Here is a 72,089-nt window from a genome sequence, read left to right as displayed (position 1 = left end):
GAACCCACATTACCTGGAATGAGCAGGGGCTAAACTATGTGCAAATGGATCCATGTAAACAGAAAATGTGGGTTCCTGCTGAGTAAGAACTCCCCCACCACCCCAGCTCGTGGTGATTGGTCATTTGGAATTGACTAATGGAGGCTTTCTCCCCCACCCCCGGCTTGTAATTTTAAAAGCATTTTAAAAACTAAAAAAAACAAAAAACAGAGCTACCTGAAAGAAGGGGGGGAATCTAAGCCTCGTTTTAAAAAAGACTTTCTTTTACTCAGAAAAAGCTCCCAAGTAGCAGCAGGCAGGAAGCATTTGAATTCCTGCCTCTTCACAAACTGCCTTGTGATTGGTTGTGAGTGATGCCAATCATCTGTGTTTCCCCTATTTCTGTTTCTCCCAGAAGAGGAATGGGAAAAGGCGGGTTCATTTTGCTTCGATACAGGGCTGAAAGAAGAGAAAATAAGGTACTGTTCATTTGCGAAGATTTGATCCTGGTGTCAGATCTGCTCTCTTCTCTCTGCATTTGGAAGTGTTTTGTCTTCTCGCAGATGCTTTGCTCAAGGATTGTTTACCTAACTGTTGCATTCCTCTCCAGCCTTTGATGCCCGTGGGAGCCTGGCCCCGTTGGCCTGGGGTTGCCAGGCCAACCTGTACTATCTGATATGACCTGTATGACCACTATTCCTCCATATATTCTGCTGTATGTCCTTGCCCCCCCCCATTCCTGCCTTTCTGCAAGCTCTGAATACCTGTATGTTTTCCAATAAAGTCAACTCTCTTTTGGACTACCTGTCTGCGGATGTTGCTTTAGGGAGTACTATGGGGACAAGTGCTCACATTAAGGCAGGAATCATCTCTCTTCTTTCACCTGCCTGGCTAGAGCCCTGGAGGGTACGCCTGCATCTCGAGTACGGGTTCCTCGCTTGGAATCCTGGAGGACTTAAGCCACTGGGCCCTCCGATTGGAACTGTCTACCATCCCTGACGACCCTACTCTGCTGCGTGATGTGCTCATTGAAGCAGTGCGGACTGATGCCGAAATCAACCGCCTAGTGGAACTTGTTCGGGTTCAGTGGCACTGTCTCGCTGAAGTGAGGCCCTGGACGTCCAAGGACACAGATCGCAGTGCCCATCACGAACTCCTAGCCCTGGACGGGCTATTGGACGAAGTGCATGTAGCACAAGAGGACTTGGCAACCTTGACTCGCTTGTTAGCGAGATTGACATTGCAAGAGACACAACAAGACTCGGCAGCGGTCCCTATCCGCCCCGACTTGCCCCGATCCATGGCGGGGGCACAGGCGGGGAAAACCCCACTGTCACTCGTTCCGGATCCTAACGAGTGCCTAGTGGAGGCACAAAAGGTCGCTGTCCAGACAGCGTTGCTATTCGTGGGACTGCCCCCAACCACAACCACGGTGGCCGATTTAACGCAACTGTTAACCCCGACGTTCGGGGATGGTGCAGCTGCACCAGCTGTCCAGGTACAACCTCTGCTTGGTGGGGACTCTGCCCCACTCCTCGCTCTCTTAGAGCAAGAAGCCCTTCCGATCGTCACCACGACCGCCGCCTTGAAGCTGGAAGCCAACCAGGCACTCGCAGACCAAAAGAAGGCCGAGGAACAGTTGCGAGCTGCGGATGCGGCGGCGGCCAAGGCTCAGACCGACAAGGAGAAGGAGCAACAATTGGCCACCAATCGAGCGCAGGTAGACACGGTTGTGCGTCCTAAAGACACTGTAGGTTTTGGATTCTCATTTGGGTCCACATTTTCCCCGACTTTTGCCCCGTCTCGCACCACGCAACACGCACGGCGCCTTGCAGAACGTCTGCCAGAATCAGACTACTCTGACGAGGAAGACCTGTATGGTGACGGATCCCACTGAGCTAACGACCTACGAGTCAGCCGATCCAGACCCACGGGAAGAGTCGGTGACGACATGCACCTTTTGCAGAGCCAAAACCGGGACTTAACTGACCGAGTAGCTCGGCTACAAGACCAAATGGAGCAGCTACTCCGCGAGAATGAACGCTTGCACCATGCCCAAACCACCCCAGCTGCACCGGCTCCCACCCAACCACCTCAGCCGGCTCCTCAACCGACTCCACAACCTCAGCCGGCTCCACAACCACAAGCTCCGCCGGTCTTACCGCCCCCAGGAGCTCCAGCGTTGCCGCCTCCTGGGGCGCCCGTATTGCCACTCCCAGGGGCACCAGTTCTACCGTCCCCAGCACCCCCTATTCAGTGGAAACAACCGCGTCTTAAGATAACTTATGATGGCTTGGTTGATGCTTTACCCTGTTTCCTACATCATGTGGACAGTTACATGAGGGAACAAGGACAGTACTTCCCCACTGAGGATAGCCGAGTTCGATTCGTTGCCTCTCTGTTGACGGGGAAAGCGGCCGACTGGATGGTCCTCCAGTTTGACACTCGGGCCCGATCCATAAGCTCTCTCAACAATTTCATGTTTGCCCTGCGGAGGCAGTTCGAGGACCCCTTCTTGGGAGAAAGGGCCAAAGCCAAACTCCTGCAACTCTGGCAAGGCTCTACTCCCATTTGAGAATTCGCAGATGAGTTCCAACGACTTGCCAGTAAAATTGTGGATTGGCCTGAAGCCACCCGAATACACTATTTCTGGGAAGCTCTACACCCTGAAATTTTGAACTGGGCGTACATGCAACGGGACCCGGACACCCTGCAAGATTGGATTTTACTGGCAGAGGAGGTGGAAAGCCGCCGTCAGTTTATATCTCTGGTCCGACACCGGACCAGAGAGGGGAGCAGTAATCAAAAACCTCCTCCTAAAGCTGCAGCCCCCGCCCCGCGGAGACCAACACAGCCCGCGCAAGACCGCGAATCCCGGTTCCAGAGGGGAGCCTGTCTCATTTGCGGCAATATGGGCCACTTCGCATCTGCCTGTCCGTCCGCACTGTCTGGACCTCACACTTCCTCCCCGACCAGATGGACCGCCCTGGACCCGGGGGCGACCGCAACGCAGAGGCACCGCGGCCACCCGTAGCGCTGCTCTGGGACGACACGCACCCTCTGCACTCCACGTCGGAGAAACTCCCAGTGAACCTATGTCTACTGACCCATCCGGGTCTCGGATTACAAGTGCCCCATTGGGGGACAGTTCTCCTTCTTCAGATGAGGATCATACCTGGAATCCTCCTGCGCTCAATTTGGAATCTCCTCTCAATCTGTCAAAAAACGGGCAGGGTCTGCGGTGAGCGGAGCGACACCGCAGACCCCCGCAGCTTCTCCTGCGAAACCCAAGGCTCCTGTTTTGGTGAGTGAAGTTGAAAATACCGTATATGTGGACGTGGTGTTACAACATTACAAAAGAAGCCCCCAGGTACATGTCAAATCACTCATAGACTCTGGCTGTGGGCGCTCCCTAATCAATGAGGCCACTTTCAATGCGCTCAAGGTCAATTCAGAGACACTGCCCGATCCCATCCAATTTGCTCAAATAGATGGCAGTAGCTTTAGGGGAGGCCCTGTTGACCGTCGCACATGCGGGGTTGCGATGGGTATTGGCACTCATTGGGAACAAATCGACTTTACCATAGCCCCTATCAGGTATGAAGTCATTTTGGGAATAAACTGGCGGGGGACTTCCACCCAGGACTTAAGCCTGACTCCGTCGCCTGCTCCATCCGCTCCTCCGACGTCCAGGCGCTGGGTTGACCCAGTTGTGCAGCCCCCCTCCTCACCTACGGTCTTCCCTCCAGCTCAACAACCTGACCATGTCCCGCCCACCTCACAGGGTAAGATGGATCTACCTGCCTCTTTCCTAGACTCTCTTCATTCCCAATGCCAAGCAGAACTCTCAGCTCAAACACTCCTCGCTTCTCTGCTGGAACGGGGTGGCTATTGGTACAGGGACTCCAAACTGTATGTACCTAAGGGGCTGCGAAGGGAAGTCCTTCAACTAGCCCATGGAGCCAAAACCGCGGGGCACTTTGGATTTTTGAAAACACTTCACTTATTACACAGGCAGTTTTGGTGGGCGGGCATGCGTGCCGACGTGGACTCATTCATCCGCAGTTGCCCGATATGTGCCACCATTAAACGGTCTTAAGGGAAACCCACTGGACTGTTGCAACCGTTAGAAACCCCTTCCAGACCTTGGGAGATAATAGCTATGGATTTTATGACTGATCTCCCTTTCAGCGAGGGGAAAACTGTATTATGGATTATCACCGACCTGTTCTCTAAACAGGTGCACCTCGTCCCGTGCGCAGGTATTCCATCCGCCCCAAAACTGGCCCGCCTCTTTGTGTCACATGTCTTCCGACTACATTCCTTTCCACGCAAGATTGTGAGCGACCGCGGAAGTAGCTACGTGGCAAAGTTTTGGAAAGCTTTCCTTAAACTGGTGGGGGTGGAACAGGGTCTGTCTAGTGCTTTCCATCCTCAAACGGATGGGCAAACTGAACGTGTGAATGCTGTACTAGAATGTTATCTTCTTTGCTACGTCAATTACCACCAGGATGATTGGGTAGAGTTGTTACCTTTTGCTGAGTATGCTTATAACAATGCTGTACATCAATCCACAGGTTTTAGCCTGTTTCAGGCTGTATATGGCCAGGACTTCAGTCCCATTGGCCATGTTGATGTATCGAGGGAGGAGGGTGGCAAGAGTGTGGCGACTTGGGTGCATACAATTCAAACTACCTGGCCCTGGCTGGTGAAAAACCTTGAGCGGGCTAAAAGTAAATACAAAGCTCAAGCTGACAAACACCGGTCTCCCAGCCAGAATTTTAACGTGGGTGATTTGGTCTACCTGTCCACCAGGAATCTCCGGTCCACCCGTCCATGTGGAAAACTCAGTGCCAAATACGTGGGCCCCTACCCCATTTCTCGGGTCATTAACCCTGTGACCGTGGAACTCTCCCTTCCAAAGACACTGAGACGCATACATCCCGTTTTCCATGTAAACCTCCTGAAACCTCATGTTCCCTCCCCAGAGTGGCATCCCGACCCTCCTCCTGAACAACTGGTGATGGTGGGGGGAGGGAGGAGCATTTTGAGGTTGCTAAGATCCTGGACTCGCATATTCGTCATGGCTCCCTCCAATATCTCGTTTGTTGGAGGCACTTCACCCCTGCCCAAGACGAGTGGGTTTGCTCGTGCAATGTCTCTGCCCCTCGCCTGGTGCGCGCCTTCCATACCGCCTACCCCCACAAGCCAGCCCCCTTACAAGGCGGGAGGGGGCCCTGAGGGGAGGAGAATGTCAGGCCTGCTCTCTTTTCTCTGCATTTGGAAGTGTTTTGTCTTCTCACAGATACTTTGCTCAAGGATTGTTTACCTAACTGTTGCATTCCTCTCCAGCCTTTGATGCAAGTGGGAGCCTGGCCCCGTTGGCCTGGGGTTGCCATGCCAACCTGTACTATCTGATATGACCTGTATGACCACTATTCCTCCATATATTCTGCTGTATGTCCTTGCCCCCCCCCCATTCCTGCCTTTTTACTTCTGCAAGCTCTGAATACCTGTATGTTTTCCAATAAAGTCAACTCTCTTCTGGACTACCTGTCTGCGGATGTTGCTTTAGGGAGTACTATGGGGACAAGTGCTCACACCTGGGTGAAACTGAGAGGGAACTGGGCTGGAACGGGGCTGGAACTGGGCTAACTGACCATGCTTTTTAGACCAAAAAGGCATACTGCCTCTGGTCCTAGAGGGAGTTGATATCCATCATGACGAGTAGCCATGACTTTCCTCCATATCCTCCATGAATTTGTCCTCTCCCCTTTTAAAGCCTTCTAAGTTGGCCACCATCACCACATCCTGTGACAGCGAGTTCCACAATTTAACTATGTGCTGTGTGAATAAGTACTTCCTTGTGTCTCTCCTGAATCTCCCACCCTTTAGCTTCAGGGGATGACCCCAGGTTCTAGACACATGGGACTATACTTGGGCCACCTTCATCTATCTTTGTACCACTGGAGCTGGTTCAATCTAAATTCGTGAGAGCAGCCCTCCATTTACCTCGCTGCATATCAAATGCTACTGCTAGACTGGAGGCAGGACTGGTGAGGATGGAGGCAAGGGTCTGTACTGCTTCCATTATTCTTTAGCTTAAATTAAACCTTAACCCTCAAGGTCTACTACCCCTGCTTCTACAGGATAAGTTCCAGTCAACATGGCTAAAGCTGGTCCTTAATAAAATGACCTGCATGGGCCTTTCTCCACCTACCCTGTTAGCCGTGGGCATAGACCGAGCATCAAGTTACTTGAAGCAAAGGGTGGAAGACATTAAACGCCAGACAAACCTCACCATTTTTCCTAGTACCTGATTGGTCTAGATACTTAGTCTCCTCTGTCGTTATTTTTCTCATCTTTTTTTTTTAAATAAATTTTTATTGGTTTTTTAAAACTATAAATTCTTCATAATTTTAACAACAATGTAAAAATAATGTCAAAATCACAATTACATCAATTGTTGTCTTAATTTCCAATAAACATAAAAAATAAATCGACTTCCCCATCACCTCCATCTACCTCTTAATAAAGTGTTACTATCCTTCATTAACATATTCTGATCCTAATATTAATCTCATTCTAAAGTTTCATGTTATATAAAATTTTACATTCTGGATCAGAGTAAAAAGGAACCTTCCATTTTTCCCAGATTGTCACAATGATTCATCCAAGCCTCCCATTTTCCCTAATTTATCCAACTCCACCAGTTCTAACATTTAAATGATTTAATCCCTTTATTCTGAAACATTTGTCCCTTTCCATTTGGCTGCATAAGATGATCTTGCAGCCATTATAACATAAATTTAATCATGCTAAGTAACATCATCTCCAATATTTTAGGGATATTTTTCTGTTTAATCAATCTTATTTCATTGTAAATCATATCCCAAATCCATATCACAAGTCCACCCCTTATAAAAAAGGAAAAGAAAAAACCAATATCGTTACTACATTCCAACATTTTCCTTGAAATGATAATCACATTAATATTGATAATTCCAATGTACATTTATATCACATCGGTAGTCTATATAAGGAGGACTTGTTTACATAATCCCAAAATGATGTCTAAATCTTAATTCCACTACACCGTAAATAGCCATGCCACCCATCCACACTGTCAAAGCCTTCCAATCCAGCAATCATATTTAAATCAGTCCTTTAACCATGGTCTAATACTTCCTTCTGCAACTGAAATAAGTCAGTCAGGTATGGGAACAGGATCTCTTTATTCTCTCTCATTTCCTCAGGCAGGTTGCGTAACCAAAAATAATTCTTTCTGGCCTTCATCTCCGTCATGGCTTCAATCTGTTTTTCTTGACCTTCTCTCTTCTTCCTTATATCCACACGTCCTTCCATAACTTTTTTAGATGAAAAGTCCATTTCTTGCATGTCTGTTCTCATTGTCACAAGCTGGTTACCTTCTTGGACTTCTGTCTTCTTCTTTGTATCCTTGTATTCTTCCATAACTTTTTTGACAGAAGAATCCATTACTTGCATGTCTGTATTGGTAGCCATCATTTGAACCTTCATATCTTTTATGTCTTCTGTAACCAGATCCAACTTCTGATTACATATCTGTGATGATTGGTCAAGAGTCATCATCATTGAAATCAGTTGAGCCATCTGTGTTGATATCTGTTTTAATTGTTTAATTGTCGCCTCAGAATGTTTAGCAAGCATGTCCTGCACTTTTTTTTTCATGGTTAAATTCTGTAAAGTTTCCTTTAATTTCGTAAAGGCAGGGCTATGAATTAAGCCAGATCAGGGAGAGGTTCCAGACATTTACATAAGTAACTTAGTTAAGAAATTGATGGTCGTCTAGCAGGAGTCCATTGCATGTAGTTAATAAAGAATATTTCATTGACCAGCTTAATATCTTTTTCGGGTTGAAGAAATAAGTATTTAGGCTTAAAATAACTTTTTAAAGTTGAAAATACCAACGAGTTTTACCAGACGCTCTAGATCGGCAGAACCAGGAAGTATTCCAGGAATTACCGCATCGCGGACCTTCTATCGTCTCTTCTCTATGGTTGTTTCCTTCAGGAATTGTTTTAGTGTAACACGAGTAAGACGAATTTCCGGTCCTACGACCTGCTTCCTGTTGATTTGCTTGCAGAACAATAGAGAGGGATATTGAATGAAGCACAGAGTCTTCCGGTCCAAGATATCCTCTTTGTTGTAAAACGTGGCTGGAGGACCTTTTTTACACCGGACAAATTCTCAAAGGTTTCTCCCTCCCCTTCCTTTAAGGACGCGTCGGATTGGCAAGAACACCTAAGTTTTGTAAAGATTGGGTCAGAGGGTCCCGAGATATGGGGCCCAGAAGGGGTCACTCCCTTCATGTGCATTTTTATTCCATTTACAGCACACATTCGAGCCACTCCGTGGCTGCAGGCGGTCCATATCTCTGGACCCCCTGATCCCATCTTTACAAAACGTGGGGGTTCTTGCAAGAAGCCTCATCTGAAGCTACGCTGAAAGTTTGGGGGCTGCACCCCAATAATGCGCACTCGCAGCAACGGAATGGCTCGAATGGGTGCTGTAAATGGAATAAAAATGCACATTAAGGGGAGACCCCTTTCGGGCCCCATATCTTTAGACCCCCTGACCCAATCTTTACAAGACCTGTGGGTTCTTGCAAGAAGCCTCATCTGAAGCTACGCTGAAAGTTTGGGGGCTGTGCCCCCCAAAATGTGCCCCCTGCAGCCACAGAAAGGAGCAAATGTGCACACGCACCCCCCCCACACACACACACAGGGATTTCTCTCTCACACAAACAGATACTCTCTCTTTCTCTCCCCGGGCCACGCAGCAGCTGGGCTCACATGCTCAATCGCGACTGATTGGCCAGAAGAAGACCCTGCTTGGCCACCGATTGGTCATGGGAGAATGCTGCTTACTAACTGATGGTTATGCTGCTGTGCCGAACCCTGAATTTGCTGAATTTATTTGCCGAACACCTCGAACTCGCCGAATTCGGCTCCCCGTTTTCCCACCTTTTTTGAGTTCAGTTCAATCCGAACTAAAAACCGCCGAATTGGGGGAAATTCAGCTGTTTTTCGGTTTGGGATGAACCAAATCGACAGCCCTAGAAGGGAGTTCAAGAAGGGTGGGAGTTTCTTAAAAATGAAATACTGAAAGTGCAATCACAAACTATTCCTTTGAGAAGGAAAAATGGGAGGAGCCTAAAGAGGCCAGGGTGGCTCCATAAACAGCTTTTTAAAGAGTTGAGAAATAAAAAAGACTCATTTAGGAAGTGGAAGGAGGGAAGGAGGGCCTTATAACCAAAGAGGAATATAAACAAATAACTAGTGCTTGTAGGGAGAGTGTTAGGAAAGCTAAAGCTCAGTATGAACTTAGGCTAGCGAGAGATGCTAAACACAACAAAAAAGGGTTCTTTTCCTATGTACAGAATAAGAACAAGGACAAGATAAGCCCCTTGCGTGGACCGGAAAGTGAAATTGTAACAGGAGACGAAGAGGGGGCAGAACTCCTCAATTCCTCCTTTTCCTCAGTTTTTTCTTGTGAGGGAAGTGGTGCTCAACATGGCATAAACAGAACATGTGACGAGGGAAGGGATTTGCAGCCTAGAATTGGCATTGGGATAGTGCACAAACCCCTGGGCCAGATGAATTGCACCCAAGGGTACTCAAAAAACTTGCAGATGTAATTTCCGAACCTCTGTCCATTATTTTTGAAAAGTCTTGGCAAACAGGTGAGGTGCCAGAAGATTGGAGGCGGGCAAATGTTGTCTTCATCTTCAAGAAGGGGGAAAAGGAGGATCTGGGTAACTACCGACCCATCAGCTTGACTTCTATACCAGGAAAGGTGTTCGAACAAATCATCAAACAGTCCGTCCTTGAGCATTTAGAAAGGATGGATCTGATCACTAAGAGCCAGCATGGGTTTCTCAAGGATAAGTCATGTCAGACTAATCTTTATCTCCTTTTTTGAGAAAGTTACTACCTTGCTGGATCAGGGGAATGCTGTAGACATAGTTTATCTAGATTTCAGTAAGGCTTTTGATAAGGTTCCACATAGTATTCTAGTTGACAAATTGGGAAAATGTGGGTTAGATCCTATTATTGTTAGATGGATCTGCAACTGGTTGACAGATCGTACCCAAAGAGTGCTAGTTAATGGTTTCTGGTCCACTTGGAGAGAAGTGACTAGTGGAGTTCCTCAGGGATCTGTGCTGGGCCCTGTGTTGTTCAACATCTGATTTGGATGAAGGAAAAGAGGGGATGCTTATTAAATTTGCAGATGATACTAAATTGGGAGGGATAGCAAATACGGTAGAAGACAGAGCCAAGATGCAGGATGATCTTGACAGGCTGGAGAAATGGGCTAGAACTAATAAAATGCACTTCAACAAAGACAAATGTAAAGTTCTGCATTTAGGTAGGAAAAATCAAATGCGTAATTTTAGGATGGGGGAGACTTGTCTGAGCAGTAGTGTGTGTGGAAAGGATCTTGGGGTCTTAGTAGACCAAACACTGAACATGAGTCAGCAGTGTGATGCGGTAGCTAAAAAGGCAAATGCGGTCTTGGGCCGCATCAATGGAAGTATAGTGTCCAGATCACGCGAAGTGATGGTATCGCTTTACTCTGCTCTGGTTAGACCTCAACTAGAGTATTGTGTTCAGTTTTGGGTACCACAATTTAAGAAAGATGTAGACAAGCTGGAACGTGTCCAGAGGAGGGCAACAAAGATGGTGAGAGGTCTGGAGACCAAGTCCTATGAGGAAAGGTTGAAGTAGCTGGGTATATTTAGCCTGAAGAGGAGAAGACTGAGAGGGGATATGATAACATGTTCAAGTATTTGAGGGGCTGTCATATATAGGATGGTGCTGAGTTGTTTTCTGTTGGCCAAGAAGGTCGGACCAGAAATTAAATCAAAAGAGTTTCCGTCTAGACATTAGAATTTTCTAACAGTTAGAGTGGTTCCTCAGTGGAACAGGCTTCCTCAGGAGGTGGTAAGCTCTCCTTTCATGGAGGTTTTTAAGAAGAGGTTAAATGGCCATCTGTCAGCAATGCTGATTCTGGACCCTAGGCAGATGATGAGAGGGAGGGCATTTGGCCATCTTCTGGTCACTGGAGGGGGGGGAGGTAGTTGTGAGGTTCCTGCATTGTGCAGGGGGTTGGACTTGATGACCCTGGTGGTCCCTTCCAACTTTATGATTCTATGATTCTCCTGGGCCCAGTGTTTCTCTTCATCCACACCTGCCATTCAGCCAACTGACTTAGGCCTATGTGGCAGGTTACTAGGCAATGGTGAATACTTCTACAGCATGAACACAGTGAAATCCTTCATTCAAAAGTAGTGATGACTATAGTGACCATGATCAAAATAATCTTCACACTTTCTTAACTACTTTTACATGTCTGCTTCCACTGGCTACTGGACTGCTGGAACATCAGTGATAAAAACAGAAAACCTTTAGAGGAATCTTACATGCACATGTAATAACCTATTTTTTTTTCTTTTTAGCATCATTAATAAAACCATACTTAGTGTGATGTTGTTCAGGGCCGAATTAGCCATGTGAGCAATATCATTAAAGTAAATAAAACCATACTTTGACCTGGATGGCCAGGCTAGCTTGATCTCATCAGATCCTCGAAGCTAAGCAGGGTCTGCCCTGGTTTGTATTTGGATGGGAGGCCACCAAGCAATTCCATGGTTGCAATGCAGAGGAAGGCAATGACAAACCTCCTCTGTTTGCCTCTTGTCTTAAATATCCTACATGCTCACTATAAGTCAGCTGTGACTTGACAGCACTTTTCACCAATAAAAGCATACTAACCATAGGGCCAGATTCCAATCTTATCCTGGCAACAGCAAGCTTAGCTTTATAATACCATATAGATTTAACCCAATGGGATTTCAGGAACCCTACTTCAAAACTATCATAAAATCAAGCTGAAGGAATAAAGATACTATATAAATGTACTAAGGGGCAGCAAGGGGAATGCACACTTGCTCCAAGTATTTTCATTTATACCTTTGGCATACTATCATACCTTCCTGTAGCATGAATTAGAACTTTAGAAAGCCTCAACATGCCCAATGTTGTGCCAAGGGGCATTATGCTGCCCAGTTCCTTCTTAAGATTTTGGGAAATAAAATCCAAAAAGCCTTGCATGGAACTGGAAAAAGACACCTGTCTCCTATCAACTGGCAGTCTTTAAGCAGAGGCTGGACAAGCACTTGTCAGGGATGCTCTAGGCTGATCCTGCATTGAACAGGGGGTTGGACTAGATGGCCTGTATGGCCCTGTCCAACTCTATGATTCTATATCAGCTGATGGACTAGCAAAACACCAAGTTTATCCTGAGCAGGCTTGTCATGGCTTTGTGCCAATTAGATTGCCAGTTCCAGGTTGGGAACTTCCTGTAGATTTGGGAGTGGAGCCTGGGGAGGGCTAGGTTTGGGGATTGGAGGGGACTTGGCAGGGTGTAAGGCCATAGAGCCCACCCTCCAAAGCAGCCCCTTTTCTTCAGGGGAACAGATCTCTGTGGTCTGGAGATCAGTTGTAATTCCTGGCGATATCCAGGTACCACCTGGAGGCTGGCAATCCTTGCCCATCAGCAAATTGAAGCCACTGCTGCTCAGCCAAGCCCCGCCAACCTCCCAGCTGCCTCTGTCTTGCCAGGGGCAGGACTGAACAAGTCCATCACTGCATAGAGGCATGAAATGCAGAGATCTTGTTTCATATCCTCTCTGACTGGGGAAGGCAATGGCAAACCACCCCGTAAACACAGTCTGCCTAGTAAACTTTGTGAAGTAATGTCACCCCAAGGGTCAGTAAAGAACCTTTACCTTTACCTGCTTGCAGGTTTGACCAGGCACCTGCCTTTTAAGGCACACAACAAGAAAGCAGCCTGGGAGGTCAAGACTGAGAGGTTAGGCACATAAGCCGTGAACATGAGTTTCCAGCTTTGTTAAGAAGACAAACAAATTATTAACATTATTTACCCCCATTCTAGATATTTCATGGGTGTAGCAAAACTCCTTGCTCCGGTAATAACAGTTGCCCCATGGAACATTCTAAATATATGAAATCTTCTTAAAAAGAAGAGCGTTGCTTATTAAATGAGAAATGTCTTCAGTTGAAATTAGCATCCCCCTAACATCTTCCAATTCTGAAAAATCAAGGCCAAGCTTTTCTGATTAGATAAATGTGGATGATTTTACAGGGCACTTAGCCCATTAATGTGCTTAGGAATTCCAGGATCATACAGTTGACTGGATTGCATTAAATATGCTTGTCCCTAATATTGTATTTATCTTTACAGTTCTTCTGGGCAGCCCTCCATTTTAGCCTTCTTTCTACAGCGAGGCGGACAGACTTCCCCTCAGAATCCTTTGTAACATCTGCAGTCCAAACAAAAGTCCAAAGCAGGGCTTATTCTCCTACGCTCCTTCAGTCCTGCCTTTGCTACTGATTTCATGCTTCATTAACATAAGCATCAAACATTCTTTCCTTTTGCATTACATTGTTTTATGAGGGAGGACATCACCTTGTATGGATCATTATGCAAAAGGTGTAAGATCCAGCGATTTGCATTCATTAATTCATCAGCAGCCATTTCTCAGCCCCCGCTGGAATCCCAAGACTTGCTAATGGAGTACTACTTTTCACCTTTGGCTCACATTGTATCATCGAGATCATCAAATTAATCTCCCATTTATTGCAGAAAACCTCATTTGGAACATGCCGTCTCACTGCCTGCCAGACACAAAGCAGAAATATATATGGGTGACTGAAATTATTCTGGAGGAATTGCAGCAGGAATCTGAAGGCAAGGATGGTAAATGGTCTCTCTTCTTTTCCTACCTGTTAATGAGACACCTTCCATAGCCAGCCAGGTTTTTATTTTTGGACAAATGGTACCTTCATTAGTGGGCTGCCACCAAGTTTTATCTGAAAGGAACTTTGTAGGCAAATGTGGATGTTATGCATTTGTGAAATATTCAGTGAATCGGAGGAGAAGCAAGACTCATTTCAATAGGTAAAACATTTCTCAGGTGGGTTTCCCATTTTCCTTCCCTCAGAAAAGTAGGAATGCTGTGAATTTTGTACATGGCTGGTTTGGAATACAAATTTGTCCCACTCGTAATACTTGGATATATTACAAATCAAGCATGTGTTCTTTTACCACCTTTGGTGCACCTTCAAATACAAATAGCATTGCAACTATTCAGCACAATGCCCGTTTTTTAGCACAAATACATCTTTTGTCTAAGTTATGGGCATTCATGACAGTGGCAGGACTCTGCCCAAACCCCAACTAATGAGGAGATTATTCATCTTTACCCACAGTTGTCCTTTAGTTAATTTTCAGGCTGACTAAAGTTCACAGTTATTAGCCCATCACCACCAACAAAGTATTTGCGAACTAGGTGGCCCAGACAAGCAATCTTCAGCTTGGTGAGCATCTTCTGTTTGGGTCAACTCTTTGATGGCATTATTTGTGGTTGTTACAACCCAGTCACCTTTAAATCCCCTTCTTATTCCCAAGTGTGTCTGGGTCTGATGGCACTGTGCATCTGCATGTTTTAATTTCCAAGCATCTGTCAGGTACTGTTTTATTCTGGGAACTACAGTTTCCACGGGGCAGTAGCATAAAGGGCATATGTACATGCACTGACATCATTAGCTGGGAGAAAACTCATGGAAGCAGAGATGTATTTTCCCCTGCACAGTCAATAAGAAAACTTCAGATACCAAGTAGGAATGTAAAAGGGCTTCTCATCTTTCCTTGCCTTTACTTGTTTTTCAAACAGTTTATTTTGTACTACAGACAAAGCGCAACCAAGCTTGTTCAATTTCTTGTCAAAGTTCAAGCAGAAACATATTTATGTTGTATTTCTATCATCTGTTTTCTTTTTTTGCTCTCTCTTTTTTTAAACATTCCTTAACTGTCTTTGCTTCTTTTTTGCCTTGGGAAGTCCTTATGGTTCCTTGCCAGGCGTGTTCTCACATCCAAATCTCCCTTTCTGATCCCTAAAAGAACTGCCGCTGGTGTTGACTGACCGTTCCTTTGTTCAGCTGATGACTCAGAATGCTTGGGTGATGTTTTCTCAAAGAGGAGTAACTGTGCAAAGACGGACCCTTGAGGGTCCTGTTGAGTACATTCATAAATAATTAAAACTAGGGCTGAGCAGTGTAGTTCTCTGGATATCCATGCTTTTTGACCAGAATCCTTTGCTATTTTTGAGAAAGCAGATTCTTTTTTTTCTTTATATTTGTTTTATTGACTTTATATCCTGCTTTTCATTCCAATGGGGACTCAAAATGGCTGACATCATTCTCCTCTCCTTCATTTTATCCTCACAACAACCATGCGAGGTAGGTTAGGCTGAGAGTGTATGACTGGCCCAAGGACACCCAATAAGCTCCAGTGGCACAAGAGGGAATTCAAACCTGGATCTCCCAGATTCCTATCTAACACTTTAACCATTACACCATGCTGGCTCTCTAAGGGAGAGCACAGCAGAGAAAAGAAAAGGCCAGGCAGATTTGTATAGAAACTGCCAAGTTTAGATAGACCGATCTGCCCAGATCTGGAAAGAAAAGAGGGAGGGTCTTTTATGCATGGGCTGTTTTGCTTCCCCCCACCCCTCGAATGACTTCAGGTCTTTGTGTTGATTATGCATGCCATTTCCGACCTTCAGAGGTTGCCTCGCTCTCCCCCTGCGTTTTTGCAGGTTTTGCCTGCATTCTTCAGGGACCTGTTCTATCTCTCATTTGAAAACGCATGCAAAATGCGGGGAAATGCAGGGGGCGAGCGAGGCGACCTCCAACAGTCAGAAATGGCATACATAGTCAAAACAAAGACCTGAAGTCGGTGGAGGGGAGACAGCAAGGGAAACATCCATGAACAAAAGTCATGGTCAGCTGCAGCAAGGTGTAAACCAACTGTGTCATGGAATGAGCGTGGAACAAAAAAAAGGGCAAAGGGTTGATGTATTCTGTTGAAGCTAAGATCGAGACAAAGCTGTGCATCGTGTATCCGGCATGAACTTTGGGAACGAGCCATTAAAACCTATTGATGAAAGTTAGAAGACTTTTAATGGTGCAATGCTATGACCATCAATTAACAGGCTGGTATAGATTTTGCCTTGACCTCTGTGGACAGCACAGACACAGGGGAGATGAGGCACTCTGAGGAATGAGTGAGTGGGAATTAACTATGGCTGTTATATAGATGGTACAAGTGGGGACCCACAAGAAACTTGCAGAAACCTTGGCTTCCTTCCCTCTCCTCCTTCTCTGTCTGCCCCTCCTCCCTCTTTCTGTCCCTACCCTTCCCTTACCCCTTCTCCCCTCACCTTTTCTATGCCAGTTTCCCCCTCTCTTTCTCCCCCATCCCTTCTCTAGCAATCATCGTACCCCCTTTCTCCCTTCACCTCTTCTGACAATGTCTCCCTTCTCTTTCCCAACACCTTCTCAATCTGCCCCCTTTCCTCTCACCTCTGTTTCTCTACCCAGACACTGTCCTTCCTCTTCCTTCTCTCCCCCAATTTCTCTTCTTTTCTCTTCTTCTCCACCTACCTCACACAATCCCCCTTGTTTCTCTCTCTCCCCTCAGACAATCCCCCTTCTTTCTCTTTCTCTCTCTCCCCTCAGTAGTGTTGCCAACCTCCAGGTATTAGCAGGAGATAGAGATCAGTTCAGCTGGAGAAAATGGCAGCTTTGGCAATTGGACTCTATGGCATTGAAGTCCCTCCCCTCCCCTAACCCTGCCCTCCTCAGGCTCCACCCCAAAAACCTCCCACTGGTGGTGAAGAGGGACGTGTCAACCCTACCCCTGAGACAATCCCCCTTCTTTCTCTTTCTCTCTCCCCATCAGACAATCCCTTCTTTCTCTCTCTCTCTCTCTCTCTCTCTCTCTCTCTCTCTCTCTCTCTCTCTCTCCCCTCAGTAGTGTTGCCAACCTCCAGGTATTAACTAATAACAGCACAGGCTCAATATTGAAATGAACAATTTTACTCAAGGTGACACACTAATCACAACTTATTCAACTATAGAACACTCCAAAACAATCAAAGAAACACAAAAGTCTGCACAAACCGGTTGCCTCACCGGAAAGAATCCAAACAAAAACCCAAATGAACGGAATGGATCCTCAAGTCCAGAAATTCCAGACAAAAATTCAAAGCAAGCACATTAATAGTAGAATAGGAGGATGAGATTTCCGGGCGGTCCCATAGTTGAAGTGAGAGCTCACAAATCTAAACGCAGTTCTAGGCAGTTGATTCCAGATCTCAAGAGTTCAAATTCCAATCAAAATCAAAACGACACTTCCGGATACGTGTTCGTTTCGCAGATAAGTATGCTTCATCAGTTGTAATTAAATAATAGCTTCGTGTAATTTCTCTAGGGTCCACGACCTCATGCCTGCAGCCTGCCAGCTCAAAGACTCCAGTTGGACCTGACACCTTGCAACATGCAGTGTCTCCAGAGGCCTCGCCAAGGCCACTGGAACAGAGAAGAAAACAGGTTCGTCTGGCAATGCAGCAGAGACGGCAGAGTGCTGCACTGAAGGCTTTACAGGTTCAATCCCTAGCATCTCCAGTCAAAAAGGACCAGGTAGTTGGCGATGTGAAATACCTGAGACCATGGGGAGCTGCTGTCAGTTTGAGTAGACAAGACTAACCTTGATGGACCAAGAGTCTGATCCTGTATAGGACAGCTTCATGTATTCATGTGATGTCACCACATCATGTGGTTCTTCCACTGCTCCTTTGAGTGAGCACAGAGGAATGGAGGGAAGGAATAGCATTTTGCCTGCTCAGGCTGAGCAAACGGTAAGTCTTATTTGGAAGCGGGAACATGCATGTGGACACGTCCTCTGGGCATTTGCACCATGCAGATGGCCCGGTGATTGTGTGAAGCACGCTCATGCCAACTTTCCCTCTCTGCATGTTCAGTCAGTCATAGAGGGCTGCTGACTTCACTGCCAGAATTTTTTGTTTTTCCTTTTATTGCCAATAAAACTGGCACCCTTTCTTATGTGTGTGTAAAGTACAGTCAAATCGCAGCCGGCTTATGGCAACCCAATAGGGTTTTCAAGACAAGAGATTAACAGAGGTGGTTTCGGTTTGCCATTTCCTCTGTATAGTGAACCTGGTGGTCTCCCATCCATGTACTATGCAGGATGGACCCTGCTTAGCTTCTGAGATCTGATGAGATCAGACTAGCCTGGGCCACGCAGGTCAGGGCTACCCTTTCTTATACTCGCCTGAAATCTGTCAGATTTCCAGAGTCCTTGGATGAGGGGCACAGGCCCCCAAATATACTTCCAGAGAGTAGCCATGTTGGTCTGCAGTAGAACAGTTAGATTCCAATTCAGTAGCACCTGAGAGACAACCAAAATTTGGGGTGGGTGGGTGGGTGGTATGAGCTTTCGAGAGTCACATGAACACATGAAGCTGCCTTATACTGAATCAGACCCTTGGTCCATCAAAGTCAGTATTGTCTACTCAGACAATACCGGCTCTCCAAGGTCTTAGGCAAAGGTCTTTCACATCACCTACCTAAAGTACCTAACGAGGGGAGCTATGGCTCTGGAAAGCTTACATCCCTAAAATCTTGTTGATCTCTAAGGTGCTACTGAACTTGAATCTAGGCCCTGAATATGTATCCCAACTGAACAGGAAACAAAAGGATTCATAGTCTAACTCTATATGTTTACCATAAAAAACAACAGAAAAAGGGCAATAGCAATGAATCATTATAATAAATGAAGGGGGGAAATTGCATATTCATTAAACGTGTTTGGAACGGCACATTTTCTGAGAATAGAATTCCTGTTGGGTTAAAATGTTCACCTACAACTCCTTAAAGTCTAATGAATCATAGAATCGTAGAGTTGGAAGGGACCACCAGGGTCATCTAATCCAACCCCCTGCACAATGCAGGAAATTCACAACTACCTCCCCCACACACACACACCGCAGTGACCAGATGGCCATGATGCCCTCCCTCTCATCATCATGAACACTCCGAAGTCTGATTCTCATGTTATCTTTTTTCCCCTCCTTTACAAAAGAGTGTGACAGAGGGAAGGTGTCATGTTATAGCCTGATCTCGCCAGACCTTGGAAGCTAATCAGGGCCAGTACTGGGATGGAAGACTCTGCAGAGGCAGCGAATGACTTTTCACCACTTCTTCTCACTTGCCTTGAAAGGCCCTTGCTGGGGTCACCGTAAGTCAGCTGGAACTTGGCAGCACTTTACCCACACATGCAAAAGAGTGTGCATTAATTCCCAGAAGATATTGTAGTTCAATGTGCAGTGTTAGTCAAGCAATGCTGCCATATCCTCAAACTTAAGCCCAAGTCAATGTGGTACGAAAAGTGTCTCTGTGCAAAATCTCGTCTAACGAATTGGGCTTTTATAGCATGCCAACTACTTCCATAAATTATTGAACACAACTTCTGAAATAGATTTTTCCATAGCGGGAAATACAGAAGCTGGAATGAAGACACAGAAAGACGAGACTGTGGGTAAAACAAATGGGCATGTCCTGAGGCAGAAGCGTCAAAAGTGGTTCCTACGCATAGCCTAATTTACCTCATGCTATATTTTATTTCATTGCGTTGAAGCTTAGTTAATATTTGTGGATATTTTTGCCACCTCATGGGATTCAGTGTCTCTCTGTAATTCAAGTGAATTTGTTTTACCATTTTCCCACTACAAATGAATATTTGTTTAGTGAGTAGAGGCGAAAGAGCTGGATGAGCAGAGAGCGATTTACAGGAAAGCCTGTTTATCTTCTCATTAGATGGTTAGGGGGTTACCAATCACACACAAACAGGGCTGCCAGCTCCAGAATGGGAAATACCTGGAGATTTTGGGGGTAGAGCCTGAGGAGGGCAGTGGAGGGGAGGGGAGAAACTTCAGTGGGGTATGATGCCATAGAGTCCCCCTTCCAAAGCGGCCATTTTCTCCAGGTGAAGTGACCTCTGTCACCTGGGGATCAGTTGTAATTCCAGGACATCTCCAGCCACTACCTGGAGGTTGGCAACCCTACACACAGACCAGTTCTCCCATGTATTAGCATTACTCATGACTGGGGACAGCAGGATACATTAGCCCTGTTTGCATGTTCCAGTGAATACACATACATCCTGAATGTGTGTATGTACCTAAATTTGTAACAAAGCACCAACACACATTTACTTTGCGACTAAAACTGGTGACCAGTACCTGGACAAACATGGGGGCAGTACCACACCTTCAGGCCTCACCGGAAGGAAGGAAAGTGGATGAGCTGACCTTTGACCTGGACACGACATCATAGGATGCGACATCATAATATTGCACCCCTGCTATCCCCTCCCCAAATACTGCCCTCCCCAGGCACTGCCCCTACATTTTTGGGAATTTTCCAAGTTAGAGATGGCGATCCTTCTATAAGGTTTTTTATAAAATGTAAAAATGAGGTGATGAGAAATCAATGTACTCCACGGATTAGACTCTTCCAGTAACTAAAATGTTCCTCTTAGCAAAATGAATGCTGATGACTTATAAAATATTTACTTGTTCCTGCATAATGCTTTTTAATTAAAACATTATAAAGACTAACCCGTTCTGGGAATTTTCATTTTCCACACAGTTAGATCAGCAATTGCTGTTAAAAACAAAAAATCAGACTTTATGATTTTCTATTTAGTGTTAATTTTATATATATAATTTGTCACCACCAGTAAACATCAGCAGCTCAAAACCTGGCATTCTCCAAGTTTTGACATTTCAGAAAAGTCACTGCCTTCTCCCTGATCATCCCCTTTTCTTTCCCCCAACAACAATATATGTGGAATGGCTCAGGATAAAGGAAGGACAGAACTATGATTCAATTGCCCGTTCATTGTGTCCATTGCACAAACTCCTTGGCACAAGCAGGAACAACTGAAGAGGTGCTGTTTTACAACTTCTGTTCCTTTCAGTGCAGCCTGAGCAGAAAAGCTGCCCTGTGGGTTGTGCGCAATGACACTTATTCCTGTTCTTGCATAAATAGCCTTTGTTCTCACTCCGATTCCCATATCCCATCCTATCCATCATCCCTGTGCTTTGCTAGTTTCTTGTATTCTCTGATATTATTAATTTGAACAATCCATAGACAGCGAGCTGAATATTCTTTTAGACCTGCTGTTGGCAGCCTTGGTTCTTTACACAACTTGCTTGCCTGGCTATTTGTCCACATGGGAGCACAACTCCTCTGTCTCTGGACCACAGGGCCCTTGCTCCACTGGATCACATCCTCCTTGAATAATTACTACAAGAGATTCAGATTGGAAGCCACAGGGCCTTATAGAATGAGTTGTGTGGCCCATCTACACTAGTTTCCAATTTCTTTCTGGACACAATTCATCATCATCATCATCATCATCATCACCATCATCATCACTTTTGTTAGGCAGCCAGCATGGTGTAGTGGTTAAGAGTGGTGGTTTGGAGCAGTGGACTCTTATCTGGAGAACCAGGTTTGAGTCCCAGCTCCTCCACATGAAGCCAGCTGGGTGACCTTGGGCTAGTCACACTCTCTCAGACCCACATAACTCTTTTTCCCCTCCCCCTCCCCTCCCCTCTTCCTCCTCCTCCTCCTCCTCCTCCTCTTCTTCTTCTTCTTCTTGTTGTTCTTCTGTAATAAAAGGATTTCTATCTGATAAAACAAACACCACCAACTGCTGGTCTGAAAAGCTCTGAGCATTAGACAACAGAGGTCTAATAAGAACATTCCACAGTCTCAAGTGTAATAACACATGAATTAAGTGTTCAGGTACCCCAAGCATACATGGACAACACCAATCACTCAAGGGAATTTTCTTATATCGACCATATAAGATGGCTGATGGAAGAATATTAAGAATGGCAAACATAAATGCTCTGCCTATGTTGGGTGATTCCAAGTGAAGTAAGTAAGCAGCTATGGTGCCATGATCCATAGGGTTGCCAGCTCTGGTTTGGGAAATACCTGGAGATTTTGGGGGCAGAGCCTGAGAAGGGTGGGGGTTAGACGGGAGGGACTTCAATGCCATAGAGTCTAATTTCCAAAGTGGCCATTTTCTCCAGGGGAGCTGATCTCTGATGCCTGGAGATCAGTTGTAATAGCGGGAGATCGCCTGCCACCATCTGGAGGTTGGCAACCCTAATAATCCAAGACAACGCCATGGATAATGAGAGAACAATATCTGTTTCCTACAGAAAATAAAGTTTGCCTTTCAATAACTAACGACTGCTGATACAACAATTAAAGGTCTGCTCTTTTCCAAGCAGCAAAAGAGAATCAACAGAAATACCAATAGATGGTCATCAGCAGGGGATGGGTGGGTAGAGTTGCCTGATCCAGGTTGGGAAAATCCTGGGAAGGACCTCATAATGATTATGTATAGCGCACAAGGATATTCCACTTTACTAATGGAACTCAACTCAGTCTCACCCCATATAAAGTTTAAAGGTAAGATGAGTAACTCTAATCTACCATTCTTAGATGTGAAGGTATTTTTGAAAAATGAGGGACAACTATGGGTTAAACCCTATCAAAAACCAACAGACAGAAAAGCCCTCCTCCATTATGGATCGCATCATCCTAATAATTTAAAAAATAATTTGCTATATGGGCAATTTTTATGATTAAAAAGGAATCCCACTAAACGTTCAGATTACCTCACAGCCACAAACTCTCTCTCAGAAATTCTAACTCACCGAGGCTATCTGACTACAACAATAGAGTCAGCAAAATGTTGGGCAAACTGGATACCTCGCCATGAGATATTCATTAAAAAAGATAAAGCTCATAACAGGATGACTACAAGTTTACAATTTACACCTCTAGCTAGTAGAATTACAAAAAATATAAACAGACACTGGGACATTGTCCAAGACATACCTGGTTGCATAGAACCTCCTATTATAGCATTTAGACGCACTGCGTCTTTAAGAGACCATCTTGTCCACACCAACAGTAAATCTTCTCCAACACAAACGGGGCTGGCTGGCCACTTCCGTTGCGGCACATGCGCAATGTGTGCATACTCACTTCCAGTCAAGCAATTTACATGCGAGAAAACTGGCTTTCACTTCAAATTAAACACATTTACCAATTGTAACTCAATTAATGTAATTTATATTTTATTATGTTCATGTCAGCATATTTATTTTGGCAAAATCACGAGACCATTAAAACTAAGAATAGGGGACATTGTTCCAGAATTAGAAACAACGTGACTGATGTGCCAATTGTAGATCATTTTAAAAAATTGAAACACTCGGACACTGATCTCAGATTCTTTGCCAATTTAAACCACGGAGGTATCAGAAGGCAAACACAGAAAAAACTATTGAATCAGCAAGAATCTCGATTCATTTTAATTCTCTCGAACCCAATGGGTTAAATGCATCATGTGATTATACGGGATTCTTGTAATCACTGCTTTAACTATTCTAATTGGTTTCATACCTTTGGTAAGGATAAATTAGTTATGGGTTAGCCTCATTGGAAAAATGGGTCAGAGACCAATCTAGATCCTACAGGACGCAAAACCTCATCACAGTATGTTGTTTCAATCATAAGAAGCTATTGCTCGTGAGTATATTTACAAAATGTTTTTTTTATTTTTGTTAAAATAATATTATAGGATGACTCAGCAAGCATTGTCTTTGTTTTATTAGTTGCCAAATTACTTTACAAGAAGCTCAGGCTCTTGTTACATCTGCACTGCATGAAGCTTATGCTCTGAACGAATTTGCTATAATTCACTGTGAAATAAGAAGAGGACACGGGACTGGACACAGGTGGCTGAAGAAGATAAAGAAACAAGACCTTTTACCAGGGACTTGTCCCACCCCTTTGTGTCCTTTGTTCATATTTATCATATTATATAACTTGTATGTTATTGATACTATTGATTTGTGACAAGATGTTGATTTATTGATTCAGTGCAAGATTTATTACATTGATACAGTACAATATTATATTTTTAAAAAATTATGAATTAATACAAGAGAAGCATTCTATTGTCAGTTATTTTGATCTTTATTTTTCTGCTTCATATACAGAATAAGTATCATTGAAATAAGTTCAGATGAATAGGAACATAAAAACAGTAGTATCTCTTTTCTGATAGTACCTGGAGGTTGGCAACCCGATTAACGAGTGATTGGTTTTTTTTGGGGAAGGGAACGAACAGAAATATTTTTGTGGTTAAAGATCAAAAGGTCATAGAAGTAAAAACCAGCAAGTAAAACAGGGAAGGAGGGGACTCTTTTTTAAAATGCATCAGAAGCTATAACAACCTGGCATTTGCAGTGTGCAAGCCCCTTTTAGCCTTTCAGGGTAGTGACATTCTAAATTATTATCACTGAAAACTTCCTGGCAGAGGCAAGCCAGCAAGAGAGTTCTCTCCGTTTCGATTAGTACAAGGCCTCTAGGGAGCTTCCTGCACTTCTGAAAAAAGGAGGCGAGGCAGCCCTTCTCTAAATTGCAAAACCCGGGCCCTTCCAGGGCAAGGAACGGCTCCTGATTCTGTTTGAAAGCATTGCTTAAAATGCAATTACTCGCCAGCCCCTTGGACGCTAAAGGGCATTGCCTGGTGTTACATGTAAATGATGGCATGTTCTCCACGATGGAAATAATGATGTTAGACTAATGATCAGCCCCAAAGCAAATGTGACTGTTTTTATTTAATTTTGAGACTGGTGCTGGGAATGATTCCTTCCCCCCTTTGGTTTACAGAGCCTTTGGTGATATTTAACAGTGCTGCTCTCTCTTCCACAAGACTATGGAAGGTTCTTTTTCAGATAAGGCTGCTGTCTAATTCTCGCCAACTCTGGGCTGGAAATAGGGTTGCCAACCTCCAGGTAGTTTTCAATAAGAAACAACAGCACGAGGCTCATATGCAATTCTTTACTCTTGAGTAGACCACAATTTTACATGTAATTAATTAATTACACTCCTTTGCATGAAATAACACACAATTGATGACTATGCACAAACAAGATTCAATACACACGTATAATCAAATCTCTCCAAACACAATATGAAATAACTGCAAAACTTAATGCAGGAAAAATTCTTGTATGGCTTAATTAAGGAGCACGGAGCCCCGTGCCCTCGCCAAGATGGTATGTTGAAAAGAGAAGACTTGGATAGAATTGGAGGAGTCCAACATCCAGACACCACCTCTAGATTAGTGTGCGTTTCGCCAAAGAGACTGCTTCATCAGTAAGCTGGTGTCCGTATAATTTCCCTGCAAATTGCCAACATGCAACACAGTTTTCATGGCGAATTGCCAGTATTCAACCACTTCAAAGGGTGAGAAGCACCGCATAAGATTCAGACCACCAAAACCTCAATGGGTTCCCTTTCTTTGTCCTAAGGTTCTATCCAAGTCTTCTCTTTTCAACATACCATCTTGGCGGGGGCACAGGGCTATTGCAAGAGCAGACATATTAACTACCTTGAAGTGAGTGTTATTATAACAGTTTATTATAACAGTTTATTTTTATAATATTTAAATGCTTATAACATGACTAATCTGCTTATAGAACCATGAAATTGTATAGGATGGTTCTTGTGGAGTAAGCTACCTTCTCAAAATTATATTGATAACAATGAACAACTGATTGACAGAATGTATATGTATATTATAGCATATTTTCTGATGAAGACCTAGGGGTTGAAACTGGGCGTTAATCCGGACCCCCGTAATACACCTTGGACTCTGAAATTTGTATGACCCCAACTTCATATTGTCAGTGCAATCAACAGGATACAACTCCGTGATGCACTTCAACAACAAGGCACCCAAATGTGGCAACCTTGAAAGGATTACTTTTGGACAATGACTCCAAAGACATTGGTTCTAAAAAAGAACGTTTAACTTTTGTATATAGATCTATTTGTTTAGCTAACATCACTGTATATATTCATTCATTTATTTATTTATTTATTTGACTACTGCACATAGAATTTAGCAGTGCACTCTTTGCATAGTATGATTTATGTGTTTTGTTGTCTTATGCTGCTGTATTTATAAGTTTGTAACTAACATTATAGCAGGCTGATTACTTATTTGCCATAACCTCCAGGTAGTAGCTGGACATTTCCCACTATTACAATTGATCTCCAGTGGGTAGAGATCAATTTCCCTGGAGAAAATAGCCACTTTGGCAATTGGACTCTATGGCTTTGAAGCCCCTCCCCTGCCTTCCTCAGGCTCCACCCCCAAAAATCTCCAGGTATTTCCCAACCCGGAGCTGGCCACCCTATTGGCAACCCTAGTCCCATTTGCTTACAGGGGCAAATCAAGTTTTAGAATTTTGAGAGGAAAGTATTTCATTTTGAGGGAAACTTCAGTTTTACTTCAAAGCTCACAAACAGTGGGGGAATCATTTGGATAAGGAAACCATCATGGATGGATGGATGTTTATTTCTAAAAAAAATACCCCCAAATAAACAAAAAAACACTTGCATGTCTTTCTATCCAGTACTTAACAAGCCCCTCATATGTTTCTTCACCAGATGTAGTTTCCCTTGGAAGGTTGAAGTTCAGTTTCTGGGCAAGAATCATCCTTTTAATCAGTTTTTCCCCGCTGGATTTTTGGAAACTCTCAAACTCTCAATGTGGCAGGGGGAAGAGTTGCACCTAGTCCTCCTCCTGATATGCTGTGCCCAGGGAATTTTTCAAACCCATCTACCTGTAGTCTCAAGTGCTAGAGTATCTTCAAAATGTCTCAAAGAAAAGTGGGGGGTTGTTTAACCCTTTGTGAAGCTTTCTCCGCGTTGATTCACTGGCCTGATCTTCCCTGGCCAGTCAGATTACAAACTATTCCTGCATTACACACATGCTCATTCATGAGGAAAAGTTCCATCGCTATTAGCCATGACAGCTGAATGGAGCCTCTATATTTGGAGACAACACTAAATGCCAGTTGATGGGGGCAGGGGCAGGAGGAGGCTTTGTGCCCCTTCAGAAAGCTGGACTAGATGGACCAACGGACTGATACAGCAAAACAGCTCTTATATTCATCTGCTTGTTCCACCTACTAGTGTCCGGGTAGCCAACTCCATTGCCATGTCCAGAGTATATCAGCTCTAGGGTTGCCGACCTCTAAATGGGGGGTGGAGATCTCCTGGGATTACAGCTGATATCCAGATGACAGAAATCAGTCCATCTGTTGAAAATGGCTGCTTTGGAGGGGGGACTCTAAGGCATTATACCCCACTGAAGTACCTCCACTCCCCAGTATCCACCCACAAATCTCCATGTATTTTCCAAGTGGGATTTGGCCCTTTATGCGGGGGTGGGGGTTGCCTCTTGTTAGATGCAGTTTTTGAATCTGACGTTTAAAAACCCTATTCATTGGGGCTCCTTGACCCTGAGGAGTACCAGGAGTAAATGTCCTCCAAGAAGAAACGTCTGAGTCCCCCTCCACCAAAAAATGATACTTTTTGATTGGATGTGCTGAAAATCACCATAGAAGGACACCTATGAGGCACGGGAGTGGGAGCTGGCTCCATTCTCCAAGATCTTTGCCAATGGCCATTTATGATCTTTACACTCCTACTGAAAATCACCAAAGAAGGACGCCTATGAGGCATTGGGGGGGGGGGAGAGACAGCTCAATTCCCCAAGATCTTTACCGATGGCCAATTGTACAGGGAAAAAATTGTGTGTGTGTGTGTGTTGGGGGGAGTCGGCTCAATTCCCAGAGATCTTTTCACTCCTGCTGAAAATCATTGGCAAGCCACAGTGTCTGTGTGTGTGTGTTTGTTTTACTGTGCTGTTGTCACAATATAATACTTAATATATTAATAATTTGGCATTATATCACTGAAGTATTAATAAATAAAGTATTATATCATTAAATCATCACAGTAAAACAAAACTAAAAAACATGGTGGCTTGCTGCCAAAGACTTCCCACCCCATGGCTGCCTACCTACAAAAATTACTTCTCTGGAAGGACTTGGATGAGGGGGGGACAAGTGACCATGGGCGGGGGAAGAGGAAACCCAAAGTTGTGACTATTCATGAAAATTGCCTCCATTCTCTTTGCGGAGGCACTGGGCAAAACTAAGGATCACAAGAAAAGAGGTTCCTGGTAATGCGGGTCAAGTGTGCTGAGGACGTGGGGTGACCCCTGAAGGGATGGAAAATCATGAATGAGTCCAAAAAAGCTGTGGGGCAGTTCCGTTTGGATCATGGGGCTAATAACTGAGCATAAAGGGCCTAAGTCAGTGTTGTGGTCCCCCAGCACACACACACACCGAAGTTTCAAACCTCACAGGAGCAAGTCCAAAGGTAATCCAAAAGCCAAGTTCAAGGGTTCAAACCAAGGTCCAGACAGAGCAGACAGTTCACAGCAAGGTCAGGAGTAGATGGACGTGTTGCTTCCACACAGCTACGCCCTTTCCAGTGACTTATCAATGGTACGCTGCTCAGGCAGCCTGCAATGCCATGTGCCTGCCAGCCACCTCAGACCTGATCCTGCGAACACTCATCCCCGCTGTCAATGCTGGGTCGGTACCTAGCTGCTAGTTGAGCACTTCGCCTCCGATCCTGTAACGTCCTACGTGCTCACCTCCTCTGTTGTTCCTGAGGCTCTGGTGACAAGGTGGGGGGGTGAGCAGACAGGCAGCTGGCTTTCTGCAGCCAGCTCAGAGCTGGAAGGCTGAGGAGTTGCTGTGCTGGTTCCTGGCTGCGGGTTTGGGCCTGGCCCCGCAGGGGATGCTTCTTCCTGTACCACCTCAGCCTCAGTCAGGGCTGCTGGCTGATTCTTCATCTGAGTAGTCATTGGTGTCCCCTGGACCCAGCTGGGCCATGACAGTCAGCTCTGAACATGATTTTTCTGTGTATAAGAGCCAGCTTGGTGTAGTGGTTCAGAGCGGTAGACTCTAATCTAGTGGTATGCAACAAAAAAAAATTGTTAAATTTTGGGATCAGGTTTATTGAGCCTGAATTTTTTCGGTAAACCCAAAATAAGCCGAATACTGGTAAATATGGAAATTCAGCTTATTTTCAAGTTTCCCGAATATTTTTGGCCCCATAGACTCTACGGGGATTTTTCGAAGCTCCCTGGGGGATTTTTGGAGGTAGCGCCCCCAGTTTCACAGTGTAGCTTGAAGGGACTATGCTTGCACAACCCCCAACGTTTGGTGAAGATTGGGTCAGGGGGTCTGATTTTATGGGGTCTGGAAAGGGTCACCCCCTGCGAATTTTGCAACGATTCTCTGTCAAGGAGGGACCCCTTCTGGACCCCATAAAATCGGGCCCCCTGACCCAATCTTCACCAAACCTTGGGGGTCATGCAAGGAGAGTCTCTTAAAGCTATGATGTGAATTTGGGGACTCAACCTCCAAAAATGTCCCCCCATGGGGCTGGGGAAAGCCCAACCCAAAAAAGGCAAATTTCATTAGTTTTTTTTCCTGGGAATTGCCTATTTGGCTTCAGCTTTCTCCCCAGCTTTCTCCTCAGGTGAAATTTACCAAAATGGCTAATTTCAGGTTTATTTTCAGTTTGGGTTTATCGAAATGCACAAGCCTACGCTAATCTGGAGAACCGGGTTTGATTCCCCACTCCTCCACATGAGCGGGGAGTGAACTCAGTTGGTTTCCCCACTTCTACACACAAAGCCAGCTGGGTGACCTTAGGCTAGTCACAGTTCTTTCAGCCCCACCTGCCTCACGGGGTGTTTGTTGTGGGGAGGGGAAGGGAAGGTGATTGTAAACTGGTTTGATTCTTCCTCAAGTGGTAGAGAAAGTTGGCATTTAAAAACTAACTCTTCTTCTTCTAACTACCATGCTCCTCTCTGCAGAACAGTGTTAGGGGAGGTATCCCAAGGTTCTGGCTGATAAATTAATGTTCTAATTCAGAGAATAATTTCTCGGTAAAGATGACATAGCCATGTTCAGATTATCCAGCCCACATATATTCTTTTTTTTTTCTTTTAGGACTGCAGATTGATAGCAGACATCAGAGAACGCCAGTGGCCCAGGCAGAGTCAGACTTGGTGGCTGCATAACTAGCAAGGTATGGATTCCACCCCACCCCCCATGTTTATAGGTTCCTTGGGATATTTTTTTGAGAAGCAACCTATAACCAGATCACTTGGACTCTTAAGTATCTCTCAATGGGAGTTATAATTATGCTCCCCCCCACATACACATATTGAAGTGAAATCTGTCTTCTGTGTGGAGGCATGTTGAAAAATTCATGTTTTGTTCTCCCTCTCATTGCCACATTAAGAACTGATAACGCATGGAGGAGTAGAATAAATTAATCCTGTTTGTGCAAAGGATTAGGGCATAACAGTTTAAACAAGACAACATCTTGGTTGGTCCCACTGTACACCAGCGTTGGTTTCTTTAGATATTGATGCCTCACTTTCCTCCCCAACAGTTGACCCAAAGGTGCTTTCATTGTCATGCTCCATTTTATCCTCACAACAATAACATGTACAAAAGCTATGCTTTGGGAAATAAGTGTTTAAATTTCACTCGGCCAATGCCCTAAAACAGCTTTCCCTAAAACGATGTGTAAGGTAAATGTTGTAAAAACAAGAGTGAGCATGGTGTAGTGGTTAAGAGCGGAGTACTCTAACCTGGAGAACTGGGTTGGTTTTCCCACTCCTATACACAAAGCCTGCTGAGTGACCTTGGGCTAGTCACTGTAACTCTCTCAGCCCCACCTACCTCACAAGGTGTCTGTTGTGAAGAGAGGAAGGAAAGGAGATTGTAAGCCAGTTTGATTTTCCTTAAAAAAAAGTTAGAGAAAGTCAGCATATAAAAACCAATTCTTCTTCTTCTTCTTCGTCTGGTTTGAAAAAACGAATGAGCAGTTCATTTGTTGGGTGGATGGAGCCCTCAGACATTTTGGAGAGTAGAGATAGGCTTGCAAACTCCAGGTTGAGAAATTCCCAGAGTTGGGAGAACAGAATTTGAGGGGAGGGACCTCAGTGGGATATAATGCCATAAAGTTTTATCTCCAAAACCTTTAAAAATACCCATGTTTTTCTCCACTTATGGGTCCATCTGACCAAAGAAAATGAATAGTAGACTACATTCCACCTCCTCTCCTGCTATGTCACTCAAAAGCCTAAAAATCTGTGGTTAAAAACTAGCAAGTGCCGGGCACCTCCACCATAAAGGGTTAAGGGATCCTTCGTCTACAGCATATCACCAGCATTGCTTGATTGTATTATTGATCATCTTGCTAATTCTAACAAGGGTGTAATGCCATCTTAACATCTTTTAACCCATTTTCTTTAATATTGATGTTTATCAAGGTTTGCAAAATATCTTTTTATATGTTCCCCATTTCTCAATTGGTATCTCCTGCCTCAAGTCTGCTTCCCATTTGATCTATAAACTGCATCTCTATAACCGTGGTCTTGGTATTTTCTTTCCTGACGTTTCACCAGCAGCTGTGGCAGGCATCTTCAGAGGAGTAACACTGAAGGACAGTGTCTCTCAGCGTCAAGTGTGTAGGAACAGTAATATATAGTCAGAAAGGGGTTGGGTTGAGCTGAATCATTGTCCTGCAAAAAGCATCAAAGGTAATGTGCTAATCATTGTCCTGTAAGTATCATGATAATGTGCTAACGAGGGTGTGGTTTGTTAATGTGGAACCATTGTATCCTGAAGTGATCTGTTAATGTGTGAAATCCAAAGCTAATCTGCATGGCTATTGTTGACTGTAGTCTTTGTTAGTCGGGAGGTTTTCAGGACAGGAAGCCAAGCCTTATTCATTCTTAAACTCTCCTCTTTTCTGTTAAAGTTGTACTGATGTTTATGAATTTCAATGGCTTCTCTGTGCAATCTGACAAAATAGTTGGTAGAATTGTCCAGTCTTTCAGTGTCTTGGAATAAGACCCTGTGTCCTGTTTGGGTCAGTCCATGTTCAGCCACTGCTGATTTCTCATGCTGGCCAAGTCTGCAGTATCCTTCATGTTCTTTTATCCTTGTTTGTATGCTGCGTTTTGTGGTCCCGATGTAAACTTGTCCACAGCTGCAAGGTATACGATATACTCCTGCAGAGGTGAGGGGGTCTCTTTTGTCTTTTGCTGATCGTAGCATCTGTTGTATTTTCTTGGTGGGTTTAAACACTGTTTGTAGGTTATGTTTTTTCAAAAGTTTCTCCATCTTATCAGTGACTCCTTTAATAAATGGCAAGAATACCTTTCCTATGGGAGACTGTTTTTCCTGAATTTTCTTCCTACACACTTGACACTGAGAGACACTGTCCTTCAGTGTTACTCCTCTGAAGATGCCTGCCACAGCTGCTGGCGAAACGTCAGGAAAGAAAATACCAAGACCACGGTTACACAGCCCGGATAACCTACAAGAACCAATGAACTCTGATCGTGAAAGCCTTCGACAATATTTTGCATCTCTATACTCCAGTTCAACCAGAATATTATAGAACTTTGCTAAGAGTCCTTTAAGAAGGCCCTGAGTATGTTATAACTTTCTCAAAGACATTCAGAGATCTGAAAATATCCTCCCTTTGGGCTAACCCGCTGATAAAATTCTGAATTTGCAAAAATTGCAATTTTATCAGCTGGTTATCATCTAACGTGTTTTGGATTTGTTCCCAAGTACAAAATTTTCCTTCTTTGCATACAGCCATAAATCTATTGTATCCTGCTTGTTCCCACTAGGTATTTTTTACGGAATTTGATCTTGGCAGCAAGGTATTGGTGGCCCAAGTACTGGAATCAAAAGAATAGCCCTTCTGTCAAATCTTGGCTCAGGAGGTGTTGGCATATTATGTTGATGGACAAGATAACAATATTTAGTCAAAGAGAGGAAAAGAGATTATCCACATAGAAACTATTCACACCAAGATGACTCCTATTTATAAAATATTTTTATAGCATCAATCTAAATGAATGCAGCCTTGGGCATTATCAGTTTGAGACTTATGCTTTAATTCAGAGATATGGACATATTTATAAAAATGTTTTTCTACTTGTTTTGATATGTGATTTTTTTAACAGAAAGATGGATGTTACACGTTATTAAATAAACATATTTTTTTAAAAAAAGTTTTCATGCCAGAGCTGCCATTTCCTCTGGGGGAACTGATCTCTGTAGTCTAGAGATCAGTAGTAATTCCAGATCTCCAGGCCCCTCTTCTTCTACTAGGGTTGCCAACCTCCAGGTGGTAGCTGGAGATCTCCTGCTATTACAAATGATCTGTTGCCCTGGAGAAAATGGCTACTTTGGCAAATGGACTCTATGGCATTGAAGTCCCTCCCCTCTCCAAACCCTGCTCTTCTCAGGCTCCACCCCCAAAATCTTCAGGTATTTCCCAACCCAGAGCTTGCAGACCTAGGTTCCACCCCCAAATCTCCAGGAATTTCCTGATTTAGAACTGGCAACCCTCCATGAGGGCATGAGCTGGCTTCAGGCAAGGCCTGTAGTCTGTCACCTGCAAACAGGGATGTCAATACTTGTCCAGCCATACAGAGGTGTTGTAGGGAGGGTTGCCATCCTCCAGGAATTACAACTGATCTCCAGGCTTACAGAGATCAGTTCCCCAGGAGAAAATGGCTGCTTTGGAGGCCAATCACTGGCATTATACCCCACTGAAGTCCCTCCACACCCCAAATGCCCCCTTTCCCTGGCTCCACCCCCCCCCCCAAATCTCCAGGAATGTCCAAAATCTGAATATGGCAACCCTAGTTACTGATAAGTGTGAATCGCTTTCCATGGCATGCACAAAATTATGTTACCTCTTTTTTCAGAGAAATACATGAAAGTTTCAAGTAGGAAGCCTTCATGTTGAATTAAGAAATCATTAGGTGGTTTTCTAGACACAGAAGCACGTTTGATAAGTGAGAAGCTAAACAGACCAATAATGCTGTCAACAAATGTAGTGATTTAAATACATGAATGCCTTTTCACATTTGCTGCAGGGCACAAGGATCTTGTTAAACTTTCCTAAGAAGTGACTCTTTGTTAATGCAAGGTCGAATCAGTCTTGAACATTTTGTTCAACAGAAGGCCCAAGATCAGAAGCACAAAGTCTGTCAGTTTTATTGCCCCATTTTAAATGTACTGGAAATGATTTACGGAGCAGGTTTGTAACCTCCCTTCCTTCATCAGCAGCTCCTTTTGGACTGCCATAAAAATGTTTTCTTTTACATTCCCTCCTTGCACTAGGTTCCTATGGCAACTCCAGAGAAATACTTCTTACTCACCTTCAACATCCCCCTCCCTTGCCATGTTTTAACTGATAAAATACCTCCATCATCTCCAGCAGTGATTCGTTTTGCCATTACCTGTCTGAGTGGAAGACAAGTGGCAGTGGGCTGAAGGTATGATTTCTGTGTCTCACCTCACTCAATGCTGCCTTGGAGAACGGTGAGGGGGGAATCTTCACCTAGAATCTCCTTCTGAGATATCTGCAAATGTGGGAGTGGCCCTGGGATCTCTGGTGATGCTCATCCTCTGTTGGTAAGGTTGTCGACTCCGGGTTGGGAGGCCAACTCTGGGTTGGAAAATTCCTGGAGATTTTTGGGGTGCAGCCTGGGGAGGGTGGGGTTTGGGGAGGGATCGCAGAGAGGAGTATAATGCTGTAGAATCCACCCTCCAAAGCAGCCATTTTATCCAGGGTGTCAGACTCAGGGGTTTGTCCGTAGCCATCTTCAAGCAGAACTCATCAGGCAAAGGCTCGGAAGCTGTTTAGACTTTATTAGGAGCAAAATTAGACAAAGTAAGAAGCTGACTGCCTCCTGGGCATACGAGGCTACTAATGAGGAATCAGGGCAAGGATACATGGTTAAATTGCATAGCAGACGGACAGGCAAAGGTACACCGGATTTGGCTACAAACCATGATAAGCTTTCTCAGGGTAGGCAGACATAACAAGGCTATGCAGCTGGGGTGATTGTGGTAAATACCATACTGAGCATAGATACAGATACTGTACAAAGGCATGTGAACCAGAAGCACGTGACCAGGGCCCTGACTCTGTGCCAACCCCTGGCCTGCTCGGAGCAAGAGCCCTTGAGGAGCAATATCAGGCTAAGGGCCTGACTCAAGGTCTCCATCCTCCAGGTGGGGGCTATAGATCTCCTGGAATTACAACTGATCTCCATAGACTGCCTATTTATTTATTAAAAAACACTTATTCCACTTCTTCTCGAGAAAATGGCTACTTTTGGGAGGTGGACTGCATGGCATTATACCCTACCAAAATCCCTCCCCTCCCTAAACCTCCCCTCCCCAGGCTCCACCCTCAAACCTCCAGGTATTTCTGAACCCAGAGGTGGCAACCCAGTCTCTATAGTCTAGAGATCAGTTGTAATTCTGGGAGGTTGCCAGGCTCCACCTGGAGGTTGGCATCCCTTGGAGTAGCTTTGTCACAGTTCCCTTTCTGATTTGCAGTAACCTGCCGGATCAGTGGTGGCTGCCCTCCAGAGGGAAGTTGCTTCCAGCAAGGAGCTCCAACTTTCCATGAAAAAGACTGCTTATATTTCTGTGAAGAGAAAGAAGGAAAACACCCAGCGAGTGAATTCTTTTTTTAGGGCTGTTTACAATTCCTCATGCGCTCTGTCTGTTGGGCAGGGCAGAGTTCAGCCCCCTCCGTGTCCAAACAGATGGAAGCACTCTTAAGACACCCCCCACACACACACACACACACCATGGTGTAGTAACTGCTTCTCCATAGTACATGAAAGGTTTGCTGGATCAGACCAAAGATCTGTCCAGCCTAGCATTCTGTTTCCAATAGCACACAGCTAGAGCCAGCGTGGTGTAGAGGTTAAGATTGGAGGAGTCTAATCTGGAGAACCGGGTTCATTTCCCCGCTCCTCCACATGAAGCCTGCTGGGTGACCTTGGGCTAGTCACAGCTATCTCCAAAGTCTCTCAGCCTCACCTACCTCATAGGGTTGCATGGGAGATACGCCATCTAAAAGGTGCCGTATCTCGGCCCAAAAAAGGGGGGCGTTTCCGAGCCGAAATGGCTCAGGAGGCCACCTAACGGCGGCCTCACCCCCTGGCCAGCTGGCACTAGAATGCCCCGGGAACGCCTCCCGGGATGCCGTAACGCCCCGGGAACGCCTCACGGGATGCCGTAATGCCTCCCGGGACGCCGCAGTGGCTGTTGCCGGCGTCCGGATACCGGCAGCAGGCTCCGGCGGCATCCGGGCCCAGCGCTGCTGTGGCAGCGGCCGGAGACTGGCGTCTGGCCCTGCACGCCAACACTGGGGCCACCAACGCCGGTGTGCGCCTCCCGGAGCTTTGGGCACGGCTGCTGGCGCAGCTCAGGAACAGGCTGTAAGAGACCACAAATCTACAAACCCTTTGTTGTTATTTGTTTCAGACTTGGATTTGGGGGCTCTGTTGTGAATTCGAGATCTGTGTGGGCTGATGTAGCAAAACAGGCATCAGTAAGTACTGCCAAAAATGGATCATCAACACAGAATCCTCCCCCCCTAGCCACGCTGCATCTTAACATTACTTATCTGAGACTGCAGTACCATTTTCCTTTGCTCACACACACCCCGGAAAAAAAAAACGTTAAAGAAATGCTATTTTTCTTAAAGCAATTCAGGAAGTAGTGTTTGGGTAGCTTTTCTGCCTTACATAGAAGCCATTCAATCAAAAATACGATAGTTTTTATGTGGCCCATTGACCATGCTCACAATAGTTCCTTATTATGTCTAAGATAAATGCCTAGCTGATAAAGTTTATTAAAATTAAATACTTACATTATATAAAAAGGTTGCTTAATAGAGGAGCAGATGGTTAATGGGCTGTGACTAGCCGCAAATGAGTTTGCAACTATCGCTGCATGAATCTATCAACAGATAGGAAAATGATTCTGGACAAGGACCAATTGCCCAGAATCGGTACACAATCTAATTTTAGGTTCTTTCTTTTCCCTCCCCCCTTTTCCAAACAACACGAACAATATGATGGAGTCACTTTGCTGGAAACAATTGAACAGTACTGAGAAATTCATAATGTTTCAGACCATGAAATCCCAATTGGTCCAATCACAGATCCATTTATCATGTCTGTAGAGATGTTATTAAACTTACAAGTTATCATCTTCCCCACTGTGATAAGTGCCATTTGGAATAAGGCCAGTTTGGGGGCAGAAGGAATCCACCAATATGTTTCTAGGAGATTTTGCACACTGAAAAAACCTCAGAGTTTTAGAACCATGAATCCAGTTACAGATGACAAGCAGTAAGGATAACCCTTTTAACATGGAGACACCATTTTAATATTTCAACTTCCCCCCTGGATTTTTACCCTTGTACTGCTAAAGGTTTTCCTCCCTAAAATCCAGACTGGTTTATCAATGCCTGTAGGAGCCCCGTGGAGCAGAGTGTTAAGCTGCAGTACTGCAGTCCAAAGCTCTGCTCACAACCTGAGTTCGATCCCGATGGAAGTCGGTTTCAGGTAGCCGGCTCAAGGTTGACTCAGCCTTCCATCCTTCCGAGGTCAGTAAAATGAGTACCCAGCTTGCTGGGGGTAAAGGGAAGATGACTAGGGAAGGCACTGGCAAACCACCCCATAAATAAAAAGTCTGCCTAGTAAACATCAGGATGTGACGTCGGGATGTGATGTCATCTAGTAATGACCTGGTGCTTGCACAGGGGACTACCTTTGCCTTTTTTACTGACTGGGGAAGGCACTGCCTTGGAAACGTCGGGATGTGACATCACCCCATGGGTCAGGAATGACCTGGTGCTTGCACAGGGGACCTTTACCTTTTTTTATCAATGCCTAAACAAAGTTATACTCTTCTAAGCCCATCCAATGCACATGGAAGGGTGTAACTCTGCTTAGGTTGGCACTGTAAGCTGTATGTTTGGTTTTTTAAAATAATAATGAATACAGTGTAGAAAAATATGCAGCCCAGTCCACAAGCCAGTTAAGAATATTAGCAAACCGTAAGGCTGCAAACCTATACACACATCCGTGAGCATAAAAGTCAACCCAGATGAAAGCATGGTTCCTCATCCATTCAGGGATGTCCCTCTCTTTTTAATGTCAAAGCAGTTGGGTAGGGGAGGAAGGAGCATATCAGAGCAGCATGACAAGGAGGCGGTGCTTTCCTTCCCCAAATCCACCATTCCGAATGTAGGGGTTAACCTTCCATTTCCCCTGTGCTGCTCCCCCAGATCCAGTGAGGGCCACCAACGGCTGCTTCGTTCTTTGTTGAAAAAGCAGGAGATCGGTGTATTCCTCTTATTGGGTTTGGCCCTAAGTCTTGTTGCATTCTGCAGGGCTTTCAAACATGCTGAGGACCTGAGCCTAGGGAATGGAGGGAGTCCAGCGGAGTATAATGCCCTGGAGTCCCCCTTCTCAAGCAGCCATTGAACTGATCTCTGTCAATGGGAGGACTGTTTTATCAATTAAGCCCAGTTTAAATCAACTGTCTGTTGCTGTCTTAAATGTGGTATAGCAGATCAGGTAACTAACTTGGACTGAAGTTCACAGGTGGACTTAGACCATGCTTGCCAATTTCCAAGTGGGACCTGGAGATCTGGAATTACAACTAACCCACGGACTACAGAGATCCGCTCCCCCGGAGAAATAGACTGCTTTGGAGGGTAGACTCTAGGGCATTACACCCCACTGAGGTCCTTCCCCCCCCCCAAAAAAAAACACCTTGCTTCCCTGGGCTCCACCCCCAAATCTCCAGAAATTTCCCAACCCAGAGTTGGCATTTGGCAACCCTAACTTGGACCAAACCTGATAGTCAAATGGGAAGATTCTAGACATATTTCCTGAACACCAATGATTCAGACCCAACAAGAGATGGACTGACTCAATAAAGGAAGCCACAGCCTTCAATTTGCTAGATCTGAGCAAGGCTGTCAAAGATAGGACATTTGTAGGACTTTCATTCATAGGGTCGCCATGAGTCGGAAGCGACTTGACGGCACTTAACACACACACACACAATGATTCAGGTATCATACATAAGATTTTTTTTAAAGCATTCTAATTTACATGCTGATCAGAGCCATTCTTGTTTTGGGTCTGCTAGGTGACAGATACATGATCCTTTGCCACACGTTAAGATTTCTTCACTCAAAATAAGTGCAAAATATAAATTTCCATACTCAAACAACAAAGAAAGCAAGCTTCCAAAATGATAGTGGTACAAACTTGCCAACATTTCAAACACATTCTGCTTAGGCTTGCCAGGTCCCCCCTCCACCGCTGGCAGGGGTGTAGGGTTGCCATCTCTAGTTTGGAAACTCCTGGAGATTTGAGGATGGAGCCTGGGGAGGACAGGGACCTCTGTTGGATAGAATGCCATAGAGTCCACCCTTTCAAAGCAGCCATTTTCTCCAAGGGGAACTGATTTGTGTAGTCTGGAGATCAGCTGTAATTCTGGGGGATTCCAAGATCCCACCTGGAGGCTGGCATCCCTAATGCTGCTACATTAGTAATTACTAAGCAACTTCCCTACCTCAGTGTCCTGTTCGCCAGGCCAGATGCAAATCCCTTGGCAACCACAGAGTGTCACAGCAATGGTACCCGGCATGCCATCTTCTGTCATTGGTCCAAAATTGGATTGCCAGCTCCAGGTTAGGAAATTCCTGGAGATTTTGTGAGCAGAGACAGCAGAGGGCGGGGTTTGTGGAGGGGAGGGACCTCAGCAAGGTATAATACCATAGAGTCCACCATAGAAAGCAGCTGTTTTCTCCTACGTAACTATCCCTGTCATCTGGAGATCAATTGCAACAGCGGAAGATCTCCAGGTGTCACCTGGAAGCTGGCAAGCCTAAAAGGCAACAAGGTTCAAGACTCAAACATCAGCAGGGTTGCAGTCATAGGGTTGCCTGCTCTGGGTTTGGAAACTCCTGGGGATTTGGGGAGTGGAACCTGAGGAGCGACATCAGTAGGGTATAATGTAGGGTTGCAAGGTCCCTCTTTGTCACTGGTAAGAGGCTTTGAGGGTGGAGCCTGAGGAGGGGAGGGTTTGAGGGGGGGAGAGACTTCAATGCCATAGAGTCCAATTGCCAAAACAGCCATTTTCTCCAGGTGAACTGATCTCTATTGGCTGGAGATCAGTTGTAATACCAGGAGATCTCCAGCTAGTACCTGGAGGCTGGCAACCTTAGTATAATGCCATAGAGTCCACCATCCAAAGACGCCATTTCCACCAGAGAAAATGATCCTGGTCATTTGGAGATCAATTGTAATAGCGGGAGATCTCCAGGTGCCACATGGAGGTTGGCAACCTTAGTTGCAGAAGAGTTGAACCTACACTGGCTTCAGGCCTTGGCCATGGCAAAAACCTCCCCCATTTCACCAGTCAGTGCTAGAACAGATTCACCAATTGTCTTCCTCTGCTGATCTAGCTCTTCCCTTGGGCTTCAGAAACATAGAGAATCCAATAAGATAATGCACCCAGTGAAGCCATAAAATGCAAAATACTGAAAGAGATTCAATTAAATAGGGATGCCATCTCCAGAAATTCCTGGAGATTTTGGGGGTATAATGCCATAGAGTCCACCCTCTAGAGCAGCCATTGAACTGACCTCTGTAATCTGGAGATCAGCTGTAATCCCAGCAAATCCCAGCAAATCTCCACGCCCTACCTGGAGGCTGGTAACCCTGTGCTGTAGGACTGTGAAGGTTCTCTCTTCCATCGTCTTCTTTTAACTCTTTTTTTCTTCCCTCAAAATTCCCCAGACTTTTTTTCCCCAAGCAGGATCCTCAAACTTTCACTGGAGGAGAAATCACATGATAATATTGATCCCAGACTTTGTCATTTTAGCCCACCATACTAACCAAGTCCTTCTCCCAGGGGTCTTCTGAATATCATTTCCATGTGGAACATGGTCTCAAGGGTCACATACTCAATGCAGCTGAACAAATCACCCCCCAAATACCCACCTTTTCAAACATGTGTTGTTGTTTTCATGCTATTAGGAGACTTTTTTTCTGCTGGCCATTGCTGCTTCTCCAAAATGCCCTTGGGTTGTAGCAACTAGGGTGGCCAGCCTCCATTAGGGGCCTGGAGATCTTCTGATATTACAAGTAATCTCCAGATGACAGTAGGGATGCCAACCTCCAGGTGGGATCTGGGGATCCCCTAGAATTACAGTTCATCTCCAAACTGTACAGATCAGTTCCCCTGGAGGAAATGGCTGCTTTGGACTGTGGGCTCTGTGGTATTATGAGCTGCTGAAGTCCTTCCCCTCCCTAAACCCTACCCTTCCCAAGTCTCCATCTTCAAATCTCCAGAAAGTTTCCTACCCAGAGCTGGCAACCCTACCAACCTGTATAATTTTGTTTATGTGCCTAGTCCCCTCAGCTTCAGCACCTTGATGGCTTCAATAACTTGTACGGGTTTCCATGACACATAGAATTAAATGGCAAATTTGGCAGAGGGCCATGAGGTCAAAGAAGGAGAACGACACTGAGAAGAACATCCTCCAAGTGACAGGACGGTGTTCCCAAGGAGTGCCAAAAAACGCTAGGACCCCTGCTCATCGGAAGACTTTTCAACATGGAACAAAAAAGAACAAGAAGAAGTGAAGTCAATGTTTTGTGTTCAATCCTTACTTTTTTACCAACCTCTTCTGCTTGTGCAAGGCAGACTGTTATGTCCACAAAACCACTCAATTAACTCCTTTCATTAATATTTTCTGTGGATTTCTCCTGAGAAATTCCACCAGTCTTATTGCTACACTTTCGTGCTGCTCTCAAAATTACATTTTGCACAATGTTTTGGGTGGTAACTCTGCTGAAGACTCCCAAACTACCCCCCACCCATGCAAATGGTGATAAATACTCTGGACAGGAATAGGTTAAGGTTCTATCCCCAGCAAAGACATTTTTAAAAAACCTAGTTTGCTGCTTAATAATCTAATTAACAAACCAATGAACCAGAGATGTTATGGCTTCATCTTAATTTATGTTCATTGGTTGTTGTTGTTTTTTAACCAATTCTTGTGATTTATTATCTCATGGGAAAACATTAGATCATCTGCTTTTTGCTTGGTTCTCAGCAGCTAAACAAAAGGCTGTGGACACAGTCAACATATAAATCAATTTCCAATATACAATAAATCATACAGGGCAGGCCAATTAAATGACAAATGTTGTTTTTAAATAGGAGTGGCATGTATTGCTCGGGGATATCTATGATAGTCCCAGCTCTGGGGCGTTGCAGGAGGGCACAAAAGGGGAGATCTAGGGGATGCCATCTTTTGGGGTGTCCTGTCAGTCCCTCAGAAACATTTGAGATTATTAAAAGGAAAGGTATCTTCCACTACAAGATGACGACTACTTTACATGACACACATGGGGTCATTATACTAAACCACTTTATGCCACACTGGCTGTTTTGACACAAGGCTGCTATTTTGGACAGCTGTGGTGTGTTCTTTGTTCTGCCCTTAATACATCTTAGGTGTGCAGAGTGGAGGAGAGGAGAAAATAAACGTTAAATAAAATGGGCCTCCCTTTACAGTCAAACCGGAGATTCCAGTTGGTACAGGATTGCGCAGCTCGGTTAATACCACGAACCAGACGGAGAACCCGTATTACTCCCGCACTGCAGTCACTCCATTGGCTGCCCATCACTTGCCAGGCTCAGTTCAACGTACTGTCTATCGTATGCAAAGCCCTCGTGGCCTTGGACCCTCGTGTCTGCCGGACAGCCTCTCCTTCTGTATCCCGCCACGACCGCTTCGCCCATCGGTACCGGGTCATTTGCAGGCGCTACCCTGAGAATGGGGGAAATGAACAACTGGCCCTAGACAAGGGCATTCTCTGTTGCCCCCCCCCAACCCCACCCTAGGTAATGTCCTGCCTGAGGAGGTCATGAAGGATCCTCCTCTTCCAACATTCTGCATATTATGAAAAATTTACTTATTCAGGAGGGCATTTTTACAAAGGAAATAGGGCTATGTTATAACAGGAATGGTTCAGAAAACAGCCTGGGGTGAAAGGATTAGAGACTGTAGACTATTCCACTGTATATCATTTGTACTGTCTGTTGTTGTCAGGAGGCTCCTACTGCTTAATTTTTGCTTTCGTTTAACATCATGTTAATTCTTATTCTGTGCTCCACCTGTGACCTGTTGATTATATTGATTTGTTCGAGGTAATCCACCTTGAGTCCCAGTGAGAAACGAAAGAAAGAAAGAAAGAAAGAAAGAAAGAAAGAAAGAAAGAAAGAAAGAAAGAAAGAAAGAAAGAAAGAAAGAAAGAAAGAAAGAAAGAAAGAAAGAGAAAGATGGATTCCTTGGTTTGGACTTCAAAGGTGATTCCACACTTTGTATAGTGTGTTCGTCAATCCATCAGGCAAAGTCTCTTGGTCCAGCAAAGGAGGCCTGAAAGAATGAGGAGGAGGAAGAGGAGGTAGATGGAGCTGACAGAGCTCTAAGAGAGCTGTGACTAGCCCAAGGACACCCAGCTGGCTTCATATGTAAGATTGGGGAAATAAATCCGGTTCACCAGATTAGCCTCCGCTGCTCATGTGGAGGAGTGGGGAAGCAAGATCTGGTGATCTCGCCCTTTCCCTGTGTTCGTTATGTTGGTATTTAGCGATAGCTCTTGAGCATCATTAAGACACTAATTTTGCAAGGTGCCAGCACTTCATTTCACATTGGAACTTCACAGCTTAGTTCCCAAAACACCGCCACGAAAGGAAGTGTGAAGTCAGCTTCATGGGAATGACATTAATTTGATTTGGGCTCTCGCTTATTAGCAAGGAGATGGAATAATAATACTGGAGAGGCTCTCACCACCTCCACAACGATGACTGCAACATTGTTCTAGAATCTTTTGAAAAGACAGCCTCACAATCCTGGCATGCCGCTCTTCACTTGAAGAAAAGGGGCTCTTGGAAACATTCTTGCATCATGATTGATCAGCCTACAAAGAGCCCTGAGATGAGAATTCAATCAAAGTTGAGGAAGAGGCTTCAACTTATTCTTGATCCAACCCATCTGGCTGCTCCTCGAGGTTAATGTAATGGCTTTGCATAAACAGCCGGACGCTTTAGACGCAGTTACAGAGGACAAGAGCTGCTCAGCAAGAGATGGATCAGCTTCATCCCCACTCTCAGCTTTAAAAATGCTGTTGCTAAATAGAAGGGATTTTTCTAACAACAAAAATGAAGAATAAGATTCCCTGTAATGCAGCTGCCACGGGTGCTCAGTTTAAGCCTGGAAGGCAGCAACATGGACAATGGGTGTTGGCTTGCCCGCAGCATCATGGAGGCCACTTGGCTCAGCTTCCTCCTGGGCTGGTTTTTGTTGCAATAATGGTGCCTCAGCATGCCTGGACACTGGGCCGCTGTACTTCCCTTTTCTCTAGAACCAGACTGGGTATCTGCAGAGTGACAGAAAGCCTGCTCAGACTAGCAAAGTTGTGGCAATGGGGCCTAGGTGGGGAGGCGGTCTTGTCGAGATGAGGGTCCAAGGCCATGGACAGCTTTACATGGAGTTGCCAGGTCCCCCCTGGCCACCAGCAGGGAATGTGGGGGTAGGGTTGCCAGATCCAGGTAGGCAAACTCCTGGACATTAGGGATGGGGCCTCCCCTCCAAAAACCCTGCCCTCCCCAAAGTCCATCCCAAAATCTCTAGGTATTTCCTATTGGACTAGATGACCCTGGTGGTCCCTTCCAACTGTATAATTTTATGTAGGGCTGTTGGGAAAAAAATTCGATAAAATTTGGATCCGGCAAAATTAGGCCCGTTTTTATTCGGGAAATGCCAAAGTCCAAACTCCCCCGATCCGAATCCTTGGAATTCGGTACACAATTCGGAGTTTGCGAATAAATTTGGCCATTTAAAGCCATTAAAAACACATTTGCGGCTTTCCACGGCTCCGGGGGGGGCATTTTTGGAGTTAAGAGGTCCCAAACTTTCAGTGTAACTTGAGGGGACCCTTCTTACAAGAACCCCCATGCTTTGTGAAGACTGGGTCAGGGAGTCCTGAGATATGCGGTCCTCCCTCATCTGCCCATTGGAATGAATGGGAGCAGACGATCCGTAATGTGCATCTAGAGAGTGCCAAATCCAATGCAAAACCTCCCATTGTTTCTGGGGCAGCTAGAGAGAGACTCACCACTGACCCACACTGACCCACACTGACCTCCAGGCAAGGTGGCAACCAGTGAAAGCAGCAACAATCACACTCTCAAAGAGATCAAGCCCCTCCCCAGGTCAGGTCACCCACCCTTTGGCTTCCCCCCCACCACACACAGTAGAATCCAGTCCGTGGCTTCTAAGAGCCAATGTAACTACGAAAGTGCATCCTGCTCAAAGCGTAAGTAAACAGCGTAAGTATCATGGGTAATGTATGTATCTTTTCATTTCAACAGAGCCAAAGTGCATCTTATAATGCTACTTGCGTAAGTGCAATCTGAGCATATTGCATATCTTCAGTATTGATAGATTTCATGCTGCTGGATTCAAATCTTCCACAGCAACACTCACACTCGCAAAGAAATCAAGCCCCCCCCCCCCCGGACAGGTAACCACCCCAAATCACACTCCACAGAGGTAATCAAGCCCCCCCGCAGCAGAACAGCCCCCCCGAACCCGCAGCAGAACAGCCCCCCCCCCCCGAACCAGAAGCAAATTCCAAACGAAGGAGAAGAACGGGCCAGACAGAGAGAGAGTGAGAGACTCACTGACATGGGATGTACAAAACAAATGACAGGCTAGCCCATTATAAACAACAGGAGTGGCTGCACAGCCCATTGGAAACAATAGGATCCAGCCAGAGAGAGACTTTGTTAACCCACAGTTAACTCCAGACGAAGTTGGCAGCTGGTGAAAACAACGGAAAGCACAGTCCCAAAGAGAGGCAATCAAGCCCACCACCCAGCAGAACCCCCTTTGGCTTCCCCCCTCACACAGAAACACACACACACAGAGAGAATCTCCCCCCCCCCACATACACACACACAGGAAAAAAGTTATAGACAAAAGCCCCAAAATGGGTCATACTGTGGATGTCTTCTTCTCTTCCATCAGGAGCAGGGACTGGGAGTCAGGACTCAGGAGTAATCCAATACAATTTTAGCAGACTCACACACACAGGCTCTCTCCGGCCATTTATGCACAAGAGGTTTTGCCTTGGATTTGCTGCTCTCCAATGGGTGGATGGGGAGGACTGCATAACTCGGGGGGCCCTGACCCAATCTTCACAAAACTTGGGGGTTCTTGCAAGAAGGGTTCCCTCAAGCTACACTGAAATCTTGGGACCTCTACCTCCAAAATGTCCCCCCGGAGCCATGGAAAGCCGCGAATGTGTTTTTACTGGCTTTATTCCAATGGGCAATTTGGGGGGGACCCCTTCCGGGCCCCATATCTCGGGACCCTTTGACCCAATCTTTACAAAACTTGGGGGTTCTTGTAAGAAGGGTCCCCTCAAGCTACACTGAAAGTTTTGGACCTCTACCTCCAAAAATGCCCCCCCTGGAGTCATGGAAAGCCGCGAATGTGCACACGCACCCCCACCCACCAACGGGGATCTGTCTCACACACAAACAGACACTCCCAGTCTCTCTTTCTCTCCCCAGGCCATGCAGCGGTCTGGGTCACACACTCATCCACGACTGATTGGCCAGAAGAAGACCCAGCTTGGCCACCGATTGGTCGCGGGAGAATGCTGCTTTGGGGCGCTGAACTTGTACGAATTTATCTGGTGTCTGCCCGAACTCGCTGAGTTCGGTTCGTCATTTTCCCATCTTTTTTTACTTCGGTTCTATCCAAAGTAGAAACCACTGAATCAGGGAAAATTTGGCTGTTTTTCTTTTCGGATGGAACCGAGTTGACAGCCCTTATTCTATGATTCTAACCCAGAGCTGACAACCCAAATGGGTTTGTATACCATGGATGGTGGAATGGCATAAGTGCCGAACTCTGAGACCAGCATCCGGTCTCATACAGTGGCCAACCAGTTCCTCTAGAGGTCCATTAGACCAAAACCTTTTATGACGTTGCCTCTGAGCACTTGTATTTAGAGGTTAACTGCCTCTGAATGTGGAGGTTCCCTTTCATCAAAATGGCTCCTTGCTGTTGATGGACCTCTTCTCCACAAATGTGTCTAATCCACAAATGTGCCTGTGCTAGTTGGCATCATTACATCCACTGGCAGTAAATTCTGCAGTTTAATTAGTCATTCATTACTTCCTTTAGTCTGCCCTTAATCTATTGCCCATCATATTGAGTGCCGCTGAGTTCCAGTATTATGACCCAGAAAAAAAGAAGTTATTTCTATCTACATTCTCCACCCCATGCATAATTGTATAAATGTATCTCATGTTGACCCCCGCAACATCTTTTTCTAGCCTGAAATGCCCCATCTTCTTTATCTTTGCTTCATAGGAGTGGTGACCCAGTCCCATATAGATTATCCTCTTCTGCACTTTTCTCACCTCTGCAATATATATTTTTTTAAGTTATGGTGACCAAAACTGTTCAGAGCACTCCAAATAAGGCCATACCATAATTCTGTATATGTTACAAGATTGGCCATTTTATTTTCAGTTCCTTTCCCAATAATCCCTAACATGAACACTGAATCAACATTTTTCCTTTGGCTGTCCACTACAACCCCAAGATCGCCGTCCCTCTCAATTTCAGCTCAGACTCCATCAGCATACATTTAAAGGTAGGCATTTTCCCCCAGTGGGCAATATTTTACCAACACTGAAATTAGTTTCGTACATTGCTGCCCTCTAACCCAGTTTAGGGAGATACCCCCGGAGCTCTTCATAAGCCGATGGTTTTATGAATAATTTCCTACCATTTGCAATCTTGGCCACTAGGCTGCAGATCCATTCCAGATCAATTATGAACGAATGAAATGTCACTTACAGCCCATTCCTGAAGGAGGAGCCAATATTACCATAGGAGCCAATATTACCTTATCATGGAATAAGGTGGAACCTATGCCAGCATGGGGGCAACATGCCAGTGTCTGGGTGTCACCAGTGCTGCCATGCGGGCAGGGCTTTCCCGGAAGGTATGCCATGCCCGCATGGCATACCTTTTGCCCCAGGAATGCCCCCTCATGCTGTGGCAGTACTGCAGCACCTGTTTTGGTGGTGCAGCCCTAATGTTGCCAACCTCCAGGTACTCAAAACAAGAAACAGCACACACCAAATATTTCAGCAAATACAAAATTTATAGAGAAGGAACTGTACCGAAGCACCTAACTAACTAACTTATCTAATGACCTGCAACATATAAACAAACAAACATACAAAGTGGTACTGAACAACAAATGTGTACAATTATATACAAAAGGCTATAATAGCCAGAAGTAGTCCCACACGAAGTCAAAAAAGAACCTTAGACGTCTTAAATGTTCAAATCAAAAAAGCCTTGAACAGACTTAAAAACGGGCTTAAACAATCTTCCAAACCCGTTGATTTTCTTCCGCTTCACTAGTATTAGAGTCAGCTGGAGTTTCTTAAAACGGATAACTTCTCATGTCCGGTGGGACCCACAAACAGTATTTGTTCAGAACCGCAAAGAAGGATACGCAATTCCCAGGTATTATTTTGCGTTTCACCGAATACGGCTTCATCAGCCTTTGGTATAGTAGTACTCTTAATATAATGCAGGAGCAGAGGTTTTGCTTCCAGTAAGCTCTGGGTACATACTTGGAAGTAAATACTTTCAGGCAAGGTCGTCCTTCTTCCTGTGACTGCCTCTTTAAAATGTTACTCCTTCCCCCTTTATTGTTGAGCAGCTGGTTCGGAAGATTGTTTAAGCCCATTTTTAAGTCTGTTCAAGGCTTAACGTTGTTAAGACTGTAATATATGAGGGTTTATCCCTCAATTATATTGATAAAGCCATAGCTGATTTTCTTTTGGTGCAACACCCTCGGGTTCCCAACTTTTATTCTTTACCAAAGATTCATAAATCTTTAATAAATACACCTGGACACCCTGTAATATCTGCAATAGGTAGTATTCTGGAACCCATTTCCAGATTCATTGACCATTTTTTACAACCCTTCAGTAAAAATACCAGATCTTATATTAAGGATTCAAGAGATTTTATTAATAAGATAGAACATAAATGAATCCCACCAGGAGCAGTTTTTGCTACGTTTGATGTCACGTCGTTGTATACCAACATCCCCTTGAAGGAAGCAAGAAGTATCATCGAGAAGCTTTTGGACATGAGAACAGAACACAATATTCCGACTCACTTTCTTTAAGTTTAGTTGATATTATTTTCAAGAATAATTTTTTAGATATCGTGACCAATTCTATTTACAGACCCAGGGGGTGGCGATGGGCACTGCCTGTGCCCCGTCTGTGGCCAACACATATATGATTTCTTTTGAGGTTGAGTTTTTAACTAGGGATACCATATTTCAGGATCATGTGATAAATTATTTCAGATTTATTGACGATCTGTTCTGTTATAGATTCTTCAGAAGCATATGATTCTTTTTTATTGAATCTTAACTCCATGAATCCAAACTTGAAGTTCACAGGACACTGTGATGGGCGGGCCATTTCCTTTTTAGATCTGATAGTCTTTAGGACCTGTAATGACACTATTGTTGTGAAACCGTACCGGAAGCCCACTGATGTGGGAGTGGGGCTTCATTTTACTTCCCATCATCCGCTGCATCTGTGGCTCAATTTACCTTACAGCCAATTACTCAGGCTTAAGAGGAATGCCACTGATCCACATGATTTTAATGTGGTGGCACAGGATTTATATCGAAACCTCAAACAGAGGGGTTATGATGATCTTACGGTCTCAACTGCAATTTCTAAGGTGGCTAATCAACAGAGAGAAACATTATTGCGGCCACCAAGTAAGTGTGACACTAAACTTACTGGTATTTTTGCATCTCTACAATTTAACCATTTAACGCATGAGATACAATGTATTATACGCCGTCATTGGCGCATTCTTGATAACATTCCGAGCTGTACAGAACGGCAGGTATTTGGACTGAGGAAAACCAAGTCTCTTCGGAATTTTTTAGTTAGAACCGACAGGCTAATTGATAAGCCAAGAGTTAACATTCGGGGACATTTTAAATGTGGCACATGTGTGTTGTGCCCATTGAGTCTCCCCATTAAGGAAGTAAGCGCTTCACATTCAAATTTCAAGTACACACTTCAAAATTTCACAAATTGTTCGTCTAAAAATGTCATTTATGCCATTCTCTGCCCGTGTTTAAAAATGTATATTGGATCAACGTCACACCAATTAAAAATTCGCACAAGTGAACATAAAACCAGAATTCGCTCCAAAACGCTGGAGGCGCCACTTACTGAATACTATTTAAAGCATGGTCATTCTGAAAATGACATTCAATTTTTTGCTTTATGGCAATATTGACCGCGACAGTATCGCCAGGAGGACGTCATAAAAATTTTACATCAGCAAGAATTACGATATATTTTGTCAAAAGCTTTCACGGTCAGAGTTCATTGGTTCTTGTAGGTTATCCGGGCTGTGTGACCATGGTCTTGGTATTTTCTTTCCTGACATTTCGCCAGCAGCTGTGGCAGGCATCTTCAGAGGAGTAACACTGAAGGACAGTGTCTCTCACTGTCCTTCAGTGTTACTTCTCTGGAGATGCCTGCCACAGCTGCTGGTGAAACGTCAGGAAAGAAAATACCAAGACCACAGTCACACAGCCCAGATAACCTACAAGAACCTACGATATATTTATCTTTTTAAAACACTATCCCCCTCAGGACTGAACAATGAATTTGTTTCTGTGAGGGTCTGTATGTCTTTGTGTCTTGGTATACTGTCTTTCCATAATTCCCCCCCCCTTCCACCTGAACTCGTAAAAGCAGTTCTGACCATTTGGCCTTCGGGCGCCATATCTGTCAGGCCCTGGCTGGTATGTCTCACGAGTGCCTCCCCTGCTGTGTTGCCCGGCTATGCTTTGATTCACTCCCTCTTGCCAATTCCGGCCTTGGAAAGTAGATAACCCTAACTAGCTCCCTGGGGACGATTGATGTCTCCATCACACCAATATATCTTGTAGCTTCCCATAACAATAGGTGTGACCTTTTGCTACCCTGTAGGGATATAATCATGTAGTGAAGCAAACCGGCTTACTTGCAACTTTCTATCCGTGTGTGGACTGTATCTATTGTGACTTCCAATAAAGAAACCTTGTTTCAACATTTCTGAATGAACAAGAGATTTTTGGGAATTGCACGGAGAGACCAGGAACCCTCACATTAAGTTGCAAGTCTTCACCACGTTGCCCAGCTCCTGTACCGCCTCTGGACAGTTATGGCTGGCAACAGGGACTCCAACGACAAGCCAGAGGAAGGCGACCAGAAGAACGGCGCTGTTCCCACAGAGCCAACCGTACCCCCGCCGGACAGAAAATCGCCGGGGAAGACACCAAGTGCTCCCGACAACCGACCCGACTTGGGAACTAAGCCAAAGAAGACACGCTTGGAAAGCTGGTTGGAAACCCCCAAGCATTGGTCGCTACCGAAGGGCGACCAGCAGTCAAGGCGGACTGTACTGCACGGGGTGGGATTCGAGGACGATCCCGCTCGGAAGGAAGCCGTACTCTTTCATCAAATGGAGGAAGAACGGCAGCGCTGGCAGTCGGAACGCCAGGAATTACTGGACAGAATGGACCTGATGCAGACAGCAATGCTGGAGATGGCCGGAGCCATGGATGCGCTGAAGATCCAGCCCCCACCCACGGCTCCACCGGACAGAGGTCGACAACCGCCGCCCAACCCTCCGGTACCCCTCGCTCCGCCACCGCGCAGAGACCTTAAAACCACGTATGACGGGTCGAGTGACCAGTTAACCTTCTTCATGGTACAAGTGGATGTTTTTATGCGTGAACAGGCCCGGACCTTTACTTCTGAGGATTCCCGGGTCCAGTACATCACTTCCCTCCTTCAAGGGGAAGCGGCCGCCTGGATGGTCCAGCAGTACGAACTACGCTCCCCGGTTTTGCGGAGCCTTGACGAATTCATGGTTGCCCTTCGACATCGCTTCGAAGACCCGCATCTGGGTGAGCGAGCGAAGGTGGCTTTACAGCAGCTGCGCCAAGGGACTAAAACTGTTGCGCAGTATGCAAGCGAATTTCAATCGCTGTCGAGTCGAGTTATGGACTGGAGCGAGAATACCCGAGTGCAGTGTTTCCGCGAAGGTTTGAACCCAGAGTTGCAACACTGGGCCTTCATGTAGGGCAACCCGCCCGACGTGGAGGGCTGGATCCGACACGCAGCCGACATCGAAAACCGTAAGCAACTGCTGCTCCTGTCCCGGCAACGAACCGGACGAGAGATCAAACCCCGTGGAGACAGGCCCGGAGGGCCAAAAGACTCTCGTGCTCCCTCCGGGAGCGGACCTTCCATGGCCGAACGCCGTAGACGTTTCGAAAGCGGGGCCTGTCTCGTTTGCAGGGGAAAAGGTCACTTTGCTTCCCAATGCCCTTCTCGAATCGGATGCCCGGCACCGACTCGTCCGACCACCATCGAACCGGAGAAACCCTCTCTCAAAGAACAACCCCACCGCCGGAGCGGCGCGCCTCCTCCGAGCCGACGCAGCGCACCCTCAGCCCTGCACGCCCGCACCGGAGTTGTTGCCCCGGATACCGCCAACCCATCGGGGTCACGGAGTACAATAGAGACCTTTGACTCATCGGAGTCACGGATTACCAGTCTCACCACCACTTCTTCCAGCGAGGAGGAGGACTGGGACCTGCCGGCAAAAAACGCCGCCGGTCTGCTGTAAGAGGGGCTCCTCAGCAGACCGCACTGAACGTTGTGCAAGGAGCTCCGCTGATGGTAAGCGCCCAAGAAGAGAATGTTTATGTAAAAGTTAAACTCTCACTACCCAAGGGGGGTCCCACTTTAGAATTCACCGCCCTAGTGGACTCGGGTTGCGCCCGTACTATGATAAGTGAAGAAGCAGCCAAACTGTTGAAAGTTAGGCGGAAACGATTGCCCGAACCCATCCGTTTTTCCCAGATGGATGGCACTGACTTTAAACGGGGACCCGTAACCCACCGCACCGCGGCGGTTATCATGTCTGTAGGGGAGCATTGGGAGCGCCTTTATTTTACTATTGCACCCATTGTAGCACCTGTAGTTTTGGGAATGAACTGGTTGCTGGGGCACAATCCCTCCATAGACTGGGTGAAGCGAACGCTCACTTTCCCACGCCACCCGTGTGAATTCCACGACCAAGAAAGGGTGCTCAGCAATCCTGCAGCCGCCCTCGTCGGAGCCCCCCTTCCCGAGACTACTTTGTCCCAGCTCCCCAGTGAGTACTCTCAGTTCACCGATGTGTTTGATGTGCGGGAATGCGACGAATTACCCCCCCACCGAGAAGCGGACTGTGCTATTGAAATAGTGGGGGATGGCAAACTGTCCAAAGGGAAGGTGTACCCCATGAGCCCAAATGAAAAGACTGTGTTGCGCGAGTATTTGGACACCAATCTGGCGCGGGGCTTCATCCGCCCGTCCAAGGCTCCTTACTCGGCTCCCGCATTCTTTGTCAAGAAAAAGACGGGGGATTTAAGACTGTGTATTGATTTCCGTAGACTGAATGCGGTCACTCAGTCTAACGCATACCCCCTCCCTCTCATTCCAGACCTTCTCGCGCAATTGAAGGAGGGCCGAATCTTCACCAAATTGGATTTGGTGGAGGCTTACCACCGAGTACGCATACGAGAAGGGGACGAACCAAAGACTGCATTTTCTTGTTGTTTTGGAATGTTTGAGTACTTAGTGATGCCGTTCGGACTTTCGGGGGCTCCGAGTGTGTTTATGCAACTAATTAATGAAGTCCTACATGATTTATTGTTTCGAGGGGTGGTGGTATTTCTAGACGACATCCTCATTTATTCTGAAACCATGGAAGAGCATGTCCAACTGGTGCGCGAAGTGCTGCAGCGGCTGCGCGAGCACAAACTGTTTGCTAAAGTTTCCAAATGTGATTTCCACCAACCCTCCATCACCTTCCTGGGCTATGTAATTTCCCATCAAGGCTTGGAAATGGACCCCGAAAAGGTTCGGGCAGTAATGGACTGGGAACCCCCCACCACGCGTAGACATTTGCAACAATTTTTAGGCTTTGACAACTTTTACCGGAACTTTATTCCTAATTTTGCCCAGGTAGCACTCCCCCTCACCTCGCTCCTGCACACTAAGGGAAAGGGAGCAAACGCCGCTCTGCCTTCAGCTAGATTGCAATGGACTTCAGACTGCCAGCAGGCTTTTGATACACTCAAGCTACTTTTCTCGTCCGAGCCCGTTCTTGCCCACCCCGATTGTAATAAGCCCTTTGTAGTCCAAGTAGATGCCTCTGATGTTGCCATGGGGGGGGGGCTCTCTTACAACGGGACGAAAATGACCAATTGAAACCGTGTGCCTACTTCTCTAAAAAGTTTTCCCAGTCTGAAATCAACTGGGCCATTTGGGAGAAAGAGGCTGCTGCGGTCAAACATGCCCTCACCATTTGGAGACATTTTCTGGAAGGGGCGGAATTCCCCTTTGAGGTTCGTACCGATCACAAGAACCTTGAGGCTCTAAAGGGGGCTAGAAAGCTCAATGCGAAACAGATTCGTTGGGCTCAATTCTTTGCCAAGTTCCGCTTCGTTCTAAAGCATGTACCTGGCAAGGACAATGCGTTGGCGGATGCTCTCTCTAGACTTCCCCAGTACCGCAATGACTTTGATCGGCCGGTAGACTCCTTATTCACTCCTGAGCAGAGGGGGGAAGCTACAGGACTCGCAGTGACCACCCGCTCCCAGACCCAGCGCCAGCAAGTTATCCCCCCCAAAGGGTTACCAGAAGCCTTCCTGCAAAAGATCCGGGACGCTTCTCGGAAGGAAGCAGAGCAGCAGGTTCTCCCCACGCAGCTCACCCAACCGGACTCTCTAGGGGCACAGGGGGGTAAAATTTATGTTCCTGAGACACTCCGGAAAGAGGTCCTGGGAATGGTTCACGGAGCCAAACTTGCGGGGCATTTTGGGTATGTTAAAACTTTACATTTGTTACGGCGGCAATTTTGGTGGCCCGGTATGAGAACGGATGTGGAGATGTATGTGCGCAGCTGTCCCACTTGCGCCACTGCCAAAAGACGGATGGGGAAAACTCCCGGACTCTTGAAGCCGCTAGAAACCCCAACCATGCCCTGGGAAGTGATTGCTATGGACTTTATTACTGACTTACCCCCCAGTCGGGGAAAAACTGTGTTATGGGTGATAACCGACTTGTTTTCCAAGCAGGTCCACTTCGTTCCTTGTGCGGGACTACCTTCAGCCCAAAAGCTGGCCAGACTGTTTATTAATCACGTGGTAAAACACCATTCGATCCCGAGGAAGGTCCTCTCCGACAGGGGGGCTCAATTTGTGGCCAAATTCTGGAGAGCCTTCTTAAAATTAATGGGGGTGGAGGAACAGGGACTCTCTTCAGCTTACCACCCCCAAACGGATGGTCAAACCGAACGTGTCAATGCTGTGGTTGAGTGCTATTTGAGATGTTATGTCAACTACCACCAGGACGATTGGGTGGACCTATTGCCTTTTGCAGAATACGCATACAATAATGCTCCACATTCTTCCACAGGTTTCAGCCCTTTTCGTGTTGTCTATGGGAAAGACTTTGGACCCTTAGGTGCTCCTAACATCACCCCCGAAATCGAGGGGGTGCAGGAGGTTCAAGAATGGGTACAGATAGTGCAAAACACTTGGCCCTGGTTGCAGAAAAATCTTGAAAGGGCAAAACGCAAATACAAGGAACAAGCCGATAAACATCGGTCTCCGGGGTGGGTACTCAAGGTGGGGGAACAGGTATATCTCTCCACCAAGAACCTACGCTCCCTTCGACCTTGTAAAAAACTGAGTGACAAGTACGTAGGTCCTTTCCCTATCACCCGGGTGATCAATGAGGTCACCGTAGAGTTGGAACTCCCTAAGTCTCTTCGTGGGGTACATCCTGTGTTTCACATCAGCCTTTTGAAACCATACATTTCTGCCCCTCAGTTCCATCCCCTCCCCAAGCCGGAGGTCCCTACGGTAGTGGGGGGGGAAACGCACTTGGAAGTCTCCAAAGTGTTGGATTCCAAGATGAAAAGGGGAAAGCTGTTCTATTTTGTCCGTTGGAAACATCTGGGCTCGGCCCAGGATGAGTGGGTGGAAGCTCCCCATGTAGCCGCCCCTCGGTTGGTCCGAGAATTTCACTCTGCTTATCCTGATCGGCCTCGTCCGCCCGGACTCGGGGGAGGGGGGCCTTAAGGGGGGCAGAATGTGAGGGTCTGTATGTCTTTGTGTCTTGGTATACTGTCTTTCCATAATTCCCCCCCCCCTTCCACCTGAACTCGTAAAAGCAGTTCTGACCATTTGGCCTTCGGGCGCCATATCTGTCAGGCCCTGGCTGGTATGTCTCACGAGTGCCTCCCCTGCTGTGTTGCCCGGCTATGCTTTGATTCACTCCCTCTTGCCAATTCCGGCCTTGGAAAGTAGATAACCCTAACTAGCTCCCTGGGGACGATTGATGTCTCCATCGCACCAATATATCTTGTAGCTTCCCATAACAATAGGTGTGACCTTTTGCTACCCTGTAGGGGATATAATCATGTAGTGAAGCAAACCGGCTTACTTGCAACTTTCTATCCGTGTGTGGACTGTATCTATTGTGACTTCCAATAAAGAAACCTTGTTTCAACATTTCTGAATGCACAAGTGATTTTTGGGAATTGCACGGAGAGACCAGGAACCCTCACAGTTTCCTTTAAGGACCTAATCCTCCACAGCTGTTAGGGTCAGAATTCCTGTTAAAAATGAAGGATTGTAGTGATTGAATTCACCAGCCTTCAGAGATAGAATGACACCCTTTGGGTCAGCTGGTCATTTGTTGGTAAGCTGTAGTTACACTTGGTTCTTAAACTATCCTATGTATGATATTAGATATTATGTATGATAATGTAACTGTTGGGCTCTTTATGTAATTTTTTTCAGAGGTCTTTGTACTCACTTATGGAAATTTGTATCTTAAGACAAACATACAACTGATGAAGCTATTGCGAAACGAGCACAGAATCCGGAAGTGTCGTTTTGTTATGCATTTTTTCATTTTTTCCTAATTTGGACATATGCGGTGAAGTTACCGGAGTCCCTGGATTTATATTTCTGACTGAAGGAAAGAAGGCAGCAGGAACCTCAACTGCTTTAACAGGAACTTCAGTTGCTATTTGAACAACGGGTTTGCGTTTTGGAAACTTACCTGGACGGTGAAAGTAACCGGCGTTCATGGACCTTCTGTTTGTAATTTAGGTTGATGGTAGTTTTTGCAAGCCTTATTGCCATTATTCTACTGTTTGAAATATTGCCTATCTGCATTGATTGCTAAATTGAAGTTGCTTAATTTTCACTTGATTTAAACTTTATTCTATTTAAATTCTGAGCTGTGGTGCTGTTTATTATTCTAAACTACCTGAAGGTTGGCAACCCTACATCCAAGCCTTCCATACAAAAAGGTTTCTTCCAATTGTTAAGTCTGGATTGACCCATAATGTTGATTTACTTTTGAGAAGTAAGAATTTTTTTTGTCAAAAATAGAGCATCTGAAAATCTCTACCTACCCATGTTTCTTGCTTGTAATGTATATTCATACCAGAATTTTTTTTAAAACATCATGCTTTGTTAAGAATGAAATGAACACAATTTATCTGCTCATTTTCCTAATGCCAAGGAAGGTTTGAGTGCTTCTGTTTGAATTTTCACTGCATCTGAGATCAGTAGAACATCAGTTCCGCACAGATACCCTAAAATGCATAAAGCAACGTTCCTTTGAACCTTCCAAGAGTTCTTTAATATTTTTTTTCCTCTTGAAGACTGCCTAAAGTTATGGGGGAGGGGGATGTGTTTGAAGTGGCTAGGAAAAGGATCCACAGGGGTGCTCCCTCTTTGAAGGAAAACACATTTCTCTCTTAGCAGATATTACCTGAGTGCTCATGGCTTGCATTTTGCATGAGTTATGATAATATTTTCCAGTGATCAAAAGGAAGCCTATCTTGTTCTCCAGACTTATTTAGTCTAAAATATGTACCACTAAAAGGAGCGACGGGGATGAGTATATTCGACAGATTCTTCTTATCAACCATCCCTCACATTTCCCAAAGATTTCCTTTATCTAGAAAGACCAAGTTACCTGCCTGCCTGCTGAAAGAATGCTAATTCGAGGGCAGAAGCCTGGCTCTGATTAGCAGCTATTTCCATTTCCTTTTAAGAGCTGATAATTTATTTGATCATCTTCACAGCATATTTCTTTTCCTTGATGAGTTTGTATATATATACATATATATATATTAAAAATAAAAATAAATCCACTTTGTTTATTGTTTCAGTTCAATGAACAAGTTCAATTATGAATAGAACATGGAATGGCATCATAGCAGGATTTTAGCTTAATAGCACGAACACCAGGGAAGTGTAGATATTGTTCTCAATGGGGGGGAGATTTAAATATAACAGGATTTAGCGCTTAAATAGTGCTTTTGGATCTTTACAGTTCCTTGTATCTGTATAACAATCCTGTGAGGTGGGACAACACAGTTTTCATTTTATTGCAGAGGGTGAGAACAACTTTTGAAAAGAGATAAGTGGTTACTGAAACTATTGTGGAGGCATAATAATTTTTATTATATTCCATTTGCTTGTCCAGCTAGGGTCAGGCTTGTCCCAAGGGAATCAAAGAATGCATCTTTTCCCCTTTTCCCCTCCCAGATGACTCCTGGTAGGTGAACTCTGTACAGAAGTGAGTCTTAGGCTCTCTCATGTTTTGGGTAACCAACATTTAGTTTTAAAATCACTGCCCTTAAGTAGGTGTGCAGTAGGAATGAGCACATGGTTTTGTTTTATGGTGATATATAATTTAGCAGCATGCATAGCCCAATCTCATCGGATCTTGGAAGCTAAGCAAGGGTTATAACTTGGATGGGAGACCGCCAAGGTAGACTCTGCAGTGGAAGGCAATGGCAAACCGCTTCATTGGCTTTGAAAGCCCCCTGCTGGGGTTGCCATAAGTCAGTTGATGGCATGCATGTACATACAAAGGTCGAAAACGCATGGCCGGTTTTGTCCTGTGATTCTCCCGCGAATGTAGCAAATCTCCCCAGTCCACACACATGGCCATTACCCACCTACAGGATCAACCCACCCACTTACGTGACTTGAGTCTTTGTGTATGTGTTTAATCTATGATCCACAAGATCCCAATTCATCACAATCAATCTCAACAGTTTGTATGTATCAAGTATTCAAAACTGGATCACAAAACGTGTTGCATACACAGAAGGCCCAGCAGAGCTCCCGTCCTCTGGAACTTCCTTCTGAGGGGATTTAGATGGTCCCACCTTACGACTAGGGTTGCCAACCTCCAGGTACTAGTTGGAGAGCTCCTGCTGTTACAACTGATCTCCAGCCAATAGAGATCAGTTCCCCTGGAGAAAAATGGCCGCTTTGGCAATAGGACTCTGTGGCATTGAAATCCCTCCCACCCCAAACCATGCCCTCCTCAGGCTCCGCCCCAATAACCTCCCGCTGATGGCAAAGAGGGACCTGGCAATCCTACTTATGACCCTTGTTTGCCACCAGCCAACAATAGGCGTATTCAAGCATGTGTTTATTCCTGGTACTTACTGGATTGGGTTAGGTATTCCCAACATTATATTTATGCCACAATAGTTTATTTTGTCACTTAAATTTTAAAGCAGTTTGTAATATTTTACATGTGTTTTTTAATTCATCCATCATGCTGAGTTCATGTGGGCTGGAAAGCTATTGAGAACGGCTAAGAACAAAGAAGAAAGGAAATAAATTGTCAAAATTGTACTGGTGCCACTGTGGCAATTATATTTGAAAGCAATACAGTAGTACTGTTCCTAACGATGAATGTGCATTTGGGATCCCTAAAACAGGATAAATATTTTTGAATAGACACTTTTCACCTTTTCAGGGCATATAGTTTGCCATTGTATTGTTAATGGTGCACTTGGTAGAATGAAGTTTTCTTGTTATAAATTGGTTCAATCTTATTTAAAACAAATATCTGATCCAACTGATAAGAAACAGGCGGCTAGATTTTGTGATTCATTCCTTATTGCAGAGGAATACTTCTTGCTGTAGCCCAGAAGCAGAGGCGCAGGTAGGAAGACAATTTACCTGAGGTGAAACCGGCACTGATTGTGGAATCCTTCTCTCCTCCAGAAAGTGCTGCAGAGTAGGGTAGAGCAATGCCTCTGGAGTAGGGATGCCAGCCTCCAGTTGGGGCCTGCGGACCTCCTGGAAATACAACTGATCTCCGGACAACAGCCATCAGTTCCCCTGGAGAAAATGTCAGATTTGGGAAGTGGACTGTATGGAGTTATACCCTGCTGAGCTCCCTCCCCTCCCCAAGCCCCGCCCTCCCTAAGCCCCCGCCCCCGAATTCCCAGGAACATCCCAGCTCAGAGCTGGCAAGTTGCAACCCTCGTCTGCGGCTCTGCACACAGGGTAGGGCGTCCTCGTTCATAGGTCCTAGCATTCTTCGGCTCTCCGGGAGCAAGATCCCAGGAACGTCAGAATGGATTCCCTGGCTGTTCCCCTCGGCTGTGTTGAAACAGTGGCGACCTTTATCACAGCTGATAAGCATAATCCAGCTCAGGGAAAAGAAGTCCTGAGTTCCCTTCCTCGCATGGGGCAATTTCCATGTTTTACTTTTCAACACACCCCTCCTTTCTCACAGTGGCAAACTAATTGTCTTTTCTTCTCGCGGCTGGCAGAGTCAATGGTTGCTTACCTCCCAGAAATATCACAACAAGAGAGAGGAGCTTCTGAAGTGCACACTGAGAAGTACAAAAAGAAGGAGGGGGGGGGCGCCATGCTGACTCAGATAATCGGAGGGCTGCTGGTCCTGTGGAAATGGGCAGAGAGCCCTCAATTGTTCGCTGAGAGGGAGCTGGCTATTTCCAAGCCATTACAATCTATCACATTAACAAGGATTTCACGATTGTCTAAATATATACTTTAGCTATAGACAATCTTACTTAGAATGAGTCGACCCATTTAATCTTGACATTCTTCACAGCTTCCTGACAGGCTGATTGCATTTTACATTCATGCAAACAAGAAAGGAGCATGACATTGTGTGTGTGGGGGGGTGAGTTTTCTTCAGAAATGGAATAAAAGGCAAGCATAGCTTTAGTCGCGTAGCTCTCATTCTCTGCTAAGAAGCTAAACTGTGTAAATAAGGAGGTTCTTAATTTCTTAAGAAGATGAAGAATTTTTATATGCCGACTTTCTCTACCACTTAAGGAAGAATCAAATTGGCTTACAATCACCTTCCCTTCCCCTCCCCACAACAGACTCCCTGTGAGGCAGGTGAGGCTGAGAGAGCTCTAAGAGAGCTGTGACTAGCCCAAGGTCACCCAGCTGGCTTCATGTAGAGGAGTGGGGAAACAAATCCAGTTCACCAGATTAGCCTCCGCCGCTTATGTGGAGGAGTGAAGAATCAAACCTGGTTCTCCAGATCAGAGTCCACCGCTCCAAACCACCGTTCTTAACCACTACACCATGCTGGCTTTCTTAAATATGCCCAGGACAGGCTGGCCATAATAGCCACTGGACAAAGTCCCATTTTGGGGCAGGTTTTTCCTCCTTGTCCACCCTGAATGTGCTTAAAGGTGAACGGACGCACAAACGGCAGCTGTTTATGGATTCAATGCCAGGCAGAGTTCTGGTTTTCAAATGTCCCACCTTCAGGTTCACCTGCCAACACATACTTGTCTGCTGAAGGATCCATGAATGTTTGCCACATTGAGAAGTAGTTTAGGGTGCACTGAGAGGCATTCTGGGATGTTGTGTCCATCATGTGAGAATTCAGAGTTGCTTCAATGATTCCCTCAGATGCAGCAACATAGTCAGGAGGGACTCATGCTTTCTCTCCTCACGCCAATGTGCAAAGGGGGAGGTACGCACGTCCTTGTTGGGAAATTGTGCATTTTTCATGGTCAGCCAGGAATCAGCTTCTGATCCATCTAGAAGACAGTGAAGGTTCCCAAGTGGGGTTTCAGAAGCTGATTGTAGGGAGAGTCAGATGATTCACATCTCCCTCTTACCCCAGGAAACTTCCATCCCAGGCTGGGAAACAGTGAGCTTTCCCAGGAGGGACATCAGAACCTGATTTCTAGCTGACCCCCCAACCCCCCACCCCAGTCTGCCCCCACCTGGAGGTTGGCAACCCTAGCTGGGACACACCTTGTTTGTACTACTAGATAACTCAGCTGAAGGATGATGACTGGCAATCAGGAAGTGAGCTGAACTTGTGGGGATTGACCATCACCAGCCACAAGGTTGCCCTGACTTGGATGGCCCAGGGTAACCCAATCTCATCAGATCTCGGAAGCTAAGCGGGGTCGGTCCAGGTTAGTACTTGGAGGGGAAGGCAATGGAAAACCACCTCTGAATGTCTCTTTGCCTTTAAAATCCCATGAGGAGCTGCCATAAATTGGCTGCAGCTTGAGGGCACTTCACACACACACACACACACACACACACACACACACACACACACACACGGGTTGCCAGGTCACTTAGACTGGTGGGCAATTGTCCGCCAATCCATTGCCTGGCTCGGGAGCGGGGATTGCTTGCATGTGCAGCCATGCTGACACAATCGCGTCACTTCAAGTTTACACCAAAAAGTGCCACATCGCAACGGACCTTTTACCACTCAAACTCCCAGTTTGTAAAAGGCACATTGCGATGAGGCGTTTCCGGGTGTAAGCCTTCAGAGCACAGGGCCCACAGAGAGGGAGGGGCCGTGGCCCAGTGTTAGAGCCTCTGCTTGGCATGCAGAAGGTCCAAGGTTCAATCCCCGGCATCTCCAGTTAAAGGGACTGGCCAAGTAGGTGATGTGAAAGACCTCTGCCTGAGACCCTGGACAGCCGCTGCCGGTCCGAGTAGACAATACTGACTTTGATGGACCAGGACCAAGGGTCTGATTCAGTATAAGGCAGCTTCACATGCTCATGTTTTCACATGGATCCCAGCACCTCTGCCTAACACTTGTTTATTCAATCAGCCATTCACTCACTTAATGGCCCACCTTACAATTGAAGCCTTTTTCTCCACTTCAACCCTACATTTTCTTTTTGGATATTTCTCCAGGTGTGGGAAAAGAAGACCAACTGTATCTCTCCATCTCCTTCACATAAATGGCTTACCACTTGACAACCACCCAGCAGATGACATGGTTTAAAATGGCCTCTGTGTGGTGGTGATAAGGTCTCCTCTGGCCTTCATGTTCCTGTTTAATAGATTTTTTTCCCTTCCCCGAGCAGAACAGATTTACTTTTAATGGGAGTTTCTCTGTTTGTCACCTTGAGAGTCTCTGACATGAAAAAGCACAATGCTAAAATATTTATAGGTGCAGGAAGGATGTACTTCATGGACCTCTCTTAGGTTTTCTGGCAATCTTTCATAAGCTTGTATATATTGAAAAGGCACGTAACCTATGAACAACCAAGCAAATATTTGCCAATGATTTATCAGTACTAAACGCTGCAAAAACTTGAACTATGTTCACATAATTTCCCATAACAAACTAGAAATATCTATCAGTTCGGAAACAATCAAAAGTAAGCCAGTTGCCCTTCACTGGTTAGTTCCTATTCTGAGATTTGATGAATTCAGTGACACAAACTCTAACAGGCTCAGACATATTCACTGACATGTGGTATGCTCTTGGCAATATGTAAAAGCTAGAGGCAGGGACTCACACAGAGACACACTACCTCCCACTCACCATGAAATTTCAGCAGTTTTTATACCCAAGAAGGCCAGAAAAACAGTTTGCAATGCTTAAGCCAAAGATAGAAAACTGGTTATACAAGCTGATAAAGATCTTCCTTAAATAGCAGCATCTTCCAAAGCATTTGCAGGTCTTTCCAGCTTATTCATTTCCTTCATTTATATCCTGCTTTTCTCCCCAATGGGGCCCCAAAGTGGTTTACATCATTCTCCTCAATTTTATCATCACAACAACCCTGTGAGTTAGGTTAGGCTGAGTATGTGTGACTGGCCCATGGTCACCCAGCGAGCTTCCATGGCAGAGTGGGGATTTGAACCCGAGCGTATCAGATCCTACCTCACTGCTCTAACTACTACACCGCACTGGCTCTTAAGAACATAAGAAAAGCCAAACTGGATCAGACCAAGGTCCCTCAAGTCCTGCAGTCTGTTCACACATCGGCCCAACCAGGTGCCTCTAGGAAGCCCACAAGCAAGACGACTGCAGCAGCACCATCCTGCCTGTGTTTCGCAGCACCTAATATAATAGGCATGCTCCTCTGATACTAGAGAGAATAGGTATGCAGCATGACTAGTATCCATTCTAACTAACAGCCATGAATACCCCTTTCCTCCATGAATATGTCCACTCCCCTCTTAAAGCCCTCCAAGCTGGCAGCCATCACCACATCCTGGAGCAGGGAGTTCCACAATTGAACTATGCTCTTGAACCACTCTGGACAGCAACAAGAGAAGAAACCCAAAAAGTATTAAAATCTTCAGCAGTTTACAATGTAGTGCATTGAAGGGTCTGGTGGGAGTAAAACCTTCAGCAGCAATTGGCTGACTCGGCCACACGTGACCCCCGAAAAGGGTCAGGCAGAAAGTCTTAGGGGAAAGATGGAGAAGAAATAAAGATGCAGGAAAAGAAGAGGCAAGGAGCTGAAAAAGTTGTAGGCCAAGGGATGCCTGTCTGGATTGGGGCCTTAAAACACCCTTGAATAAAGCTGAGCCAATTGACCTCTTAGGTTCAGGGACCACACACGGCTTAGAACCAGGCTCCAGCAGTAAAGAGAAGGGTTGCCAACTCCAGGTTAGGAAATTCCTGGAGATTTTGGGGTGGAGCCTGGGTAGGGCAGAGTTTGAGGAGGGCCCTCAGGAGGGTATAATGCCATAGGCCATTTAGGCATGGCTTTGCTTGCAGCCATCCTGCCGACTTCCTCTGGGCTCTGCTTCGATTATGCGTGCATTTTCCAACCGTCAGAGGTTGCCTCGCTCTCCCTGCACGCTTCCATGCATTTCCCCCACGTTTCCTGGAAGCTGGCTAAACACTAGGGTCGCCAGGTCCCTCTTCGCTATCAGCGGGATGTTTTGGGGCGGAGCCTGAGGAGGGCGGGGTTTGGGGAGGGGCGGGGCTTCAGTGTCATGGAATTCAATTGCCAAAGCGGCCATTTTTCTCCAGGTGAACTGATCTCTATCGGCTGGAGAGCAGTTGAATTAGCAGGAGATCTTCTGCTACTACCTGGCAGTTGGCAACCCTACTAAGCACTACTCCAGAAAATGGGGGCAAAACACACAGAAACATGTGGGGAGAGCGAGGCAACCTTCTGACGGTTGGAAAATGCAAGCATAATCAAAGCAAAGCTACGAAGTAGTAAAACAGCCATTCATAAACAGCCATTCATAAATGGTGGTAGAGTCCCCTTTGCAAAGCAGCCATTTTCTCAGGGGAACTTACGCCTGTCGTTTGGAGATCAGTTGTAGTGCTGGCAGATCGCCAGGCTCCACCTGGAGGTTGGCAACCCTAAGGGTAGCCTTGCCAAAGGGTTTCTCAAGGTCAGGAAGACAGAAGTTCCCTTCCTGATTTGCAGGACCCAGCCAGATCAGCAGTGTCTGGCGTCCAGAGGGAAGTCCCTTCGGCCAAGGAGCTCCAACTTTCTGTGAAAGGCTACTTACGTTTCTGTGAAGAAGAGAAAGAGGGAAAACGCCCCGTGAGTGATTTTTTTTTAGGGCTGTTCGCAATGCCAGATGTGCTCTTGGGAGCGATGGATTCGTGGCTGGTGCGGGTTGAACCAGTCAGAGATTCATGATAAATGTAATTTCTCCTATTGCCCTGCAATTTATTACATGGTTATCATTACCACATCGCTGGTAGCGAGGGGTGTTCATGCAACACATTGTGAAGCGCTGTGATAAACTGCAGAGCCTCATGATAAATGGATTTTCACGCGCACTGTACTCATCTGCGCACGGGGTATTAAAGTCCAATTTCAAAGTGTTCCCTTCATATCTGTTCTTTCCATCTTTCTGCTCCTCCCCAAACCTCCGTTGTCTCAATCATTTCTTCCCGTTCAAAGCTTGGATTAATCTCACCATCCGTCATTCCCTTCATCTGGGTGTTACTTGAGATGGTTATGAACACACAAAATGAGGGACACGAACAGGTCTTGCATGCCGATGTAGGTGCGCGACGTCGCTCTGGCTCTGTCAGCTCCCTTTTCCCACTCGAAGGGCTGCCTGGCAAATTTCTGATTTGGTGCATAAAAAATGACAGACCAGGGTGTGTCCCTGAAACAGGCCTGAGTACTTGGCGATCCACCCTTCTGAACCATCTACGGTTGCCAACACCAGGCTGTGAAATTCCTGGAGATTTGGGTTTGTACCTCTGGAGTGTGGAGTTTGGGGGGGGGACTGCAGTGGGGTACAATGCCATGGAGACCACCCTCCAAAGCTGCAGTTTTCTTAGGGTTGCCAACCTCCAGGCACTAGCTGGAGATCTCCTGCTATGACAACTGACCTCCAGCTGATAGAGATCAGTTAATCTGGAGAAAATGGCTGCTTTGGCAATTGGACTCTATGGCATTGAAGTCCCTCCCCTCCCCAAACCCCGCCCTCCTCAGGCTCCGCCCCAAACACCTCCCACCGATTACGAAGAGGGATCTGGCAACCCTATATTTTCTCCAGGGAAACTGGCCTCTGTAGCCTGGAGAACAGTTGTAATTCTGGGAGACCTCCCAGCCCCCTTAGAGGTTGGAACTCTAGAAGACCTGCCATATACTAGACAACATCCTCTCTAGCTCCCTGCACGTGCTGTTGCTGCCGTCCCAGGTAGGGGAAAATGAGGAACTTTATCAAAGCCATGCTGGCTGTGGGCACCTTGGGAATTCTGACACAGGGTGATGGGCACGGCCACAGAAGGGCTGCTGTGGGAGGTGAAGATTTTTTTACCATATGAAATGACTATGCAGAAGGCGAAATTAGGTGGGGTCTTTAATGGATTGATGGATTTAGAATTAGATTGTTTAAGTGCTAGTAGAAGCCCTTCTAATTTTGCTACCTAGTATTTTCCATAGTGGAATAGAGTATAAGAAGAATACCACCAACTCATGGCAACCCTATCCACAGGGCATTCCAGGCAAGAGATGTTCAGAGGTGGTTTGCCTTCCTCTGCATAGCAGCCCCGGTCTTCCTTGGTGGTCTCCCATCCAAACACGAACCAGGGCCAGCCCTACTTAGCTTCCAAGATCTAACATGCTTGGCCAAAACTGGCTGCTAATCAGGCTGCTGGAACAGATTATATTTAATAGAATATTTAATCCACATAGAAAATATTATACTTTTTTTCACAATCCCCATCAGAGCTATTTAAGGGTAGATTTATTATTTATCACACTCAGATTAATCCATTTTATTTCTGACGTTCAAATAGAATAAAAATCTTATTGGATCATGCAGCAGTTTTGCTGTGGGAAATTATGGAAAGTTAGAACAATTTTATATGGAGATTTTGTGGTTAAAGCAGGGAAATGTTTTGAAAGAACTAACAAGTAAACTGAAAGAGTCTTGTATATTTAATAATGCTTTGGAAGCACCTCTAAATATTCCTGGAATTACACAAGGCAATTTGGTTTACCATTTGCACAGAACCCTGTGCCTGTATGTTTAGAGAAAACCAGGAGAGAGAAAAAAGAGAATGAAAAATATATAACCAGTTTATGATGTCAGGTTAGCAGTGACTAAATCCTTTACTTTCCTTATTGCAAATTTTGATTTGTTGTTATGAATATGGGTGTGGGATGTGGAATAGTATAATACAGCCTGATCTTGTCAGATCTTGGAAGCTAAGCTGGGTCAATACTTAGATGGGAGACTACCAAGGAAGACACTGCAGAGGAAGGCAATGGCAAACCACCTCTGCTTCATCACCTGCTTAGAAAACCCTATGGGGTCACCATTAATCAGGTTTGACTTGATGGCACTTCACACACACACACACACACACACAAGGATCTGCGCTGTGTGACTGAAGATAAGCTGTGGAGATCCTTTTGATGGCTGGCTCCGCCTCTTGTGGCGGCCATTTTGTTGCTGCAACCACCATGTTGTGTCAGAATTCCAAATGTGCCTGCAGACTCATAAAGGTTGGGGACTCCTGTAATATTAACATAAAGTGGAACAAAAACATCATACTAATTTATAGGGCTGCCAAGGCCCTGCTGGCAAAAAATTGGAGGAATACTAAAACGATGACTATTACATTTCGGATTCACAAGGTATGGTATTAGGCAAAATTAACTAGGTTGACAGAACTTGTATATTTGAGAGACAGACAGCTGAAAGAATCATTTTTAAAAAAAAAATATTGGCCTCCTTTCTGAGATTTTAGGTATTGGGGAATGACTGGGGAAAGCACTGGCAAACCACCCTTTAAACAAAGTCTGCCTAGAAAACGTCGGGATGTGACGTCACCCCATGGGTCAGGAATGACCTAGTGCTTGCACAGGGGACCTTTACACTTGGCTTGGTGACTGATTTTTTTAAAAAATATATAATTATTGTTTTTAATGTGATGTGGGTGTTAGATATAAGGTAAATTTTTAAAAAAATTAAAAAGGAAAACGGAGAACTGAGTATGCTCCTCTGTGAGCTCTTGACCCAAAGAACCAGAAATCACCACAGAGACAATTAGATTCCAAGCAGATGGCTTTTACTGGTCAAATAGGCAATCAGTGCATTGAGGATAAGATGACAGCTATGAGTTGTCTTGCTCGTTAGTTGGAAATATAAGGCATAGAAACAGCGGGAGATTACAAAGCATAAACAGAGCACTATTTCCCAGGAGTGGCGTTCCCAGGCTTTGGTATGTGGAGCCGTCCTTGAAGTCTGGATGGTTCAGCAAAGGAACGAGAGGAAACATCTAAACCGAGATAACAGCCTGACATCCTGCTCCCCTTAAGGCCCCCTCCCATCCAGCAAGGGGGCTGGTCTGTCTGGGTAGGTATTGTGAAAGGCGTTGACGAGTTTGGGGGCGGAGACATCCCGTGCGCGAACCCATTCGTCATAGGCAGGGGGGAAGTGTTTCCAGCGGACCAAGTATTGCAAGACCCCATGGTGTATGCGGGAATCCAGGATTTTGGAGACTTCGAAATGTTCTCCCCCCCCCATTATGGGCTGTTCAGGAGGCGGTTCCGGATGCCATTGCGGGGAAGCAACATGGGGCTTTAGAAGGCTGATGTGGAAAACGGGGTGCACATGCCTCAGGGTTTTGGGGAGAGACAGTTCCACCGTGACAGGATTTATGATGCGAATGATGTGAAATGGGCCAATGTACTTAGCGTTGAGCTTATGGCATGGATGGGTGGAACGCAGGTTCTTGGTGGAAAGGTATACCAGGTTACCCACTTGCAGGTCCCCACCGGGGGACCGATGCTTGTCAGCCTGCGCCTTGTATTTGCGCTTGGCTCGGTCAAGGTTGCTAACCAGCCAGGGCCATGTGGTGCGGAGGGTGTGTGCCCAAGAGGCAATGTCGGCATCCCCCTCCCCTTCCAAACCTTCCATTGGGGTGATAGGACCGAAGTCCTGTCCATACACCGCATAGAACGGGCTGAAACCTGTGGACTGATGTACAGCATTATTGTAAGCATATTCCGCAAAAGGCAACAGTTCTACCCAGTCATCTTGGTGGTAGTTGACATAACAGCGCAAATAACATTCAAGTACAGCATTAACACGTTCGGTTTGACCATCCGTTTGGGGATGGTATGCACTAGACAACCCCTGCTCCACCCCCACCAATTTGAGAAAAGCTTTCCAAAACTTAGCAACGAAACTACTTCCGCGGTCGCAGATTATTTTGCGCGGAAACGAATGTAGTCTAAAGACATGTGACACGAAGAGGCGGGCTAACTTCTGAGCGGAGGGGATCCCCGCACATGGAACCAAATGTATTTGCTTAGAAAATAAGTCAGTGATAACCCATAATACAGTTTTTCCCCCGCTGAGAGGGAGATCCGTCATAAAATCCATAGCAATCACTTCCTAGGGTTTGCTGGGTATTTCAAGTGGTTGCAGTAGTCCTGGGGGCTTGCCTTGAGATCGTTTGACTGTGGCGCAAACGGGACAGCTGCAAATAAAAGAGTCAATGTCAGAACGCATTCCCCAAGACGATAGGACGCGTTAGAGCCGTGGATGGGAGAGTCTCCCGGGCAATAAGCTTATCCAATAATCCGGTTAGTACTTGTAAGTCCTCAGTTGCCAGCCGGGCATCATCCAGCAACTGATCAAAATCCTGGAGGTCTAAACGAGTATTAGTATCCTCCGACGTTAACATCCAGAGAACTCTCACTAGAGATTGCCACTGTGTCTGGACCAGTCCCCTCAAGCGGCAAACCTCTAAATTAATCCTAAAGAGTTCAGCGACTATGTCCTGTAGAAGGGTAGGATCCTCAAATGAGGACTCCAGGGTTCCAAGAAGTAGTAGTCACGGTTCACTCGGAGAGCGCCCTCCTAGCTCCCATCCGAGTGGCAGGCGAACCCTCCAGGGCTCCAGCCTGACTAGGGAATCGATGAGGAAGAGTTGGAGATAGCTGTCATAATGTGAGCTCTTGACCCAAAGAACCAGAAATCACCACAGAGACAATTAGATTCCAAGAAGATGGCTTTTACTGGTCAAATAGGCAATACAGTGCATTGAGGATAAGATGACAGCTATGAGTTGTCTTGCTCGTTAGTTGGAAATATAAGGCATAGAAACGGCGGGAGATTACAAAGCATAAACAGAGCACTATTTCCCAGGAGTGGCGTTCCCAGGCTTTGGTATGTGGAGCCGTCCTTGAAGTCTGGACGGTTCAGCAAAGGAACGAGAGGAAACATCTAAACCGAGATAACAGCCTGACAGCCTTGAAAAGTTCCTGTCCAAATATCATCTTCTTCTGAAATTGCATTTAGGAAATGGAGCATTAATTGCAAGAAAATGAGCATTACTTGTAAGGCTGGACAAAGCCAGAGTCCAGAAGCCAAAGGGGAAGCCGCCTTTTACCCAGCAACCTCCCACCTGAATGTACAAAGGATAACCTATTCCAGAATCACGGCTGTAATTAGGGTTGCCAGCTCTGGGTTGGGAAATACCTGGAGATTTTCGAGGCGGAGCCTGGGGAGGGCAGGATTTGAGAAGGGGAGGGACCACAGCAGGTTATAATGCCATAGACTCTACCCTCCAAAGCAGCCATTTTCTCCAGCAAGAGCTGATCTCTGTAGCCGGGAGATTAGTTGTAACCTGGTGTTTGGCAACCCTAGGCATAATTCTGCTGGCCATTTAGAATAAATCTTAAGCAGGTCCTCTCAGAAGCCTACTAAGGTCAATTCAATAAGGCTCACTCTCAGGAAAGAGTTCTTAGGATTGTATTGTTAAAGTCTGAAAGACCCGGTGTGATTATACAAGGTTAGGGTTGCCAGGTTGCTTGGAGCTGGGATCGTGCACACGCAAAGCAACACCCGATACAATTACGTCACTTTCGGATTTACCCCCAGGATAGGGTTGCCAGGTCCCTCTTTGCCACCAGCGGGAGATTTTGGGGGTGGAGCCTGAAGAGGGTGGGGTTTGGGGAGGGGAGGGACTTCAATGCCATAGAGTTCAATTGCCAAAGCGGCCATTTTTCTCCAGGTGATCTGATCTCTATCGGCTGGAGATCAGTTGAATTAGCAGGAGATCTCCGGCTACTACCTGGCAGTTGGCAACCCTACCCCAGGAGCACCACATCACGGCAGGACAATCTAGCACAGGGCATAAACGCGTTGTGCACAGCTGCACGTGCAGGATTGTCGCCACAGCCCTGCCCAAAAAGCCTCCCACCAGAGGAGAGGGGGGAACTGGCGAACCCTATACAAGGTGCAACAAATGGTGGCTTCAACCATGCCTTGACTGCCGGGGGTGGGGGGGCAGAATAGCTGTGCAAGAAAGTCTTACCATTAAACACCAATGATTTGTGAGTGTTTCCATGTATGTGAGATACAAGGGAAGTGGGATGGCATGTGTGTGGTCATGATGA

Source organism: Euleptes europaea, chromosome 11 (genome assembly GCF_029931775.1).
Source record: "Euleptes europaea isolate rEulEur1 chromosome 11, rEulEur1.hap1, whole genome shotgun sequence".
NCBI lineage: Eukaryota > Metazoa > Chordata > Lepidosauria > Squamata > Sphaerodactylidae > Euleptes > Euleptes europaea.
This window is presented reverse-complemented; position numbering follows the sequence as displayed.